General features: G+C 42.8%; 2 long non-coding RNA genes across 3 annotated transcripts; both read left to right on the forward strand.

Annotated features, from left to right (window-relative positions):
* The first annotated feature begins 1870 nt into the window (after positions 1 to 1870).
* LOC101908225 (uncharacterized) lies at positions 1871 to 42737 on the forward strand. Of its 2 annotated transcripts, XR_237476.4 has the most exons (4): positions 1871 to 2039; positions 3633 to 3800; positions 13464 to 13623; positions 42563 to 42737. It is a non-coding gene; the product is annotated as an uncharacterized lncRNA (long non-coding RNA). The 2 variants fall into 2 exon arrangements; XR_811443.4 differs by lacking the exon at positions 3633 to 3800 and having other exon boundaries at positions 1882 to 2039.
* An 11706-nt stretch (positions 42738 to 54443) lies between these two features.
* LOC132342315 (uncharacterized) lies at positions 54444 to 61714 on the forward strand. The gene is made up of 2 exons (XR_009490638.1): positions 54444 to 54962; positions 59055 to 61714. It is a non-coding gene; the product is annotated as an uncharacterized lncRNA (long non-coding RNA).
* The last annotated feature ends 10375 nt before the right edge of the window (positions 61715 to 72089 follow it).

The raw sequence follows: 72089 nt of genomic DNA on the forward strand, positions 1-72089 counted from the left end.
GCCCAGCTGATGCCAACACTGCTGGTCTTCAGATGATATCTGGATGGAAGGAATGCGGGCCCTGCCTGCACGTAGATCCTTATTGACAACCCTGCTCCCTAAACCCCACAGTAAGATAAGTACAGTAAGATAATACAGTAAGATAATACAGTAAGATTCCTCAACCCCACCCTGGGTTGGGACACACAGCTTTGAGGGCATTAGCCTGCTGTGGCCCTCTTTGCCTGGCAAAGCAGTAAAGTTATTTTCTGCTTCACCAAAAACTCTATCTCTGAGATTCAATTTTGTGCTGATGGACAGAGACCGGAATTCAGCCACATTCAAACTATGAATTCTGTAAAGCAATTATCCTTCAATAAAAAATAAATTACTTTTTTTAAAAAACAAAAAACCTCCTTGGGTTGGGACACACTGTTTTGAGGGCATTAGCCTGCTGTGGCTCCCTTTGCCCTGCAAAGCAATAAAGCTAGTCTTTTCTGCTTCACCCAAAACTCTGTCTCCAAGATTCAATTCAGTACCAGTGTACAGAGGCCAGAATTCAGCAACAGTATGTCCTAACTATACACATTAAATACATACAGAGTTTTGTATGTCAACTATACCTCAATAAAGTTGTTTTTTTTTTTAAACTTAAGAGATGTAATATCCAATTATTAAAACATATGATTATTGAATCCTGGTTTGACCTTGTAAAAGATGTTTTGGGTACAACTGGGGAATTTTGAACAAGATATGAACAAAATATTTGATGGAATTAAGACAATACTGTAAATCTTGTTGAAAATGATAATGGCATTAACTTTAAGTAAGAAATGCCATGTTTTAGAAAGGAGAGGCATATACACATTTGGAGATAAAGTTTCATTTGTTTGACATTTACTTTAAAATATTCTGCACCCCCCCACCAAAACAAGGAAAGAATATAGTAAAATGTTACTCATTGTTAAAATCAGACGATAGGTAACTGAGAATTAATTATGTTATTCCAGTCTACCTACTGATAAAAATGTTTGAAAACATTCAGTAAAAAGTGTAAAAGAAGTGAGGGTCCAGAATTCCTCTGTAATAAAGAAATGGGTGAAATCACATCCATCATTGCTTCTTTTCTTATGGTCAGTTGAGATCCACAATAAGGATAGTAAACCTGGTAGAATTTTCAATGAAACTGCTGTGAATGTAAGTATGTATTGTCATTAGTATAACCAATATGTTCAGGCTTCATTTATCTGTGACAAAAATTAAATCACAAATCCTATTTTAAAAAATCTGAAATAAGAAATGTAACATATAAGATATATACATATATATAACAAGATATCTGTAAAGTAAAAAATGTATAACATATATTAATTTATATGTGTGTATGTGCTCGGGCTTTCCAGGTGGTGTTAGTGGTAAAGAACCTGCCTGCCAACGCAGGAGACGTAAGAAACACAGGTTCGATCCCTGGATTGGGAAGATCCCCTGGAGGAGGGCATGGCCCTCCTCCCACTCCAGTATTCTTGCCTGGAGAGTCCCATGGACAGAGGAGTCTGGTGGGCTACAGTTCATACGGTCACGAAGACTGGAGTGATTAAGCACACACATATGCATTTGTGCTCAGTTGTACAGTTGTGTCCAACTCTTTGTGACCCTATAGACTGTAGTCGGCCAGGCTCCTCTACCCATGGGATTCTCCAGGCAAGAATACTGGAGTGGGCTGCCATTTCCTCCTCCAGGGGATCTTCCTGACCCAGGGATTGAATCTGTGTCTCCTGCAGCTCCTGCATTGCATGATGAGCCACGAGGAAGCCCTCACACACACACACACACACACACACACACACACACGTTAAAAGCAAGGCCAAGTACAATAGAACGATATCACATGGAATACCACTCCCTCCAGAGTTAATTATTTCTATTTTAGGTTGGCAGGTAGTATTCTATCAATTTAGGTTCATACTTCTTATTGACTATACAGACATTAGATGGAATTCATTGAGTTGTCATTGGGGAATATGAGGAATCTAGATCACTTCCAGCTTCTCTCTGCCACGGTAAGATTTTTGCCTTATATTACTACTTTTAGTGCTTCTGTGGATTGTGTTTTTTATTGCTTTATCTAACACAGCCAAACCTTTATTTCATGTTAGATCACCTGTAGTCACTGTGTCTTCACTGCCAGTGGGTACAATAAATAATACTACTGCACTACTTCTTGCTTTTCACCTCTCTTCCCACCCAACCAAGGAAATGGTAGAAATAGTACTTTTATGAATGAATGAATAACAGTTTTAGGAAGCAAGGAAGAGAACCAAGGGTCAATGAGAAATTTGGAGCAGTTTCTGGAAGTCAGAAAATAAGGTCACTGCTGAGAATGCAGAATGGGAAGCACAGCTTAATGCAGCAGGAGGTTGGATGCCACGGACCCTGGGGGCAAGAGAGCCGCCTATTTGAGCCTTTACTCTTCTCCTCATTACTTTGGATGGACTGTTGTCCATTCTGCTCTCACTACAGGCCCCTGGTATGAGTCAGAAGTGGCAGTGCCCTTCAGAACCACTGGATCCATTTGGTCAGGGGAAGTGTTTAGAAGACTTACACACAGTCTCTGCCTCTCCAGGCCTGGCGGAGGGCCTGCAGAGTGACTGCAGCCAGCCTCAAGTGCTGGCAAGACCCAGGGGCTCAGCTTGCGTTTGGTGGCTGTGGTGGCTGAGGGTCCCAAGTCACAGCACGAGTGCCACATGTCTCCTCTCAAGCCTTTTCCTGGCCTTGTTCCTCCGCTGGGAGCCTCTTGAGACAAGTAGGATGGGACTCTGGCCCTTTCTGATGCCACTCCCTCCCCAGGTGTCCCTGGAAGCCCTGCAATTCTCATGGGTACCCGAGTGGCTGTCCCCTCATGAATGTGACAGCCTGGCTGGGACAGCTCTGAGGGAGCCCGTGCCCTGAGTCTGAACACCCCCACCCCATGGCTCTGCACCGTTCCTGACAAAGGAGGAAGCCCGCAAGATCCAGCGGCCACCCATGGTGCCCAGGGTGAGTTCTGGCCATGGGTGACCAGAACCCGCTCTCCCATTTCCCTCCTCCTGGCCAACACATGTGCGGTCTTAGAGGTTCCTTCTTTTCTTGAAAACCTCAAACATCCCCGCTTTCTGAGTGTGCTAGGTACTTTGACTGTGTTTAGATCCTGCAGATATTGCCCTGACTCCCCTCATTGTTACACTTACCACCTCCTAACACCTGCTTAGTCCCATTCCCATTCCTTAAAATCAAGTTCATGTGCCCTCTCTTGCCTGGGCTATTAGGCCCTGGATATATTCGTCTCAGCCTGCAACTGGCACGTGTCAGCCCCACAAGCGCGGGTATGGCTGGGGTCACCGCTGAGCACCACCACCATCATCCATTCTCAGTTCTCTTCCTACATCTCAACAGAATGTGAGAGTTTGACACTCTCTCCTCCTTGACACCCTTCCACTTGTCTTCTAGGGAGGCCGCTTCTTTGGCTGTTCTCCTTTTATAGACTCTTTCAGGGAAATGAGATCAGAGCTGTGCAAGGAAAATAAATGGTTTCCTGTAAATACACTCCCAAGTTCCGTGGATCTGGGGAAAAGGCATGAATGGATGGATCTCTGAGCGGATGGATCTGTTTGCAGAACTTGCTGTGAAGAGTGGGGTGACTCCATTGAGAAAAGTCCTACTGCGGGAGTGTGATCCACGTCTGGTTCCATCTTAGTTCATCTGCTCATGAAGGCCTGTTTATCTGTAGAGCAAACGTCTTTCTCTGAAACTAAGAAGAACACTTTGCTGTATCTGCTCTTAAGGTAGGTCAGGGCACACGTCACCTTTCATGCAGTAGAAGATTTCATGGTTGAAACCTGCTGTGTCCAGGTAGCCACCAGCCACACATGGCTCTTAAGCACTTGAAATGTGGCTGGTGCAAATGGAGGTGCATTATAAGCATAAACACACTCCAGATTGCAAAGTCTTAGCATTAAAGAAACCTGAAGTGTAAAATACCTTAATTTTTACACTGATTATATGTTAGAGTGCTAATGTGCTGTGTTAAATAAAATGTATTATTAAAACTGGGCTTCCCAGGTGGCGCTAGTAGTAAAGAACCCACCTGCCAATGCAAGTAGACAAGAGATGCAGGTTTGATTCCTGGGTTGGGAAGATCCCCTGGAGAAGGGAATGGCAATCCACTCCAGTATTCTTACTTGGAGAATCCCATGGACAGAGGAGCCTGGAGGGCCACAGTCTATGGGTTCACAAAGAGTCGAACAAGACTGAAGTGACTGAGCATGCATGTATTATTAACATTAATTTCATCTGCTTCTTTTGACTTCTTAAATACAGCATTTGCAATTATAGGGATGGCTCACATATTCCTGGTTTTTAACATGCTCTTTTTAAAAAAAAAATTATTTATTTTAATTGAAGGATAATTAATTTACAATATTATGATGGTTTTTGCCATGTATCAGTATGAATTGGCCATAGACGTACATATCCCCTCCCTCCTGAATGGCCCCCCTCCCTGCTTCCCTCCCTATGTAGGACGACTTGAGGGAATAGCATTGAAACTTATGTTGTGTTAGTGGCTCACTTGTTTCTGACTCTTTGAGATGCCATGGGCTGTAGCCCACCTGGTTCCTCGGTTCATGGCAAGAATACTGGAGCGGGTTGCCATTTCCTTCTCCATGGGATCTTCCCGACCCAGGGATTGAACCCAGGTCTCCCGCATTGCGGGCAGACACTTTACCATCTGAGCCACCAGGGAAGTCCAGAGGTATATAACCTGCTGCTATCTCTTGTCTGGATTCTTCTGCCACATTTCTAGATCCCTATAGTTGGAGAAAGAGAGCCTGGGACACCTGGGGTAGTATTATGGGAGGCAGGGGTAGTGCGGGGAATAGAAACAAGTGCAGATTAGTTGGCAAGAGATGGAAGAGAATGGGAAACACAGAGTAAACAGATGAGGGTAGTATTTAATAGCTTTGGGGAGTTGACTGTGTATCCACCCCATATGAAAGATTTTTAGTATTGATAGTGTTTCTCTTATTTCCCATAATCACTCCCTGAGGAAGGTAGTAAAATCATCCCATTTTACAGGTGAGAAAACTGACACAGAGTAAGGTTAAATAATCTGCCGAACTAGGATTTGAGCCCAATCTGACTTTAGAGTGTTTGTTCTTAATGATTGTACTTCCTGCCCATGAGTAGAATTAGGATAGGGGATTATGTAGGAAAGAGACGTGTCAAAAGAAAAAGGAAATAGAGGGAACAAAATAATGATACCCTAGAAATGTGAGTAGCATAGAGGAAGAGAGAAAAGTTTGACTAGTAGGAGATAGGAAGGAAGTGGAAAAAAACTATAGTTTCAACCCTGTTTATATAACTGCTGCTGCTGCTGCTAAGTTGCTTCAGTCGTGTCCGACTCTGTGCGACCCCATAGGTGGCAGCCCACCAGGCTTCCCCGTCCCTGGGATTCTCCAGGCAAGAACACTGGAGTGGGTTGCCATTTCCTTCTCCAATGTTTACATAACTGGAAGATCCCTATTCTCACATTCATCAGCCAAATTTCTGTTTAAACTTTACTTTTTCTAAAGGGTTCTGTTTATGATATGGTTTATGGAACCACTTTTCCCAGTGTAGGAACTTGTGAAGAGGGAGCCTTTGTCAGAAGGGATGACGTAGATGCTAGAGCGAGATGTTCTGCAGGGTGAGGAAAGGTATGTTTTGAAAGGGGTTTTCCCATGCAGACTCATCAGAACCATGAAGACGGAAGGTACCTTTAAGGTTAACTCCAAGCCAGGGCTCTGGGATGTTGGCCTGCATTTCTCTGTACCTCATGGGTCCTTGAAAGGGTGCACCACACTGCCTCCCCTCTGAGATGCTAGGAAAGCCATGAGCAGGGATGCATGTGAGCCCGGCTGGACCACATGCTGGCCTCAGCTTGGGAGGACATTTTGATTAGTCCAAGGGAAAATAGGAGAGCAAAACCAATGCAGTGCTTCATATAAAGACACATGTTCATAATTTAACAAAGGATTTGGAGATTATTTCTAATGTGGGCATTGAAATGTCCCCCTTTGTCAAGCCAAAAATTGAAAATTCTATCTCAAAAACAAAATATTGAGAAGAAAGTTGAAGGAAAAAAAGTTATATGAAACTGAAAGTTTTAAAACCAACAAAATAGTACCCAGGTGGACAACAAAGGGACCCAGCCATACAAATACATGTACCCGTTCTTCCCCAAACTCCCCTCCCATCCAGGCTGCCATGTAACATAGCAGAGGTCCCTGTGCTATGCTGTCCTTTAATCGGAACAACTCTCGCAACTCTTTTGCAACCCCATGGACTTTAGCCCACTAAGCTCCTCCATCCATTGGATTTCTCAGGCAAGAATACTGAAGTGCATTGCCATTTCCTTCTCCAGGGGACGTTCCTGACCCAGGGATGGAAGCTGCGTCTCCTGCAGTGCAGGTGGATTCTTTACCATTGAGCCACCAGGGAAGTCCTCCCTGTGCTATAAGAGGTTACTAATTTTTTGAAATCCAAAGTGTGGAAAGCATAGAGTTGGAAAAGTGTTTCAAAAACACAGTAATAAATGATCCACTGGGGCAGGAAGAGAGAAAACAGCTAAAGGTTATGTCATATGGCAAGATTTCCTGAGGTCTTCAGAAGGAACGAGCCTCAGGATGGGATTTGTATGCAGTTATGCATTCCCTTGGGTGTGCACCAGCTGTACCCCCATATCTGAGTTATCTTCATAAGGAGGTAGATTAATTTTAGCCTGCCCAGAGAATCTGTCATCAAGCAACCCCCTTATCTAATGTAATGAGTGAGTAAACATTTCTTAGCTTTACAGAATCTTTCAGGGTGGGGCAAGGAAGGGGTTGCAAAAGTGATCCAGGCAATTAGTACAAACTTCAGTATGGAAAATAATGTGTTTCCCTCCAATATCCAATACATGGTAAGTATTTTATTATAGATAAATATGAAAGAAATTTCATGCACAATCATAAGCAACATGAAGCAGCCCTTGGTGCTGACCGCGGATCTCTCACCACTGGTCCTTGTGCTCAGAACCCTTTTTTGACCAGTTCCAAGTTCTTCAGTTCTTCCCAGTGGTCATCTCTTCATAGCTGAGAATTTATCAACAACGCTTTCATAGAAGAGGAAAATCAGAAATGAGAAGCCTTCCTAAATTTCCTCTAGAAAAATAAAATGTCAAAGTGGTTGGAAAGAACAACAGACAAAATCCTAAGGATGAGAGACCATTATTATCTCCATTTGACAGATGAGGAACCTGAAATTCAAAGAGGATAAATAAAATAGTCAAGGTCACAGGAAGGGCAAACCATAACCTGAGATTTAATCCCAGATCCAAACAATTCCTAACCCAGATCCTAACCACAACACCATACTGCTTCTCATGCCGTTAGGACAGCCCCCCTCCCAAGTAGACTCTCAACCATAAGTCAACTGCAGAGTCAAGTCTTTTTCCTTATACCACCAGAGTACATGACTTTAGTGCTTTAACAGGTTGACTTTGAAAATATCACATTCACTTCTACTTGTAATGATATAGCCAACAGCTAGTGTCTCAGCCTTACATTCTTTTTTTCATCATCTTTTTTTCTACCACTTGGCCAGTGCTTTGCCATATACAGATGTTCAAGTCCAAATGTTACCTGGTCACACCAAATGAAGACACCTGCATATTATGTTGCCACATTTAAGTGCCTCTGAACTTTTCACTAGCCCAAGCAGAAACTTTACAATCTTCCATTACACTCCCCTTGAACAAAAAGTCTTTGCAGCTGTTTCTAAACATCCCCAAACAGGCATCTATCTGCTGACCTTACTGTGTTTGTCTCTTTCGTCCCTCTCTGCTTTGGTTCATGCTTGTTCACAAGTAATGCTGACAAAGATACTTGAAGAAGCCTCACTGAGACTTCCATGTCTTTATCTTACACTCTGGATAATGTTGCCTTCAGAAACTATCTCCTCCTAATGCTAGTAAAGCTGGTGATCCTTGGGGTGCCACAGCGGTGCTAGATTTCAGGTAGAGGTCATGTTATTGTTGTTGTTCAGCCACTCAATTGTGTCCAACTCTGCAACCTCATGTACTGCAGCACACCAGGCTCCTCTGCCCTTCACTATCTCCTGGAGTTTGCTCAGACTCATGTCCATTGAGTTGTTGATGCCATCCGATGCTACATTTTTGCACTGCAGTCCTGTAGCAGCATTGTTTGTGCCAAAGCTTATAAAAGTATGTTATCCACACTAATAAACATGTGAGGTTTATTTAGCTCAACCAACCAAAATTCCCAGCTTCATGTTATTAAATCATTCAATCATAGCATTTAGAGTTAAAGGGGGTGGTGAAGAGCTCCTGTGTTAACCTTGTACACGGTGCCAAATTCCCAGGGAGTCAATGGTTTCTAACTTTAACATGTTTCAGAATCACCTGAAACGCTTGTTAAGTCACAAGTGTTTCTTGTAGTGTGTATTGACAGCAAATTTTCTTAGCTTGCTTTGCTGAATATGCTTTATTTTACCTTCATTGCTGAAGGATATTTTTGTTGCATATAGAATTCTGTGTTGACAGTTGTTTTTCGTAAATGTTTTTAACATGTCCTTTCTCTGTTTACTGGCCTCTGTTACTTCCAGTAAGAAGTCAGCTATCATTTGAGTCATTCACTTTTTATGTATTGTGTCACTTTCCTCTGTTTACTTTCAAGATGTTCTCTTTATATTTAGTTTTCAGCACTTTAACTACAAGGTGCTTAAGAGTGGTTTTCTTCAGATCTGTCCTGCCTGGGGCTCCATGAAATGCTCAAATCTATACATTTATTTTTTTTTCTCCAACCTTAGAACATTTTGTGGAGGAGGAAATGGCAACCCACTCCAGTATTCTTGCCTGGAGAATCCCAGGGACAGAGGATCCTGGTGGGCTGCTGTCTACGGGGTCGCCCAGAGTCGGACACGACTGAAGCAACTTAGCAGCAGCAGCAGCAGTAGTGAGAGAGTCAGTTCCTAGGCAGGTTGATAGGGAGTCTAGGGGTCCCCAAGGAGAGAGGGATCTGGAATTCTCAAGGAGGAAGAAAGGACAAACTTTTTTTCTTTCTCCACATTCCTTAGGATTATATAACAATAATGTATCCTGCCTAAGGACAGTCTTTGGAGTCAACCTTCTGTTATCTTAAAATGTTAATTATGGGAGTAGACCTGGTCTTTACAAGGATGTATCTTGCCTGAGGACAGTGTTATCTTAAAATGTAAATTATGGGAGTAGGTCTGATGAGGTCTTTACAACCTCCAGATAGTCTTTGGATTATATAACTTCATTGTTAACACTAGCAAGCGGGTACTCTTTCTACCCCCTTCTGATGCCTATGTCAGAAGCTTTCTCTATCTCCTTTATACTTTAATAAAACTTTATTCCACAAAAGCTCTGAGCGATCAAGCCTTGTCTCTGGCCCCGGATTGAATTCTTCTCCTCCGGGGGCCAAGAATCCTGGTGTATTTGTGTGATTCAACAACAACCTTTCAGTAGGACATTTTGGCACTGTGATTTCTTTAAAAGCACCACCACCCCCCCTTTTTCCCCCTTTATTCTCTGTCTTCTCTCCTTTTAGAACTTGTTAAAATTAAAAACAAATGGAGACCAGCCTTGAAAATTCTCTGAGCAGACAAAACTAATTTAGTCAGACAAGTAATGCTTAATTGAGCTTACTTTGCAAGAATAACTTGACCTGTGTCATTTCCGGTTTTTGACTCTGGAAATCATAAGCAAAATTTCAACTGTTGATATGAGGTAACCACTGAGCAATTCCCTATCGTTTAAGAAAATTCTAATATTATAATTAATCATTGTGAAGAATAAACTGCTACTGTCTCCTTACCCTGGAGCATCATACCATGTTTCATCTGAATGCTGCAGGTTCACAAATTGTCTTTTTCATGTGTACATAATAAACTTTTGCTAATTAGTACTTGGTGATTCACTGATTTTATTTCAGCTGTTTCTGAACTTTTGACAGATCCCAGCTTCATCTATATTAAACTTTATGATGCTGTTCCTGAGTCTTGACTCATCTAAAAAAAATTTTTTTTAAAGCACTGGCTAATAACTGTGATTTATCTTTAAGTTCACTGACTTGCCTCTATAATCTTCATTCTGCTGTTGAGTATATCCAATGAATTAAAAAAAACGAACAACTTAGTTCTAAAATTGACATTAAAAAGTAGTGTATATATTTCTGCCTGAATTTCTATGATTTTATGTATTGCAAGAATATTTTTCTTTATGTCATTGAGAATAGTTTAAAATCTTCTAATTTTAACATTTGAGTCTTCTTAGGGTTAGTGTCCATTGAATGTTTTCTTTTATCCTGAAAATGGGGCACATTTTCCTGTTTATTCAAAACTAGAAAAAAATTCTAGATGCTGTAAATATTATGTTGTAAAGACTATGGAATCTGCTATATTCCTCTGATAAGTATTGTTTTTATTTGTATTGTTTCAGCACTCATTGACTTGGTTGGACTCAATTGCAAACCTATTCCTTGAGAAGCAGTTCAAATCTCAGTTCAGTTCTTTATCCTTTGCTAAGCAGCTTGGAATCTGCCCTGTACATTCATGGTCTGGGGACAGCCAGAGATTTTGTTGAAGATTGTACACAGCATTTGGAGATACCTCCCTTTCTTTCTCCCTCATTTCTAGAGTTCTCCTCTCACTTTCCAGTTTCTTTCTATTAGCTGTCTTTTCTGGTTCTTCAAGTCAGAAAAGTGGAAGATTTGCTTTAAGAGTTTTAGATACCCTGCATAGCACAGTCTAAAATTTTTCTCAGGCTCAAAGCTTTCAAAACAGGAAACACATAGGTACCAGTTCTTGTTTTTCAAATATCAAGCACTCTCCAGAGTCTGCCTAATTTTAGTTTCTCTCCCTTCCACCCCAGATTCTATAATAACTATTTGTGGGAGGATTTGCTCATTAGAAGCCTACTTAGCCATGGTAAAAGCAGAACCCCCTCTAGTGATTTGAAAGACGTACATGCTACTCATTTTGATAGTAACACTGAAAATGTTAATGTACCTTAATTTTTATTTAGGCATTAATATCTTGAGTTAATCAGTACCCATGGCTTACCAAAACCCAGACAAACACACACCAAGAACCTTCGCAGGACTTATTTATGTCTTTTCTCTGCCATCATCTATGTTGAGATCATCTGGGATTCTAGTTTCAAACTACTAACCTTTTTAAATTCAGACTTCTTTAATTTCCTTGCTTATCCTTGTTTCTTATGACTGGTGTCTTCTCTGAATTCATTTATTTCTCATTTCGGAGTATATCCTCTAATAATTCTTTCAGAGTATGGAATTGGTAGCCTTTTGTGATATTAGTTTAATTTTAATTTTTAAATTAAAATTATGTACCTACACAGATTAATGGTATATTATCTGACAAAGCTTGTAATGAATAAGAGCAACTCCCTATATCCTTACTTCTTAAGTTTTGCCTTCTAGACCTATTAACTATTTCTGATATATTCATTGGCTATATATTCTGATATATAGGAAGATAAGTTTGTTTCTCTTACCTTATTCCCTATCCATACACACCCCCCCACACAATCTTTTCCCTTCTCTTCCTCTCAAAAGACTATGATTTTAATTATCCACGATTTCATATCACAAAGTACACTAGTTTTGTATTACTGCTGGAAAAGATTCCCACAAATTAGTTATGTAAATGAACACAAAGATATTACCTTACATCCCATAGGTTGGAAGTGAGAGTGTAAAGTTAAGATGTCAGCAGGGCTGGTTCCTTCTGGAGGCTCTAGGGGAGAGTCTGTTTCCTCCTGTTTTCCAGCTTCTAGAGACCCACTCATATTCCTTAGTTCATGGCCCCTTCCTCCATTTTTCAAACCAGCAGTGTAACATTTTTAAAGCTCTCTGACTCCTTCACGTTAGCTGGCCATCTCCCTCTTACACCAATCCTCCAGCTTCTCTCTTAAGGATCCTTTTGATTACATTGGGCTCACTAGGAAAATCTCCCATTTTAACTTAATCACATCTATAAGTCCCTTTGCCGTATAAGTTAATATCCTTGCATGTTCCAGGAATCTAAAAAGAAATGAAACAACTTATAAAACAGAAACAGATTTGTAGACTTAGAAACCCAACTTATGGTTGCCATAAGTTAGGGAGAGGGAGGGATAGTTAGGGAGTTGGGAATGGACATGTACACTTTGCTATATTTAAAGTGGATAACCAGGAACCCACTATATAGCACGTGGAACTCTGCTCCATGTTATGTGGCAGCCTGGATGGGAAGGGAGTTTGGAGGAGAATGGATACATGTATATGTATGGCTGAGACCCTTCATTGTTCCCCTGAAACTATCACAACATTGTTAACTCACTATCAGTTCAGTTCAGTTCAGTTCAGTCGCTCAGTCATGTCCAACTCTTTGCGACCCCATGAATCGCAGCACGCCAGGCCTCCCTGTCCATCATCAACTCCCAGAGTTCACTCAGACTCACATCCATCGAGTCAGTGATGCCATCCAGCCATCTCATCCTCTGTCGTCCCCTTCTCCTCCTGCCCCCAATCCCTCCCAGCATCAGGGTCTTTTCCAATGAGTCACTTTGCATGATGTGGCCAAAGTACTGGAGTAATTCACTATAACTCAATATAAATAAAAAGTTAAAAAAAAAAAAAAAAGATGTGGCCATCTGGGGCAGAAGCTTGGCATCATTTTGCCTACCACACTAGGATTATATAAATATTTCTATAGTTGAATCACATGGTATACTGTGAGTAAATTTTCATTACTTATATAATTTACTTTGATGTTGAAAATTATCTTTTGCTGTTTGCTTAATTTTCTACATGTTTATTTTTTACACATTTAATTTTTTACACATTTTTCCCCCTATATGTTTGAATACTAAAACTCTTCTTAATATGTCAAACACTTTGGGTAAACTATTAGTTCCTGTGATGGTTAATTTTATGTGTCAGCTTGGCTAGGCCACAGTAACCATGTATTTGGTGAAACATCATTCTAGGTGTTTTTGTGATTTTTTAAAATGTGAGATAAATATTTGAATCAGTAGACTGATTAAAGCAGATAACCTTTCATAATACAGGAGGGCTTCATCCAATTGAACTGAAACATTTCCCAGGGTCTCCACCCTGACAGTGTACCCTGCAGATTTTGGATGTTCCAAGCCTGCACAATCTTGTGAGCCAATAAATCACTTTCTGTCTCTCTCAGGCTATATACACATCCTGTTGGTTCTGTTTCTCTGGAGAACACTGACTGTTAGAGACTTTGATACCAACAATGGTTCTAGAGGAACAGAATATTAAGGATGAGTTTTCCGAGTTGGTTCTGGGGTTTCTGGAATTGATTCTCTGATCTGATTAGATTTAAAGACACTAATTTTACTCTGTTTTCAGCAATGAAGAGTGATGTCTTTATAAAGGGAGACCAGGACTCAGTGGACATGAATTTGAGCAGACTCCAGGAGATAGTGGAGGAAAGAGGAGCCTGGTGTGCTGCAGTCCATGAGGTCACAAAGAGATGATTTAATGACTGGACAACAGCAAAAAGACACAGGTAGGCACAGAGGTAAAGCCGTTTGAAGAGTCAGAGAGAAGGTGGCCACCTACAAGCCAAACGGATATCTCAGAGGAAACCAATTCCGCCAACATTTCGACCTTTGACTTCCAGAATTTTGAGAAAACAAATTTCTATTTTTAAGCTACCCATCAATTAGGCCTTTACAGCAATCCTATAGTATTATTTCTTAGTTCCTCATTTTATCTCATTTTTATTTAATTGATATTATATTCTGTCTTATCCCTCTGAGAATATTACCTTGATTGAAAAAAAAAAAAAAAGTTCTGTTCCTTGAATTATCTTCTTGAGTGTGCTGCTTTTTGTAGTGAATTTCCAAAATGTTAGGTGCTTCCTGCTGCATACTCATCTTGTAGAGAGTTTCCCTATTCTAATTTCAGTGGATGCTAATTTTGGGGGGAACAACCCTGGCTCCATGAGTGTGGATACTAAAAAGTTGGATGTATTCAGGGAGACAGTAATAGTTATTTAGGGGGCAGGGGTCTCCTGCTTCTTCCTGGGTGTTGCAAGTCACCCGGTACATTGCCTTTTCTCTCTTATCCAAGTACTCGTATTCATAGTTTTAGCTCAGAGGCTGTTCCTTGGTATAAATGGTATAAATAGGCATGGGATGTCATTGTCCTATGAGATCAACTCATCTAGACATTTAAAATGTATATTTTTAACCACCTAGATGTTTTTCTGGGGATCCTTCCTGACCCTCTATGTCTACATGTTTAACTTGAAGTACTTTCAAAGTCATTGCCACGTTTGCTAAGAGTCCTCTCACATGTTTTTTTATTTGTTTTGTTTTAACATGAAGATTTATTTAGCACATATTTATTGAGTGTCAAGTTTGTGCCAATCACATTTGAGGCCCTTAAACTACAATATTAGACAAAGCAATCATCTTCTTGTCATTTAATGTTTGTTGCACAGAAGTATCTAAATAGCTAAGCAGTAGCTCACTGTTACTGGAGAAGGCAATGGCACCCTACTCCAGTACTCTTGCCTGGAAAATCCCGTGGATGGAGGAGCCTGGGAGGCTGCAGTCCATGGGATGGCTGAGGGTCGGACACTACTGAGAGACTTCACTTTCACTTTTCACTTTCATGCACTGGAGAAGGAAATGGCAACCCACTCCAGTGTTCTTGCCTGGAGAATCTCAGGGACAGGGAAGCCTGGTGAGCTGCCGTCTATGGGGTCGCACAGAGTCGGACACGACTGAACCGACTTAGCAGCAGCAGCACCAGCTCATTTTATAGATAGGGGACAGTGGACCTCTGATGAAGATGTCCTCGACATCTTTGATGTTGTCATGACGATGCGCTGTTACAAATAATTCACTATCTCATCCCTCATTAGCAACTATGCTCCCACATGTTTTGAACAATGATTTCTTCTGTTAAACCAACCCATGTGTATGTACATCCTGTCTTTCATGGAGTCCTCATGATCACTGGTATACATTTTTTGTTTTATAGTATGTTTATGAATTTGTTTCTTTAAACAGCTCTTTTATACCATTTTTAAGGATTCAGGTCAGGAAGTGGAGATGGGAGTTTGTGGTCAATCCATTTTCCAATATTTATCTTTTTCTGTGCTCTAGAACAGTTTAAGTAGCACCAGGATTATTTAAGTTGAGATAGAACTTATCTTAAAGAAACTCTCTGGACCTGGATTAGTGGTAGAGTTTTGACTATCTATAGTAATTATTATCTTAGTCAATTTTGATTATTTGTATTTTGTTTAAAAATCATCTTTTTCACATAGATCTTTTAATCTGATACAAATTAACATAGTGAATTCTTATTATAATTTCAAAACTTTCCTGTGTATCAACAGATATGTCTTCCAAATACTGCTTATTTGTGTAATGAACAACTTTTAGGGCAAAGCTAATTCATCTTGTTTCCTCCACAGTGTGTGAGCACAAGGCTTTATATATTTGTTTAGTTTTCTTTTTAATTTCTTTCAAAGTACTCATTGTACTGGCATTGGTCATGGTTCAGGGGACCAAGACTTTGGCCAATGCCTGATGTGTGGCTAATAATTTACTTTCCTATACACCATTCATCTTTAAAGTTATGGCCGTCAGTAGGAAGCAATGAAAGTTAGCATGACCTTCAATTTACTTCATTTCACAATTGCATTATCTCTTTAATATGTTTTCTGTAGCCTCATAGAGTTGCTGAAACTCTCCAGCTTCTCCTGGATACACGCTCCAGGAAAATAAGGCCAAGTCCCTGTGTGATTCAGTGGTCACTTCTCTGAAGTGTAGCAGGGAGCTTTAATAATCTTTGCATGTCTCTTCCTCCTGTGGTGTTTGGGAACTTTTCCTCTTTGCATTTCTAAAAGCATGGTATGGTTTTCCTTTTTTAAGCATATTCAGAATAATCTTCTACAAAAGAGCCTCAACTCTTTATAAGAATATAAAGGTTTTTCTTTCTTTTTTTTTTTTTTTAACCTCTGCTGTTTGGAATCTTTCAAAATCCACTTCTTATGAGTCATTTCCTTCTACCACTGTATTTTTTACAAAAAGGATTTCTTCTATGTTATGTGAGAATTTTTTTTTTTTCCCTCACTGATAAGCCAGGTTTGTAGCCCATATCTACAAGTTTCTAGCTTTGTGAATGTAAGCAAACCCACTTAACTTCTCTGACCACAATGACTTTGTTAGAAACATGGAAGAGTTAAGAGTATTTTCATCTCGTAGGATTGTTGTGAAGATAAAATGAGGTAATGAACTACATTGCTTAGCTCGGCATACACGAGTCAATAAACAGTAGGTGACGCTGTCGGACATAATCATCACCATTGTCACCATTTATATGTCAGTTGCTTTCCTCTGATACAAAGCAGAAACTCCAGTTGAAACACGCAGGAGGTATCTGGGATGATCACCTAAAACAGGAAAGCATCCGTGGCGTCCTGTCCTATAGGCCTTTGCTACAAGGATCTGTCTCTCTGTACTTAAGCTTTATCTAAGTGGTCCTGTGTGGGCACCATCTGTGTCTGTTTGTGGTATCCTTGGAAATCATGCTTCTAAAGCCTGCCTCTTCCCTTCTCTCTCTGGAAGTGATAACCCACCAACCTCTGAGTGCCGGCAATTTGCAAGGTATTGATTTACTTGACTCTTGCACTCCCTCCAAGAACACACACACACATTGTAAAACTTGTTTCTTCCTTTACACAATCGGATTTCTCTTATTCTCTGTGTTCTGACAATAGTCCCATTTCGATCTTTGCCCTGGAATTTTAGTGCTGTGTTTTCTTTTTAAACCAGTTCTTTCAACACTGATATCAGCTAATGCCCCAGACTCATCTCTGCTGATATCAGTAATACCCCAATCCCATCTTCACCAATATCAGCTAATGCCTCAGATCCCTTTCCACATGGATTGTGTGGAGATAGGTTTGGGGCATTAGCTGATATCAGTGCTAGAAGAGCTGTCGTTTTATTTTTTAAAGAAATTTTTGCTGTAGACCATTTTTAAAGTCTTTATTGAATTTGTTGCAATATGGCTCCTGTTTATGTTTTTGTTTTTTGGCTGCGGGGCATGTGGGATCTTAGCTCCCCAACCAGGGACTGAAACTGCAGCCCCTGCCTTGGAAGGCGAAGTCTTAACCACTGGACTGCCAGGGAAGTCCCAGTGCTGGAAGGATGTTTTAAAGAGAAGCAGAGCAACATATTTCTGTAGCAAATATCAAAATTAAAGTATGAAAATGAATTTAAAGGACTGAATTATAAATGTAATGGACAAATTTCTTGAGTACTTAAAATGTGTCAGTCATTCATCTAAACCCTTCCCTTGGATTATACCCTGTCATCCTGCCAAACAATCCTTGAAGTTATTTCTATTATTATCCCCATTTTATGGATGAGAAAACAGAGATATGGATGGATTAAACCACTAACTTATGATCACATACGTCTGTTGAACAGAAAATTTTGGACATACGTCTAGGGTTTAAGAGGCCCTAATAAATGACACCCTTATGCTTCCTTCTTGAATTTAAAACCAACTGAGAGAAACAAATAGAAGGATGGAGATCAGAAGATTGGCTCTTTTACTGATATAAATTGTACTGGAGGGCATGACTCATGTAGTAACCATTGGCTTTTCACTTCTCAGTGTTTTACAAGTAAAATCATTGGGAAGTTTGATTCCACAGGGTAGACACACTTAACCAGCTTGCTTCCTTTATATCATTGTAGGATGGAGGTGGGAAAAACAAAGAGTCACTTCTTGTATACTATTTGTATTGCTAAAGAAAATTTGATCTTATCAGTAAATTATGTGTGTTATGATGCTTCTTAGCTATGTAATCTTAGCTCTGTGCTTCAGTTTCCTTATATGCAAGATGGGAATTATAGTCATATTTTCTAATATTGCTTTTATAATGTAACATGTAAGCATGATCAAAATTTTAGTACCAATCAAACTGGAAAGGTGAGGGAGTAAGCAGAATAGAATATGATTTTCAAATTAAGAGCTTACTTGGATGCTTAAAATAATTTATTTTATGTAGAAATTTCGAATTGACAAAACTTTATCTTTACTAATCAATTTGGTAATGTAGATGGAAAAATTCGGCTTTAGGTGGATTAAATTGGTTAAAGTGTTACCTACATTTTATAGGTGGTAAAGTCCAACTTAGGTGGATTAGGTGGGTTAAAATGTTACCTACATTTTATAGGTGGTAAAGTCCCACTTAGGTGCATTAGGTGGGTTAAAATGTTACCTACATTTTATAGATGGTCAAGTCAGGCTTTGATGGATTAGGTGGGTTACAGTGGAATACTCAGTATATAGTGGAAATGGGAAGATAGTCCAGACCTCTGCCTCATCATCTATTTCTTAGTCCTTTTTATAAAAAAAAATTTTTTTTTAAGATGCTTGTTTTATTTGTTTGTTTCGCTGCATCGGATCTCAGTTGCAGCATGCAGGATCTTCGTTGTGGTGCTTGGGCTTAGTTGCCCTAGGGCACGTGGGATCTTCGTTCCCCAACCAGGGATCAAAGCTGCATCACCTGCTTGGAAGGCGAATTCTTAACCACTGGACCACCAGGAAAGTTCCTCCTAGTCCTTTTTATTTTTGTTTTTGTTTGGACATTTTAGACGAGCTCTTTATTTGGTATAAATATTCTGCTTTACCAAAGCTAGGAGTGTGTTTTTTTGTGTGTCTGTGGATTTTGCTTTCTTAGTTCCCCCTGGAGCCCTATGATAATACAACTCAGCCCATGTGCATGAGCTGATTGGCTGAGAGAGCATGATGGCTTTCCCTATTAAATTGTGCCTCATGTGGATGTGGTCTTTGGCATTCATGTATGCAGACGTGCTAAGTCGCTTCAGTTGTGTCTGATTCTTTTGCAACCCAATGGATCATAGCCCACCAGGCTCCTCTGTCCATGGAATTCTCTAGGTAAGAATAGTGGAGTGGGTTGCCATGCCTTCCTTCAGTGGATCTTCCCGACCCAGGGATCGAACCCACGTCTCCTGTGTCTCCTGCACTGCAGGCAGATTCTTTACCAGCTGAGCCACCTGTGTTCTGGTTTTAAATTCAAAACTGAATTGTGTGAGTACCTGGATACTGAAACCAAGAAGCCTTCTACTAAAGGGATGGCACCCATGTCTCTTAAGTCTCCTGCATTGACAGGCAGATTCTTTATGTCTGGGAAGCCCCGTCAGTTCTAGTTAGAGCATTTGTCTTCACAGTGTCATTTGTACACACTAGAGATACACCGAAATTTAGCTTCACCTCTGAAATCTGGCCAAAAAACCCTGATATTGAGCTGTGGCTTCATCATTAGTCTTGGCCTTTGAATGTCAGAATAGCCTAGACATATTTAAAATAACTTTTGGCACCTTTAACCTGTCCATGATCAATAACAACTTCATCCTGTGGTTTACTATTATGTCCAACTGCTTTAGCAATATAAGTAATACAAACATGACATGTTATTCAGCTTTATCATTGATACCTTTATATATGAGCATTCAACTCAAAATGAACCTTCTCAGCCCATTAAAATTATGAAGGCATGTTTATTATTGTAATTATAATTGAACAGTTATTATGAAAGCTGTTCAATTTTTACCAAAATAATTAAGAATATTTATTGATTGATTTTGAAATTAAAAAAAAATTAATCTGTTTTTGGATGCACTGGGTCTTCGTTGCTGCACACAGGCTTCCTCTCGTTGTGGTGAGCAGGGGCTACTTTTTGCCGTGGTGTGAGGGCTTCTCACCGTCAATTCCTCTTGTTGTGGAGCATGGGTTCTAGGTGCACAGGACTCAGTGGTTGCAGCTCGTAGACTTAGTAGTTGTGGCACAGGAGTGTAGTTGCCCCATGGCATCTGGGATCTCCCTGAACCAGCGAATGAACCCATGTCCTCTGCATTGGCTGGTGGATTCTCAACCACTGGACCACCAGGGAAGCCCAAGAATATGTAAATATAAGGTTAGTAGTTAATACAAAAATTAAAGGAAGCTGAGTAACTTCAGAAAATTAACTTTTGTCAGCAAATAAATATAAGAATTTAAATAATACAAAGCAGAATAATAAAAATATCATGTCATAGTTCTCATATTTATAAAATGACTAGGTATTAAATTAGGCTTTCAGAACCACATTTAAATCTTAGTTTTGTAATCCCGTATAGGCCATGATTCTCTCAAGGAAAGCTTCTTTTGGGAATTCTTTATGTCTTGTGAGAATGAAGTAAGAATGTCAAATTTGTGACCTTCAAATTTTATGAGAAGAGTACAAAATCACATAGAAAAGCTAGTTATAATACTAGTTTTATTAGAATACAATTCAAAAACACTAGAGAAAAATTAGGTGCCTCCCAATTTCTTGTTCTTTTACCAATTTAATGAGTTACTTTATCTCACAAATGTGCTATATGTATGAGTCAGCCATGCTAAGCAAATATTGCTCCTGTGGTCACATGATAAGCTTAAAATGTCAAATTTTACTTTGAAGTTTAGTTATAAAATTGCAACAATAATATTTTTGCTATAGTATAAAAATATAAATAATACATTTTATATACATACATATTGTGTACATATAAATAAAGTAATATATTTTACATCCCATAACTGCCTTTTCTAATGGCTATTTCCAGCTTTGGTTTAGCTTTAGCTGAATAATGGTTTTCATACTTGCCCTTTGAACATTGGCCGAAATCTATATTTGATGAACTTCTACTGCAAGTTATCTTGTATAATTTTGGCGACCAGGTTGGACCCTTAGCAGTGGGGTGTTGACCCTCATTAAGTGAGTATTCCTAGTATGTGGGATAACTAGTTAAGATGATGGGTATTATTATAGTATCTTTACTTTTGTTCAGTAAGCCAGGATTTTTTTGTCAAGAATATCAAATAAACTAAAAACAAAGCAAACCTTGAAACGCCTAGTAGGATTCAGGTATTGCAAGAAATTCAGTACACCAAATCCAGAGATATAAATCATTTGGGGATTGCTACCAGGTGTAAGGATGTGAGAGTTGGACCATAAAGAAGGCTGAGCACCGAAGAAATGATGCTTTAGAACTGTGGTGTTGGAGAAGACTCTTGAGAGTCTCTCAGACTGCAAGGTCAAACCAGTCAATCCTAAGTGAAATCAACCCTGAATTTTCATTGGAAGGACTGATGCTGAAGCTGAAGTTGGCCAATACTTTGGCCACCTGATGCGAAGAGCCGACTCATTAGAGAAGACCCTGATGCTGCGAAAGATTGAAGGCAGAAGGGGATGACAGAGGATGAGATGGTTGGAAGGCATCATTAGCTCAATGGACATGAGTGCGAGCAAGCTCTAGGGGATGGTGAAAGACAGGGAAGCCTGGTGTGCTGCAGTCCATGGAGTCGCAGAGTCAGACATGACTGAGCAGCTGAACGACAGCAACAAAGACCAGAGGTGGGTGAGGGGACAGAAATCTTAAGACCAAGAACTAGTAGGAGATCCATTTCAGGTGACAGGAATCCAAACATTTAAAGGGCCAGGAATCAAAAGAATGCCTTTTTCTTTTGTAGCCCCTGTGTCTACATAGGGGCTTCCCTGGTGGCTCAGGGGTAAAGAATTTGCCTGCAATTCAGAAGACCTGGGTTTGATCCCTGGGTCAGGAAGATCCCCTGGAGAAGGAAATGGCAATCCACTCCAGTATTCTTGCCTGGAGAATCCTATGGACAGAAGAGCCTGGTGGACTATAGTCCATGGGGTCACAAAGAACTGGACACGACTAAGCAACTAAGCATGCATGCACACACATCTAAATAAAGCAGTTTTTTTTATGTCTTGTTGCTATGCTAGCATTGTTATGTCCATCAGGAAATCCAGATCCCCTCTGTTTGGTTAATTCATAGTTATAATCCACAAAGATATCACTGTTATCCTTCTTTCATCTTCAATTTGATGCTCATGTCTTTTACCTTTCCTCTGCCCAGGTTCTTTCTAGAAATTCAGTATCTCTGTAGGCTAAATTACATTACAGTAGCAAACAACCCCAAAACTTATGGTTTAATACCCTCCAAAATCTTTCACTTGCTTGGCTGCCTTCTTTATTTATAGGTTCCATTAGGTGTCTGACTCCTTGGTGATGCTTGGGATGCTGGCTGATAGAGAATGTGTCATCTTGTAGCTGCACATCTGAGCACATGTCTTCTTCCATCACCACAGCAGGGAACGAGAGATGGGGCATAGCATCTGGACTCTTCACTGTCTCTGTGCAAAAATGGTACATGTTATTTCTGTTCATCTTTCATTGGCCTGAAATAGTCACATGTCATATGGGCTCATTGGTGTAGTATGCTATACACACAGAAGGGGACAAAAGTCAGGTTTTGGTGGATACAAATAACGATGACCACATTCTCTCTTCTAGTCAGCAATATTGAGCTCCTCTTCTCCAACAACCTCCCCAAGGGAGATAGCCTGAAATCCTGGCCAGTCATGGTACTGAGCTTGAAGCCCAGGGGCTCCTCAGGAAGAATCATAGTCTCTGCTTCAGATCCAGGTCTGGCTGCTCTTAATCTGGAAACTACAAATAAAAATGGCAGGTTACTTGCCTGCCATGGGCCCAGCATCCAGGAAAGGGAAGTGATCACTGGTCAACAGGAATTCTTCCGTTTCACTGGCAGGCCTTGTGGGGATGTTTTTCCCTAAGATCCTCCTCAGTTCGATTCAGTTCTGTTGCTCAGTCCTGTCCAACTCTTTGAGACCCCATGGACTGCAACATGCCAGGCCTCCCTATCCATAACCATCTCCTGGAGTTTACGCAAACTCATGTGCATTGAGTCAGTGATGCCATCCAACCTCTGTTGACCCCTTCTCCTTCTGCCCTCAATCTTCCCCAGCATCATGGTCTTTTCCAATGAGTCAGTTCTTCACATCAGGTGGCCAAAGTATTTGAGTTTCAGTTTCAGCATCAGTCGTTCCAAGGAATATTCAGGACTGATTTCCTTTAGGATGGACTGGCTGGATCTCCTGCAGTCCGAGGGACTAAGAGTCTTCTCCAACACGATGTTCAAAAGCATCAATTCTTCGGCACTCAGCCTTTTTCACAGTCCAACTCTCACATCCATACATGACTACTGGAAAAACCATAGCCTTGACTAGATGAACCTTTGTTGGCAAAGCAATGTCTCTGCTTTTTAATATGCTGTCTAGGTTGGTCATAACTTTCCTTCCAAGGAGCAAACTGTCCTAGTCCTTTGTTTTCTAGGCCCCAGGTTGTGGGAGATTTTCCTTTTTACTGTTTTCCTTTTCAGCCATAACTGGTATGACTTTGGGAAATAGGCCCTCTATGAGGACCATGCAGATTTCACAGGCCGTGTTCTGGCTAGAAAAGACGGGAAGCCAACAGTTTCTAACAATCTTTCAGAAACATAGAAAGCCTCTTGTCATTTGATTCCAGTCATTTTCATGTAAACCACACCCACATTCATGATTCTTTTTTTTTTTTTTTTGGTTATTATTAAATGTTATTATTTTTAAAATAATTTTATTAATTTATTTTTAGTTTTGACTGCACTGGGTCTTCATTGCTGCATAGGCTTTTCTCTGGTTGCAGAGACTGGGAGTTATTCTACAGTTGCAGTGCGTGGGCTTCTCATTGCAGTGGCCTCTCATTGTGGAGCACAAACTCCAGGGTAGTTGCGGCACATAGGCCCCGTAGCTGTGGCCCCCGGCCTCTAGAGCACAGGCTCAGTAGTTGTGGTGAATGGGCTTCGTTGCTCTGTGGCATGTGAGATCTTTCTGGCTCAGGGATTTAACCCATGTCCCCTGGCAGGGGATACTCTACCACTGAGCCACCAGGGAAGTCCCTTTATTATTTTTTTATGGAGGAGAAAGAAAGATTGGCTTTATTTCTTTACCAGGCAGAAGGGGAACATAGTATGCTAGTGCCTCAAGAACTGTGCCCCACTCCCAGTGAATAGGGAGAGGTTATATAGTCAGGTGATGGCACCCCACTCCAGTACTCTTGCCTGGAAAATCCCATGGACAGAGGAGCCTGGTAGGCTGCAGTCCATGGGGTTGCTAAGAGTGGACACGACTGAGCGACTTCACTTTCACTTTTCACTTTCATGCATTGGAGAAGGAAATGGCAACCCACTCCAGTGTTCTTGCCTGGAGAATCCCAGGAACGGGGGAGCCTGGTGGGCTGCCGTCTATGGGGTCGCATAGAGTCGGACACGAATGAAGCGACTTAGCAGCAGCAGCAGCATATTGTCAGGCAGGGATATGTGATAAGGATCAATGTAGCAACAGGCTTGCATTCTTCTTTCTTCAGCAAAGTTTCAACATGGTGGGGCTGCTGACAAGATTAGGCAGACATCTCACCCTTTGGGAACCCAGCAAGTGGAATGAAAGTGTTTTTTCTTATGTTTTTTCATACCTTATTCATATGCTGATTCCTTTGATAATTGTTAGCGATGCGGTCAACTTCCTATTTCCAGGTCTTTGGGATTGCTTTGATAGGTTTTCCACATGCAGGGAAGAGTTTGGAAACAACTGGCTACAATAAGTCTCTTCAAAATGTCAGTTCCAGACTGGGCGTCAGACTTCTTTTCCCGAATTCCTAAGGAAATGAGATCTATTCCATCTACTAAAGTTCTAGTTGTCACTACACTTACTTCCAACCGGGTCTGCAACACCAAAATAGCAGAATAAGGGATTGAGATCTTAATCATGTAAGACTATCCAAGACTTGGGACCAAATATTTCCAATTCAATTTTATTTTAAAATAATCTCAAATGCATAGAAAAGCTGAAAGCAGGCACAAAAAGAACTTTCTTTTCTCTGAGCCATTTGACAGCAACTTGCTGATCTGAGGCTCCCCAGTGTATGCATTTCCTACTAACAAGCATGTTCTCCTCTGTAACCAAAATAGAATCATCAAAATCAGGAAGTCAACACTGATATGTTACTATCACTGAATCCTCAGACACATTCACATTTTGTCTTATGTTTCAAAAATGCCCTTTATAGTAAAATAATTCAGCTCAGAGTCTTGAGTTGCTTTTCGTTCTTGTATCTTCTTAGTGTCCCTGACTGTGGCCCAGTTCCTCAGTCTTCCCTTTACTTTCGTTACCTTGACACTTTTGAAGATTATAAACCAATTACTTTGTAGTGTGTCCTTTGATATGTGTTTGTTTCATGTTTCCCCATTATCAGATTCAAGCTGTTCATTTTGTCAAGAATATCACAGACATGATGTTGTGTTCATGCCATTGCATGATACAGTTTGATTTTTTCACTTTGATCACTTGAATGAGATGATGTCTGCCATATTGCTTCTCCACTGCAAAGTTATTCTTTTTTCATTTTTAACTAATAGGTATTGTGGGAAGTTACGTTCGAACTATGCGTATATTCCATTTGTCATCAAACTTTCAATTTATTTGTAAATTTAGAATACATATGTTTTCCACCTTAATGGATTATGACTCATTACCATGATGATTTATTTTGATAATTAAATTGTCCTAAATTTGATTAGTAAGTGCCCCTTGGAGCAGGCATCTGTGTTCTTTTGGTATGTCTTTATCATTCTTTGAGTTATTCCTAGTTTTCTAGGACAAGAAGGTATTCCAAGTTTATTTTCTACTTTTCGTGCCTCAGCCCTGGAACCAGTCATTTCTCCAAGGAGCCCTGGTCCCTTTTGGCAGAGAATGGGTTTATAGAAGCCATGATCTAGGCACTAGCGTGCTCATTGCCGGGCTAGTGCCACTCTTCCTAAGCTCTCTCAGAGGATGGAGTTAAGGAATCAGTGTATGTATGTATATACCTATACATATATATGTGTACATTTACACCTATTTGTGTTCATATGATGCATCATAAGCCTCATTCTAATTTTTTCCCTTTTTTATTTGAAGTGCCCTTCTCTGCAATGTGGTGGCTCAGTAGTGAGGAATCCACCTGCCAGTGCAGTAGATGTGGATTCCACCCTTGGGTCAGGAAGATCCCTTGGAGTAGAAAATGGCAACCCACTCCAGTATTCTTGCCTGGACAGAAGAGCCTGGTGGGCTACAGTCTATGAGGTTTCGGAGTCAGACATGACTCAGCAACTAAAACAACAACACAGAGTCTCTGACAGTGAGAAACCCACCTCCCATTATCTTTCTTTCATCAAGCCCTGACAATCATCCATTGTTACTGTCTCTTCCCTGCACGAATGCCCTCTTCGCAGCACTCAGGCTCTGACAGCCTGACCCAGTCTGCTTTTCTAGTGTGGACACCACCATCAGCTCACTTGAGATCTGATACCCGTGCTAGGTTGCCATTCCACAAAGACTGCTCTTCACCCTGCTGGCTCTCCGACTCCCATACTTGGAATGCCCTTTTCACACTGGGCTCCTCAAAGCCACCCTCACAGGACGTCTTCTGCACCCAGCTTAGGCTTTGCCACCTTGTGCCAGATGCGCCGACTCCCCCATCCCATCACTATGGATGGTCTCTTTGGTTCACAAAGGGCTCTGATTGTCTATGCCAATGCATGCCCCCCACAGGGCTGCCCTCTGATACCCCATGCCAGGCCACTCCTCCAGCAAGACTCTTCAGCCGCCGCAGGCTCTGATATCACCTGCCAGGACACTTCCATCTACAGGGAGGCCTCCTCACACCTCTGTTGCTCTGACCCCTACTCTCCCTCCTCCAGGTGGCACCCTTGCCGCCTTGGTCAGGCTCAGACCCGGGCAGCTGTCCTATTCAGACGCCTGCCTCATTCAGCTCAGGCTCCAGCACCCTCCTCTGGGCCATTGTGGCTGGCCCACCCCTGCACTAGGTACCAGGTATGGAGGTCCACCTCCCTCTGCCCACCTAATGCCTTCAGGGCCACATTCTTCAAAAAAGAAAGGGAGGAGAAGAGAAAGATCCCATAGTTCCCTTCGGGACAAATTTCTCATATCTTGTACGTTTCTTTGCATTTTCATTCCCAAAGCTCTCCTTCTCTATCCCACTTCTGTGGGCAAGTTTTTACCCTTAATATCTGACGTGAGTAATTTTATAAAGTTGAAAAAGATTTACTGAGCAATATACCCTTAATCTGATCCTTGCCCTTAGGTAATATAATCTGTTCAAAGATTTTATTAGCATCTTCCTTAAAATTGCTTTCTGACTCTTATATTTTAGTATTTGGAACCTAGAAGCAGTTGGCTTTTTTTTTTTATTAACCTTGCAAAGCCCCAACTCCTAAATCTCTCAGTTTCCTTTCATTTCTGCTTTCAAATTAGGCGATTTCCTCCTGGGTTTATGTCTTTCTTATAATATCTAGCCAAACACGATAAATATCACTAAACAAACGTTCTAACACATTTTCCCTTAGTGCTGTAGGTTCACTCAGATCATGATCTATTTCTCAAATTACATGAATGACAGTTGTACAGAATATTTGGTCACTTAAAAACACGGATCACAGCCTTTCTAGCCTCTGTCATGTTCTTGCCAATGACCATCTAACTGTGAAACCAGTTCCACATATTTTTTTTTCCCACAAGGTCACCCAATTTCTGGAAGGAAATTATATATTAATAAGAATAGGCTTATTAATATAAGTCTCACAAGAGACTGAGCCAGACTTGTATATAAGTGTCCAGGAATCTCCAGCAGAGGTGTGGTTGACAGTGGCCTGCTGCAGGGCCAAGGGCACTGAATACAACAGTCCTGAGGGCAGTGGCATGCTGGCATAAGTCCTTCTGAAGGAGGTTGCCATTACCACCATCACCCCTACCATAGTTTGGCCTCAGGCCAAATTATAGGGAGGGAATACACCCCTACCCTTCAGCAGAAAGTTGGATTGAAGATTTGCTGAGCATGGCCCTGCCCACCAGGGCAAGACCTAGTTTTACCCATAGTCAGTTCCTCCCATCAGGAAGCTTCCACAAGCCTCTTATCCTCATCCATCAGAGGGCAGACAGAATGAAAACCACAATCACAGAAAACTAACCAGACTGATCACATGGATCACAGCCCTGTCTAACTCAATGAAACTATGAGCCTTGCTGTGTCGGACCACCCAAGATGGACGAGTCATAGTGGAGAGTTCTGACAAAACGTGGTCCATTGGAGAAGGAAATGGCAAACCACTGCAGTGTTCTTGCTTTGAGAACCCCATGAACAGAATGAAAAGGCAAAAAGATATCATACTGAAATATGAATGCCCCAGGTTGGTAGGTGCCCAATATGCTACTGGAGAAGGGCAGAGAAATAGCTCCAGAAGGAATGGGCCAAAGAGGGAAACAGCACATGGTTGTGGATGTTTCTGGTGGTGAAAGCAAAGCCCAATGCTATAAAGAACAATATTGCATGGGAACCTGGAATGTGAGGTCCATGAATCAAGGTAAATTGGAAGTGGTCAAACAGGAGATGGCAAGAGTGAACACTGACACTTTAGTTCACAATCAGTGAACTGAAATGGACTGGAATGGGTAAATTTAATTCAGATGACCATTATATCTACTATTGTGGGCAAGAATCCCTTAGAAGAAATGGAGTAGCCCTCATAGTCAACAAAAGTACTCGGCTGCAATCTCAAAACCAATGGAATGATCTCTGTTCATTTCCATGGCAAACCATTCAGTATCATAGTAATCCAAGCCTATGCTCCAGCCACCAATGCTGAAGAAGTGGAAATTGAATGGTTCTAGATCTTCTAGAACTAACACCAAAGAAAAGATGTCCTTTTCATCACAGGGGACTAGAATGCAAAAGTAGGAAGTTAAGAGACACCTGGAGTAACAGGCAAGTTTGGCCTTGAAATACAAAATGAAGCAGGGTAATGGCTAACAGAGTTTTGCCAAGAGAACGCACTGGTCATAGAAAACACTCTCTTCCAACAACACAAGAGATGACTTTACACATCGACATTACCAGACGGTCAATACCAAAATCAGATTGATTATATTTTTTGCAGTTTAAGATGAAGAAGCTCTATACAGTCAGCAAGAACAAGCCTGGAAGCTGACTGTGGCCCAGATCATGGACTCCTTATTGCCAAATTCAGACTTAAACTGAAGAAAGTAGGGAAAACCACTAGGCCATTAAGATATGATCTAAATCAAATCCCTTGGAGAAGGCAATGGCACCCCACTCCAGTACTCTTGCCTGGAAAATCCCATGGATGGCAAAGCCTGTTAGGCTGCAGTCCACGGGGTCGCTAAGAGTCGGACACGACTGAGTGACTTCACTTTCACTTTTCACTTTCATGCATTGGAGAAGGAAATGGCGGCCCACTCCAGTGTTCTTGCCTAGAGAATCCCAGGGACGGGGAAGCCTGGTGGGCTTCCGTCTATGGGGTCGCAAAGAGTCGGACACGACTGAAGCGTCTTAGCAGTAGCAAATCAAATCCCTAATGATTATATAGTGGAACTGAGAAATAGATTACAAGGGATTAGATCTAATAGAGTACCTGAAGAACTATGGACGGAGGTTCATGACATTGGGGGCAGTGATCATAATCATCCCCAGGAAAAAGAAATGTAAAAAGGCAAAATGCCTGTCTGAGGAGGCCTTACAAATAGCTGAGAAAAGAAGAGAAGTGAAAGGCAAAGGAGAAAAGATATACCCATTTGAATGCAGAGTTCCAAAGAATAGCAAGGAGAGATAAAAAAGCCTTCCTAAGTGATCAATGCAAATAAATAGAGGAAAACAATAGAATGGGAAAGAATAGGGGTCTCTTCAAGAAAATTAGAGATACCAAGGGAATATTTCATACAAAGATGGGCACAATAAAGGATAGAAAGTGTATGGACCTCACAGAAACAGAAGATATTAAGAAGTGGTGGCAAGAATACATAGGAGAACTATACAACAAAGATCTTCATGACCCACAAAACTCACATAACCACTCACCTAGAACCAGACATCTTGGAGTGCAAAGTCAAGTTGACCTTAGGAAGCATCACAATGAACAAAGCTAGTGGAGGTGATGGAATTCCAGCTGAGCTATTTCAAATCCTAAAAGATGATGCTGTGAAAGTGCAGCACTAAATATGCCAGCAAATCTGGAAAACTCAGCAGTGGCCACAGGACTGGAAAAGGTCAGTTTCCATTCTGACTCCAAAGAAGGGCAATGCCAAGTTATGTTCAAACTACTGCACAATTGCACTCATTTCCCATGCTAACAAAGTGATACTCAAAATTCTTCACGCTAGGCTTTAAAAATATGTGAACCAAGAACTTTCAGATGTTCAAACTGGATTTAGAAAAGGCAGAGGAACTAGAGATCAAATTGCCAACATCCGTTGGATCCATAGAAAAAGCAAGGGAATTTCAGAAAAACCTCTACTTCTGCTTCATTGACTATGCTAAAGCCTATGACTGTGTGGATCACAACAAACTGTGGAAAATTCTGAAAGGGTTGGGAATACCAGACCACCTGGCCTGTCTCCTAAGAAACCTGTATGCTAGTCAAGAATCAAGAGTTAGAACTGAACATGGAACAACAAACTGGTTAAAAATTGGGAAAGGAGTCAGTCAAGGCTGTATATTGTCACCTTGCTTATTTAACTTATATGTAGAGTATGTCATGTGAAATGCTGGGCTGGATGAAGCACAAGCTGGAATCAAGATTTCCAGGAGGAATAACAATAACCTCAGGTATGCAGATGACAACACACTTATGGCAGAAAGTGAAGAGGAACTGAAGAGCCTCTTGATGAAGATGAAAGAGGAGAATGAAGAAGCTGGTTTAAAACTCAGCATTCAGAAAAATGAATATCATGGCATCCAGTCCCATCTTTTCATGGCAAATATGTGAGGAAACAGTGACAGATTTTATTTTCTTGGGCTCCAAAATCACTGCAGATGGTTACTTCAGTCACAAAATTAAAAGACCGTTGCTCCTTGAAAGAAAAACTATGACCAACCTAGAAAACATGTTAAAAAGCAGAGACATTACTTTGCCAACAAAGGTCCATCTAGTCAAAGCTATGGTTTTTCCAGTGGTCATGTATGGATGTGAGAATTGGACCATAAAGAAGACTGAGCACTGAAGAATTGATGTGTTTGAGCTGTGGTATTGGAAAAGGCTCTTGAGAGTCCCTTGGACTGCAAGTAGATCAAACCAGTCAATCCTAAATGAAATCAGTCCTGAATATTCATTAGAAGGACTGATGCTGAAGCTGAAGCTCCTATACAGTAGCCACCTGATGTGAAGAGCCAACTCATTAGGGAAGACCCTGATACTGGGAAAGATTAAAGGCAGGATGAGTAGGGGACGACAGAGTTTGAGATGGTTGGATGGCATCACCAACTCAATGGATATGAGTTTGAGCAAACTCTGGGAGACAGAGAAGGACAGAAGGACAGGGAAGCCTGGCGTGCTGCAGTCCATGGGGTGTCAAAGAGTTGGACATGAGTGAGTGATTGAACAACAACAAAGTATGGATTATGTTCTAATAACAAAAAATCCAAAGTTTCAGTGAGTGATTGAACAACAACAAAGAATGGTTATGTTCTAATAACAAAAAATCCAAAGTTTCAGTGCCTTAATACAACAAAAGTGGATCTCTTTCCCAGCATCACGTTTCATGTCCTGTGCTGCTCTGTGGGGATGAGGGAAGGCTTTGGTTTGTATAGCCACTCAGAAACCCAGTTTGCCAGAGGTTCCGCCATCAGTATCTGCACCAGCCAAAACAGCCAGTTTCTTAGTTGTCTCATCAGGGGAATGGGACTGATGAACAGTGCATGGACTTTCCATTGTCTCATACCAGATATGACACACATCACATTTCAATGGCCAGAATTATTAATAGTCACAAGATCCTAGCCAACCTTGAAGAAACTGAAAGCTCCCTTCCACGTGCCAACAGGGGCAGAACTAGATACTTGTAAACACTAGTATATTCTGTGGGCTTCCTAGGTAGTGTTAGTGATAAAGAATCCACCTGCCAATGCAGGAGACGCAAGAGACGTGGGTTCCATCCCTGGTCAGGAGATATCCCCTGGAGTAGGAAATGGCACCATGCCAGTATTCTTCCCTGGAGAATCCCATGGACAGAGGAGCCTGATGGGCTACAGTTCATAGGGCTGCAAAGACTTGGACATGACAGCACACAGCAACATTATCTTCTGCATGTACATTTCATGTGCAGAATCCAGTTGTGTCTCATCCCAACATGGTTAGTACTTATGAAGTGTCTTTCACACTCTTTCAGCAGACATCGATTACATTCTAGGTACTCTTCTAGGCACTAGTCATACAGCAGTGAACTGAAGAGACAAAGCCCCCCTACCCTCATTCTAGATAGACATATTTTAAATATACAGCGTGTCAGGTGGTGATAAATGCCATGGAGAAAAATTAAGCAGAAAAGGAGGCTATGGCTTTCTGGTGGAGGAATGAGATATGTAAGCTTAAATATTTCAGTTGGAGAAGGTCCACTAAGAAGGTCACTGTGGTTGGCTAAATAAGGGCACCCAAAGTTTTCCATGACCTAATCTCCAGAACCTTTGAATATGTTACCTCTTATGGTAAAAGGGACTTTGCAGAGGTGATTAAGGGTCATAAGTTGGAGAGATGATCATGGATTAAATTGTTGGATCAGTGTGATCACAGGGTCTTTATAAGAGGGTGGCAGGAGTGTCAGAGTCAGAAAAGACAAGGTAATGATGGAAGCAGAGGTTAGAGGAGGGGAGATTTGAAGATGATGTATGGCTGGCTTTGAAGGGGCCAGAATCCAAGGAATGCAAGTACAGTGTAAGTTTGGGAGACCAGAGAGGTGAGGAATAATCAGCAAAGGAAACTGAGAGGTTCCATGGTGAGTTAAAAGGAAAGCAAAGTATGCTGCATTAAAGTCCATTGAAAATGCGTTTTAAGAGGGAGGGTCAAACGTTAGTGGAAGTTAAGGTGATCAACTTGGTAAGATAAATTAAGGTAAAAGTGCATACAAAACAACCAAAAAAGAAAATCTTTTTTATCCTTAAACAAGCTAAGCTAAATATATTAGAATTCCATCCTGTGTCATAGTCATAGTGTAAATTGTTCATCAGATCATTGCAATAAATTTCAAATCATTTGTTAATTTTTAGAAATTGTTGTGTGATCTTTCACTGAAGAGGCTGTCACTAGCTAAGTGATGCCTCTGTCTGTGAGTTATGCTTTGATAAAAGAGACTGCATCAAACACACAAAAACTTCCACACTAAATTAACAGTCATGGTGACTTAGAGTGTCAAATTAACATCAGCTATATAGATCATGATGCCAAATCCTCACAGCTTCTATTGAAAAGCAATTCTATAAAAGATGTTCTATCCTCCCAAATGTTTTAGCCCTTACATTACTGAGATTTTGTGTATTAAAAATCTTTATTATCAACTAAATCAAGAAAAGCATTTTGAAATGTCATAGTTAATTGGGTGGAATACGATCCTTCAGGCCAAACTAGAGGAAAGCACTGTAGCAGTTAAGAGCATTGGCCATGTGCCAGGTGAAGTTTGAATCTTAGTTCTGCCGTTTAAATTTTAACCTCTCTATTTGTCTCAGTTTTCTGATCTGTAAACAAGGAGATGCTAATGAGCATTAAGTATTTAAATGAGTTGATATTTACCAGACAAAGCAAATACTGTAAGTGATTGCTCTCATTTTTATTAATAAAATTATTACTGCTAATTCTCGTGATGAGTTAGGGTTTGATGGATTTTAATGAGCTGATAAAATTACATGGAGGTGAAATTCAACAGTAACCTACACTCTGGGTATCCTTGACCTCAAACTGTGCCTAAGAACCCCATTCGGATATTGCTTCCTGCTTACCTGTTCTCCTGGCATCTACCAAATCCTTTCTTTCTTTTGTTTTTAAAGAGTTTCAGGTTTCTTATTCTGGTGGCTCAACAGTAAAGAATTCACCTGCAATGCAGGAGATGAAGTTTTGATCCCTGGATTGGGAAGATCCCCTACAGAAGGAAATGGCAACCCACTCCAGTACTCTTGCCTGGAAAATCCCATGGACAGAGGAGCCTGGTGGGCTACAGTCCAAGGGGTCACAAAGAGTTGGATATGACTTAATGACTAAATGTGTGTGTGTGTGTGTGTGTGTGTGTGTCCTGTGACAAAACATAATGGAAAATACAAAGAAGAGTATATATATATATATAGTTTCTTGTTCTATATAGTGCTTGTCTATAGTTCCGTGAGCTATGTAGTGCTCTGAGTGCTCAGTCACTCAGTCACTCAGTGCTGTATAGCAGGACCATGTGGTTTATCCATCCTACATACAGTTGTTTGCATCCAAGATCCTTTCTGAGGCGAAGTCACATGGAGGCTCCAGTCCTAGCAGCCATGTGAGAGTGACACCAGGACGAGCACCAGCACACTAGACCAGAGCTTTGGGGGCAGATGGAGCTTAGGCATTTGCTTACGTGAATACCAGTGCCACAAGGGTCACTTCCTCCAAATCTCTGGGTCTGCTAGAGCCTGGATCGAAGGTTGGTTCATGGGAACCATGGAGGGCAGGCTTACATTCCAGGAGCCTCCCAAACATTATCGCTCAGAGATCCTCAGGGCTGTGAACAATGTGGGCAGGGCATGGTCTACTCGGCTTGGGGATGGACAGATGGCAATGTCAGGGAGCCAGGCCCCTAGGGGACTATCACTGGCACTTACGCTTTCCATCAATGAGAAAGGAATCTGACCTTAGTGTTGAAGCAGGGACCTGGAGCCCACTGCAGTGCCTAGGATTAACCCCTTTGTTTCTGGATTTTGAGAAGGTAATAAATGGGTTCCAGAGAGTAGAAATGGTTGGCAAGAGCACTCAGAGGTCTCAAAAAATGTGGCTATTTATCAATGATGTGGGAATATGTTAGTATTTTAACAACTGATATGGCTATAGCTATGCATATGGTTGGATATTTGCTGTACTCTAAGTTCAAGTAAGCTGAAAATTGATTTTTGTAACATGGAGGTCACTGGTCTTTTGGTGATCCAGTGAGGGTATGAGTTTGACTGAATAGGTACAGGGGAAAATGCAAGGGAAACTGGTGACTCTTTCAAGGGGTTTTGCTATAAAGACGAGCAAAGAAATGGGGTTGGAGATGAGGGGATCAAAAGAGGCTTTTCTTGATTGACATGTGCACACTGCTATATTTAAAAATGGATAACCAACCAGGTCTTAACTACATAGCACAGGGAACTCTGCTTAATGTTGTGTGGAAGCCTGGATGGGAGGAGTCTGGGGGAGAATGTGTGCTCAGTCGCTCAGTCGTGTCCAACTCTTTGTGACCCCATGGACTACCTTGTGAGACTCCATGGACTACTACTTGAGCCTGCCAAGCTCCTCTGCCCATGGAATTTTCCAAGCAAGAATACTGGAGTGGGTTGCCTTTCCTACTCAGAGGATCTTCCCCATCCAGGGATTGAACGTGAGTCTCGTGCATCTCCCTCATTAGCAGGCAGATACTTTGCCACTGCACCACCTGGGAGCCCCTTGCGGGAGAATGGATACATACATATGTATACGTATGGCTGAGTCCCTTTGCTGTCCACCTGAAACTATCACAACATTGGTAATTGGCTATATGCCAATAGAAAATTAAAAGTTTATGAAAAGAGATCTTTTTTATAATAGGAGAATTAATAGCATGTTTGTGTGTTGATGAGATAGCTTTTGCAGAGAGATGATGACTACCTTTGTTTATCACCCAGGAGCTGTGTGTGGGTTGTACTAAGGCTACACATATTTTTTGGGGGTATTTTTCTTGGTGTTTCTTTGCATTATTTCCATTATGAAGTACCAGGCATCCCTCTCAAAGTTATTTTTTCTTCTCTTGTTATAGATACTGCCCCGATTCATTTCTGGGAATTTTTCTTTCTCTACCTCTATTTTTAGTGTAAAGTCTGCTTGATAAATCAATAAGCATCTAGGTAGCCTTCATACCCTAGATGTGTGCTCTTTTCTTTGCTAAGAGAGCCAATACTTCAGCATCTTAAGCCAGAATCTAGAAAGCCTAAACCAAATGTCATACCATACTACTAGCTTTGCAGACAGATTTTGTTGCCTTGTATCTGTCTATCTATTAACATCTATCTATATGTATCAATATGTATCTATCTATCTATCTATCTATATATCTGGGCGCTTCCCAGGTGGCTTGGTGGTAAAGAATCTGCCTGTTAATGGAACAGACAGGCTTTCTTAGTGGCTCAGATGGTGAAGAATCCACCTGCAATGTGGGAGATCTGGGTTCGACCCTTGCTTTGGGAAGATCCCTTGGAGGAGGGTATGGCAACCCACTCCAGTATTCTTGCCTGGAGAATCCCTATGGACAGAGGAGCCTAGAGGGCTACAGTCCATGGGGTTGTGAAGAGTCAGACGCGACTGAATGACTAAGCATAGCACAATGCAAGAGACATGGGTTCGACACCTGGGTCTGGAAGATCCCCTGGAGGAGAACAAGCTAACCCTCTCCGGTATTCTTGCCTGGAGAATCTCATGGTGAGAGAAGCCTTACAGGCTAGAGTCTGTGTGGTTGCAACGAGTCAGACACAACTTAGCAACTAAACAATAATAACAACAAAACCTATCTATCTACATCTATCTATTTCCCATCGATCATCTAATTCTAGAAAGAAATTAAACTACTTAGCCATTCGTTGAACTAGTTTCTTTCCTTAAACCCCAATCTTAATTGAAACAAAAAATACTACTAACCTGAACCCCAAGTTTTATAGCTTTATGATAAGACATCTTTTCTCTGGAGTATTTTCCTATGTCCCACACCTCCATCCTTCTAGGAATGAGTTGAAGTTGATGGGGATGAAAGAGTGATCAATTCTATTATCCATCACATCCTGATTCCTTTGCACCAGAAACAGCCAGTCCTCTCTTGACTTCTCATATCCACCATTTAATGTTTCCTCTATGCTCTCCAGTTGATGGTTTCCTTTTTTCCTGGGCTCAGTGAGTGGATTTCTCAGATTCTATAATACTTGTGAATTCTCTTTATTATCCCACAGAGGATGAGATGTTTCTTCTTTTGCAAAGGTCACAGAAGGAGGCAATAACAGAGGAGTTTAAGAGCCCAAACTATTGAGTAAGACAAGCCTGCATGCGAGTGCCAGCCCTGCACTGACTAGCTCTGTGCAGCATGCTCCCTGCTAAATGGAGAGGAAATCATAATGCTTTCTTCTTGCTATCATAGATGTCAACAGAAAAACTTAGCATTCTGAAATCTTTATTTTGTAGTGACCCTCTCAGAAATCTGATTTATTTTATACAATGAAATGACCCTACTTGTAGAATGGTACATTAAAAAGAAAGTCCTGGAACCTAAAGATACAATAACTAAACCATTTATCCCATTTTTAGTTTCCTTATTCATAAAGTGAAGAGTGAGAGGAAGAGGATTTCTAAGACTCCTCCTCGTTTTTTTGTGTGCTTTCACAGAATTATATTCTGTTCAACGAGACAATGAAGAAATAACAAAAAATAATTTCAAATAGTGGTAATTACTACAGAGAAAATAATATTTTATAATAGAGAGTGACTTGAGAGGTGGGAGTGGGCAACATCAGATATGGGGCAATTTCTGTAATAGTAGATCTCTTATAGTGTGAAAAGAAAAATGTACACAATACCGTATACATGCAACCAACAATATCAGTTTCAGATTTTTGTGAGGAAGGTGATTTCCGGGTTGAATGAAATACAAAGTGAGGCTTTGATGAGTGTCTACTGCATGCATTTTTCTTGTCCTCAAGGAAGCACCGGGTGGATTAACTGATATGTCAATGCAGGGCTAGCAGGTACTAGGAAGTTGTTACATTCCCTTTTTTTTAAAAAATTATTTAATTGGAGGCTAATTACTTTACAATATTTTGGTAGTTTTTGCCATACATGGACATGAATCAGCCGTGGGTGTACATGTGTCCCACCATCCTGAACCCGCCTCCCACCTCCCTCGCCACCCCATCCCTCTGGATTGTCTCAGAGCATCGGCTTTGAGTGCCCTGCTTCATGCGTCAAACTTGCACTGGTCATCTATTTTATACATGGTAATATACATGTTTCAATGTTATTCTCTTATATTGTCCCACCCTTGCCTCCTCCCACATAGTCCAAAAGTCTGTTCTTTACATCTGTGTCTCTTTTGCTGTCTTGCATATAGGGTTGTCGTTACTGTCTTTCTAAATTCCATATATATGAGTTAGTATACTGTATTGGTGTTTCTCTTTCTGGCTTACTTCACTCTGTGTAATAGGCTCCAGTTTCATCCACCTCATTAGAATGGACTCAAACATGTTCTTTTTTATAGCTGAGTAATATTCCATTGTATATATGAACCAAAACTTCCTTATCCACTCATCTACCAATGGACATCTAGGTTGCTTCCATGTCCTAGCCATTGTAAACAGTGCTGCAGTGAACATTGGGGTACATGTGTCTCTTTCAATTCTGGTTTCCTTGGTGTGTATGTCATTATTATTTTTTTTCTCCACAGTAGACCTTGTTAATCCATCACACCTTTTTCCAGTTCTGTTTAATGAGGTCTTAGAATCCTTTTCATTGTAATGCTGCAGCAAGACATTACCAATCACTTGGCATTGACGTGCACATGGAAACCAATTTTCCAACCCTGGAGTTAAAGTATTTGTAGAGTTAAAAATATTTCTACACTTAGTAGAATTTAGTTTCCTTTTTTCTCCAAGATAGTATCAACTAAAGTGAAACCACCACCTCCCTCCAGAGGCATCTTCCTGTACCAGCTGTGTCGTCCGTCTACAGCTCCTCCACAGAGTGTGGGCAGGGCGTGTCTTAGGCCAGTCATGGAACAATATTTTGGTTTTAGTCAATGGAGCAGAAACTCTGGTTTGGTAATATTGCTATTGGTGATAGAAGTTCCTTCTCTGTTTTCCACTTTTTTCTCTTAGTAAACTCTCATTCCTGAAGTTTTCAGAACTCTCATGCCCCTTTCTCTCCTCAGACCAAAGAATGCTAATTTAAAATGAAAAAAATACATATTGTTACCCTATAAGGGAGGGATTTGGAAAGGACCATGCTTAATCTATGGGGTTTTTTTTTTTTTTGCTTAATCTATGGCAAGAGTTTTCTATGATAGGATTTCAGACACTAAGATCGAAGGGGAAATACGCCCCAAAGAGCAGTTTTTCTGATGTACCTCACATTGTACTATTTGGGCTTTATGGCAAAAAGTGACAAGTGGGGTGCACAGTGGGAAACTCATATTGTTTTGGAAAAGAGTTGGAGTTCTTAGATTAGGGCTCTGTGGAAGATGTCAGAGTGAAGACCAAAACAAATATTCACACTCAGGTGCAGTGGCATTTAATAAAGTGATTAATCAGTGACATTAAATAAGTTCTCAGGCCCTCTTGAAGTGATTAATGCGGGTGGACGGAGGCCAGGATTCACTGGGGGAAGGAATACAGGGGTGTTTTTCTTGATTAAAAATTGCAAGCGTTCGTGGCAAAAATCTCATGGGAAGTTTTGTTTGATTGTCCTTGTCATTAAAAGACATCGATTATTAAAATGTCTCCTCTCCTTCCCTGCCACAGGATGGAGAGGATTACAGCCTCTGGAGGAATGGAAATGTTTGTGAGCAGATTCTGGGTTGGTGTTGGAATCATTTGCAGACACTTTTAGTTCATCTCCTCATCTCCACCCATTAACCTCTCCTATCTCCCAGGTCAATTTTACTGACCCAAGAGTATAGTTGTCATTTGGCAGAAGGGTATTGCTTTCATGATTGCATAGTGTTTAAGCATCTATCTTTAGGGTTATTGGGGATATTTGATGAGATACATTGTGTAATGTGCTTGGCAGAGAACAAGGTATGTGGCCACTACTCAACAATGTAAGATATTATGGTTGCTAGCATTATTGTGTTCTCTTTAACACCAGCTCTGATGCTGAAGGAGCCCTGCAGAATCTTTAACCAATAGTTTATGTCCACGGGGCTCAGTCTCTGTGTTCTAGCCCAGCACACTTGAGTTTGCCAGCAAGCATACTTGTCTTATTTACTGTTATATCAAGTATATAATGGAGGCTTGTTAAATTAATCTGATGTGTGCAGACTTTGCAGCTGAATGAGAATTAGATGGACAGATTCCATTCAGGCAGCATTCATGCTGCTGGGAAGGGTAGAGGAAGGTGGAATGACTCTGCTAGAAGGCAGTCTGGGATTATTTGATTCAACTTCCTACTGAAAGCAGGAATCACAATCTCAGCTTTCTTTCAAATGTTCGTCTGCTTTTCCTTTAACATGGGATTGGGAGGTTTGGTTGAACTGTCACATTTTTCTTGAGTAAGAAGCAGGACACGTTCTTGGACAAGTATGCGTGAAATTACTGAGATACGTGGATTCTTTAGCTGGATCACAGTGGGAGTCTGGGATACATAATTATTCTTTAAACAGAGCAGAGAACAAGTGTATTGAGTCATACCTGAATTCTGGTCCTGACACTCACTGAAGAGGCAATAGAGTAGTTAAGAGCTTGGGCTTTGGACACAAACCTGGGCTAGACTCAGAAGAGAAAATGTAAGCTAGGGCCCTTCATTTGCATGGGTTCCTTCGGCCGTGGGTGGGGCCCTTCTATTTCCATGGTCATGTGTTTTAGTAAAAAAATATGTATATATTATACATGTATTTAGATGTAGAGAGAAATATATACAAAACATACAAAATGTAAAAATGTATATTTTATAAATGTATTTATATTGTTATTTTACTATATATACATCGCTCTCCCAGTCACTTCAGTCATGTCCGACTCTTTGTGACGCCATGGACTGTAGCTCACCAGGTTCCTCTGTCCATGGGATTCTCCAGGCAAGAACACTGGAATGGGTTGCCATGGCCTCCTCCAGGGGATCTTCCTGACCCAGGGACCGAACCCACATCTCTTTACGTCTCCTGCATTGGCAGTGGGTTCTTTACCACTAGCGCCACCTGGGAAGCCCCACTGTAAATAAAGTTGCAATTAGTTAAGACTAAGGGCTCTTTCCACCCAGATTTTATGTGAGGAGACAACCAAAGAGTAAACAGTCACTAAAACAACAAGCATTGATTAAATGGCTACATATATATTTAACATACAGATATATATAAATATAACACATACATGCTAAATTAGTTTCACGTGTACAACACAGTAACCTGACAATCAAATACGTTACCAAATGCTCACCGTGAGTCCAATAACCATCTGTTACCATACGCAATTATTATAGAATAATGGACAATATTCCTTATGCTATGGATTAAGCCCTGTGACTTATTCATTTTATAACTGGAAATTCGTGTCTCTTGGATCCCCAACACCTATTTTGCCAAACCCCCGCCCCACCATCCCCCTCCCCTCTGGCAGCCTCCAGTTTGCTCTCTAGATCTTTAAGTCTATTTTATTTGTCCTTTTGTTTAGATTCCACATAAAAGTGAGATCACTATTTTATATTGTTATGGAAAATATTTTGGAATGTACAGCAAAGGGGAAATAGAAAAATACAAATATAGTTAGAGAGCTCAACACCCTCTCTCAAAAACTGACACCACACGTAGACAGATCATCAGTGTTGATATAAAGCACTTAACACTGTCAAGCAGCTCGACACATTTGACATTTATTAAACTCTTAACCAATATCAGCAGAAAACATGACACTGCTTTGTTATGTGTCAACTTGGATAGGCTGAAATACATTTCCCAGAATATTCAGTCTTTTATATTTCTGGTTGTGACGGGCCACAGGGAGATTCTTGCCGAAGATTTAGAAGGTGGAAATGAAGCAGCAGCATCCTGTTGCTGATCTGCTGAATCAACTTGGCATTAAGGCAGCAGGTGGACTGCAATGACTCCAGCATCCCTTGGATATGCTGCCAGTTTCTACATCTAGAGACAGATAGGCATAATGAACTCCAAGACGAAAGACTTCAGTTCTGCCAGATATCCGTATCACTGTGTCAGAGGTGACAAGAACAAATACGAAATATTTCTGTCCATCTCATGGGTTTTCACCTCCTGATATTGGCCCTGATTTGTCTTGGATCTCTCTCTTTACATCCATCGTCCCTTCCCATCTGTCTTCCCAGTGGTCTGTAATCTCTAGCCGGAGATGTGAAGAATGAACCTTACTTACTCAACTTCCACAAATGGGTAAGATCAAACTGCTGTTACATATCCATATATACTAAACACACACAAAGCAAAAACCAAAAAACAAAGAAGAATAACTCCATAAAGCATGAGGAAGGAGGAGATAGAGATGTGTTCAGTTCAGTTCAGTCGCTCAGTCGTGTCCGACTCTCTGCGACCCCATGTTAGGGAGTTAATAATAATATGTTATTTTCCTGGATTTTGTAACATTTGGTATGTATCAGCTTTTAAAAATGTGTACATTTGTTAAAATTTCCTTTCTCCTTCTAAATGAGTTTGACACCTAATTTTGTCTTTTTAATTATGTATTTTTTTTTTCCAGAAAGCCCTGAAAGATCCAGCCCCAAGGAACTCGTATCTGTCTCTGATTGGAATCCTACCACCATTCCCTAACTCTGTGATCTTGGGTGATTCACTTCACCCCTCTGAGTCCCAGTTCAAACTGTAAAACAGCACCAATCTGTTAAATAATAAAGCAACACTAATCTGTGTGATAATCTTGTGAAACTCCTTAGGTTATTGTGAGGACTAGAATTAATACATGTGAAAGGGATAGTAAAGATTAGGTATTATAGTTATTAATGCAACTTCCTATTTTCCTAAAGATTGCTGCATCTTTAAAATGGATGTCATAAAATATACTCTGCCACACTGGAAAGAGTTTCTGAAGACTGAAATGGTATAATATTCACATGGCTATGAAGCCGTAAGTTTTTTCTTTTAATCATTGGATGAAGGGCATGTACCCAGGTCCATATCCCACCTCCTACACACACACACACACACACACACACACAGAAACACTCCTCTTTCTAATTCCAACCTAGAATTCACATGGATTAGTTGGCTTTGCCCATGTAGATTGTTTCCATTTCAGCTAAGTAACCCACGGTGGTGCTCTAAGCCTCCTCCAGACAGCCTGGGGTTGACTTCTAGCTCCACCGGGCCCCGCTGTAAGACTTGGGTAAGTCACTTAATGTGTCTGCATGTGAGTTTCTTCTCTGTAAAATAAGGGTAATAATAGGGGCCTTTTCTAGGGGTGTTGTGAAGATAAGATGAATCAATACGTGGAAAAATCCATATAAAACAAACCATTGTAAGTTATATTACTGCCACTTTGTCAACAGCTAGTGAGTGCTCATGGAGTATCAGCTATTGCTGTTCTGCATATCAAGTCAGTTTCTGCTGGTGTGTTAGAGGTTGTTTATGCTAAGCCTTCTCCCAGTTACATGGATGACTATTTGGTTGGTCAAAAAGTAAGCTACAAAACGAGGAAAATTACAATAAAGACTAAGTTTCTCATAAAGCAAATTCTATTATATTTAATTTTCTTTAATCATTTTGTTTATGTTCTTCCTACCTTTTATATTTCATATAATTTTGTTAGTGGTGAATGGTAATTTATTTGTTATTACTTTATTTGGTGATATAAAGAATTGATGTTTCTTCTTAAAGAAAATTTACTGGCCCATGAAATCCAAAAACTTTCTCTGGTTCATGAAATCCTAAATCCTGGGAGTCAGTGACTTCTCATTAATTAATTCTGAAATTTTGTAGACATAAGTACTTTTCTAAGGGTCACTGCTTTCAACAAGGTACTGGGGGCTACGCCTAACAACAGCAACAAAAGTTCTGTCCATCTTCCTTTATCTCCCTTGATGTTTTCATGGAGCTCCTAAACCAGAGGGAGAATAAAAACTCTGGCCTGTTTTCTCCACTTTCACCAGCAGGGGGTTATAGCTAGGCACTCAAATATGAAGCTACTGTGATTCTCAGTACTGTCCATCCACTGGTAGAAAAAGGAATTCAGAAGCTCCTTTAACATTTTAGTGAAAACAAGGAAATATCAATGGATAAGCAGTCCAAAGTGTTTGTAAATCACTGTCTGATTTTGGCAAAGGACTCTTGGCGCCAGCACCTTCCTTCTGTCCTTCACGTGGGACTCTTCCCTCCCACTCACTCTCCTACTGTAAAGAGACAGAGCTATTTAATAGTCAAGATCATCTTAAGGCCAAGGACAACCAATTAATAACAACACTTCCCTGAAATTTCACTCCCCCCAACATACCCTTTTTAATCAAAAGAACTGCCCTCCACATCCCTCCCCTAACAGATCCTGGCCTCCATCCACCCACATTAATCACTTCAAGATGGCCCGAGAACTTATTTAATGTCACTGACTAATCACTTTATTAAATGTCATTGCTCCTGATTGTGAAAATTGTTTGTTTCTCATCCCTGTCCATCTCCTCTGGACACCTATTCTCTTGAAAGGCAGAATTAGAGACCCTGCTGTGTATTGTTTCTCTACATCCCCATCAAGATCTCAGGACATTTTGAAATGGGATGTGTTTCTGCAAAAGTGTCTGAGCTCCCAGGGAAGTCCTCAGGAGGCAGGTGCACTCAGCTCCTGACTCTTGTCACTGCTCCCACTTACCTTGGTGGAGGTGGGAAATATGGAAACCGAACTATTTGCAAGCTGACATTTTGGGAAAGCAGCCAGCTTTGTGACCTTTGTTAGGAGAGCAGTGTGTTCAGCTATGGCCTGAGAGAGAAATCAGAAGCCAGCTATTTTTCACAATTCCCAGAATCCAAATCCACTATGATCTTCTATCGTTTGTCTCATCAAGCCTACATTTCTTTACCTGACATCCAGGGCACCCCCCAATGTAGTCTTGGGTATCATGTCTCTTATGTCTCTAGAAGGACCTCAGACCAAGTCAGGCCCCTCCTATTTTTTTCCTTTGTGTCAAAGGTCCTCGTTGGTGCTATATCCTTGCCTTCTTCTTTGTTTCTCCATATCCACTAGCCAGCCCTTTTCAGACCTAATCATTCATTTGTTTAACCCCAGACTGATTTATTAGGCTTTTCTGGGTGTCCGGCATTGGGGACTGGTAACCAGAAGGTAAGGCCTTTGCCTTTAAGGTGTGTAAGATTTTGTAGGTAAAGACTGACATGTAAACAAAGAAGTTGATGACAGTTTCTCAGGTGAGAAATGTCTGCTCAGGGAACACGGTGGCATAAAGAACGAGGTGGCTAGGTCTTGGGGGTGCAATAGGGAAAGGTTTCATAACAGAGGTGGCTCTTGAGGTGGATTTGGGGGGAGGACTGGGTGTGCTCCAGGTGGCTACGCAGAAATTAGGTTATACATCTCAGAGCTGTGCCCAGGATGGGGTTGGGTTGGGGGTTCCATCGGGGACGCCTACCATGCAGTCCTGGAGCCAGTCTGTGTAATGTGAGTGTGAGTGTGATGTCTGTTTCCTATCCTAACGTTAAGGAGCCTTGGCGCACATATCCAAGGCAGTATGTGAGGCAATGAGGCTTATTAAATGTTCACTATGGGAAATATAAGAGAAAATTAAAAGAGCAATTTTAGGAGGGAATAATTGTTTTCCATACACCATAATTACAACTGCTTGTAAATGCTGCAATCGTAAACGAATCTGCCTTTTAGCGTTCTCTTAAATTCTCTTGGTAATGAACAGACACTCAAGGAAAGGGACTCATACCTCCTTACAGAGAAGCTGGGGTTGCACTGACCCCTGGTGTCTGCCTTGAGCAGAGGCCTCTATCTGCGGGCGCAGAACTGGATACTGGGCGTCTTAATTTTCCTGCCTCTGGCTTCAGAAAGGCCCAAGAACTCTTTAGATCCAGAAGTGGATCTTAGAATCTCAACCTTCCTAGGTCTTCTGAAGTCATTTTCTAATATTTGTTTTCAATTCTATTTCCCCTCTAGCGCTCCCTCCCTCGACAAAAGCTGCCACTTAGAATCTGAATGTCTTTTTTTAAAAAAATCATTTTTAATTGCAAGATAAATTACTCTACAATATTGTGTTGGCTTCAGCCATACGTCAACATGAACCAGCCATAGGCATATGTATGCACCCTCCCTCTTGAGCCTCCCTCCCTCCTCCCACCCCATCGCACCCCTCTAGGTTGTCACAGAGCGCTGGGTTGAGCTCCTTGAGTCACACGGCTATCTGTTTTACATATGGTAGTGTCTTTGTTGGAGAAGGCAATGGCACCCCACTCCAGTACTGTTGCCTGGAAAATCCCATGGACGGAGGAGCCTGGTGGGTTGCAGTCCATGGGGTTGCAAAGAGTCGGACACGACTGAGCGACTTCACGTTCACTTTTCACTTTCATGCATTGGAGAAGGAAATGGCAACCCACTCCAATGTTCTTGCCTGGAGAATCCCAGGGACGGGGGAGCCTGGTGGGCTGCCGTCTATGGGATCACACAGAGTCGGACACGATTGAAGCGACTTAGCAGCAGCAGAAGCAGTGTCTTTGTTTCCATGCTACCCTCTCCATTCGTCCCACCCTCTGCTTCCCCACCCTACCCCGTGTCTGACGCTTCCTTTCCTTCCCCACTGTACTCAAGTCTCCAGGCCAAGAGCTCTTCAGTCACTGAGGCCGCTTGATTGCATTCCTACATAAATGCCCCCATCCTTCCACTGTTTAACACCAGGACACCATCACCCTGCTTGGTTTGTAAGCAACATTTTCCTGACTGACTTTCCTTCTCAAGACTTTCTGTCACCAGGGATATCCCACTTGTGACTCACTAAATTTATTCCTCAACTAACCTTTGATGTGCTAGGAGATGGCTGTTAATTGCTTCTGGTAAATAACTGCGTGAACTTAGGTATGTCACTTGGGCAATCTAGGCCTCTTATAAAGTGAGGGTTTGGTAGCAAGAAGAGTATTTTTCCATCTTTTCAATCTGAGGACTTTCACTATTAGTTCCCTCTGCACTGTGCCCTTTTCCCTAGCTTCAAAAAATCTCTTCTACCGAAATAAACTCTCTGATTAAAGCAAAGTTTGTTACTCATCTCGTGTCCATCCATCAAAGACATATTTAACTGCTATTGGACTATAAAGTGTTAATTTTATTACAAGCAAAGATAAAACACAAAATTAAAAATGCTGATACTTTATCTAGCCTGTGTAGCCTTATCATGAGTAAATCTAGCATTTCTGTTAGTCATCTTGAAATATTGAGAGTAGCACATAGCCTTGTATTATAGCCATCATAGATCCCTATGATATAAAGGGATGTATTGAAATAAATAACCACAAAGGTCACACTAGCTCTGAGATTCTAGGCTTCTCAGTCTCTCATATCTTAAATCCCCTTTGGCATTCCCTGTAGTGTACATAGCCCATTCCTCTTTCATGGCACCTGGTCCATAAATAAGTATTCCATCATCAATGCCAACTCTAATTAATTAAGTTGGGAGGAGCCACTACTTGCAAATTGAGCATGTATGTTGAGAGAGCTTAGAACAAATTAATTTCACATACATTTAATGATATCTTATTTAATGCATATAATTAAGCATTTTTAGTAGAGCATAAAGAGTCTAATTAATATTAATTTTTATATTGCCAAATCATATTTCTAATTTTTTCTTTGTTGGCCCTTTAATATCTGAAAATTGTCATTTTCCTTTGATGCCATGCCTCATTCATCTTCCTTTTCATCTTCCTCATCATCGTCTCATCACCACCACCGTTACCATGACAGATAACCTCAGGCAAAGGCCTGTGTTCTCCAACCAAGTCAATCTCCATACACGCTGCAACTCCTGTTTCCCCATGGAGCAAATCTAGCTTATTAAAAGATCAGGCTATCCAAATTCTGCCTAGGCAACCTTACTGCTTTTGGGTAAATACGTATGTACCAAGCACAGCGTGTGATCTTTGATGGGATCGTAATTGTGGGGGGTGGAAACAGCTGTGAAGTAAATTTAAGAACACATGGGAAGTTTTGAAAATGGATGTACACTAGATAAGAGCTTCCTAGGTGGCGCTAGGGGAAAGAACCTCCCTGCCAATGCAGGAGACACCAGGGAGGTAAGTTTGATCCCTGGGTCAGGGAGATCCCCTGGAGAAGGAAATGGCAACCCACTCCAGTATTCTTGCCTGGAAAATTCCATAAACAGAGGAGCCTGGCAGGTTACCGTCCATGGGGCCACAAAGTGTCAGACATGACTAAACACACAAGTATATGAGATAAAATTAGGGTATTACTATGAAATTTTTTGGTATAATAATGGTATTGTAGTTCTATAGGAGAACATCCTTATTCTTTTTTCTAATTTTTATTTTTCAGTAGGGTATAGCTGAGTAACCATGTTGTGACAGCTTCAGGTGAACAGCAAGGGGATGCAGCTATACATATATATGTATATATGTACATACATATATATGTACCCATTCTCCCCTAAGCGTCCCTCCCAGCCAGGCTGTCACATAACATTGAGCAGAGTTTCCTGTGCCACACAGAAGGTCCTCGTTGGTTATCCATTTTGAATATAGGCGTGTGTACATGTCCCTCCCAACTCCCTAACTATTCCCTGCATCCTTCCCCCCAGCCACCGTAAGTTCAGAACACCCTTATTCTTAAAAGACATCTGCTGAAATACTCACAGTGAACTGATGTGATGCCTGCTACTTACTTTCAAATGTTCTTTTTAAATTAAAAAAAGGGCGTGTGTGTGTGTGTGTGTGTGTGTGTGTGTGTGTGTCTATACATTATACTCAGAGAGAAAAAGAAAATGTGCAAAATGTTGAGCAGTTGGTGAATCTGGGTGAAGGGTCTATGGGTGGTCACTATACCAGTTTCTGTACTTTTCTGTAGGTTTGAAATTTTAGAAACATATGGTCTGAAAAAGAATCTTTTGAATCACTTGGATACTCCTGCAGTTATTTTGTAACTATTTTCCCCTTAAAATCTCAATTCTTCCTGCTGTTCTAATCTCAGGAGGCAACTTTCTCCTTGCATTTAACCAGGATGGGTTGCGTTATGCTGCAGTTGGAGAAGGCAATGGCACCCCACTCCAGTACTCTCGCCTGGAAAATCCCATGGACGGAGGAGCCTGGTAGGCTGCAGTCCGTGGGGTTGCGAAGAGTCGGACACGACTGAGCGACTTCACTTTCACTTTTCACTTTCATGCATTGGAGAAGGAAATGGCAACCCACTCCAGTGTTCCTGCCTGGAGAATCCCAGGGACGGGGGAGCCTGGTGGGCTGCCGTCTATGGGGTCGCACAGAGTCGGACACGACTGAAATGACTTAGCATAGCATAGCATGCTGCAGTAACAGTCCGAAGATCTGGGTAACTTACACCTTCAAAGATATCTTCCTCACTTGTGATAGATACACGGCCATTTCAGATTGGTGGGAGACTAAAGCCATCTTTTGGAACATATCGTATACTCATTCTCACAACATAAAAACTCTGTCTCTGTGGTGGACTTTTCCCCTTTATTCTCAAAGGAAAACGTATCTCTGTGCTTATTTAAAGCCAACTGCTTCCTTTGAACTCAGAACCCATGACTCCTCTGGAAGTTTGCTTCCACAAGATATAGCTAGGTCCTCCTTCTCCTCCATCTCTGCCAGCTTCAGTCTCTTTTTCTCCACGTGCTACAGTCTCTATACTGCAGAAAGCCCTGTGTCTGATTCTATCATACTTTCTAATTTCCCCTCTTCCTTTCTCCAGGTTAACTTTTCAGGCTTATGGTCTTTGCAGATATCACTTCCTGCTATCCCAGTCTTGGTTTTCATGCAAGCTGGTTGTTTTTCCTTAGCCAATCAGTTGTGCCTGACTCTTGCAACCCTGTCAGGCTCCTCCATCCATGGGATTTCCCAGGCAAGAATACGGGAGTGGGTTGCCATTTCCTTCTCCAGGGGATCTTCCCGACCCAAGGATCGAATCCATGTCTCCTGAATGTCTTCTGAATTGCAGGCATATTCTTTCCTGATAAGCCACCTGGGAAGTCCCATACAAGCTGGTGTTTGTTCCCAAATTAGACTGATATGTCTTCTTGCAGAACAAATAGCCTTTTCAGCCCTTTGCTCTGCTATTCTTGATCTCTGCTGTGTGGCACCACTGACAAGTCCCTCATGTGTGATAGTCTCACCTACGTTGATCATCATATATCAGATTTTGGTCGGGGGGAGGTTCTTCTCCCATCCTCTTGCATTGTTCCTCAGCTATCTTCTTTAATGTTTCATTTTCATCCTGCTCTCCTAAATGTAAGGATTCTCTGGGAACCTTTTTTTAAGCCCTTCTCCCTTTGTCCTTCTAACTACTTCCTCCAAGAGCTTGTTGACTGGCACCTCCAGCACATCTCTCCTGTGTACATATCCAGTCCTGATCTCACTGCTGCCGTTTCAATCTCATTATCCCGAGCGCTTATATGACATGCTTTTTCCCATTGGAATGACTTTCCCAGCACCTCACACTGACACTTTCAAACCTAAAGTCACTATGTTTCCTCTTTCCAAATGCTGGCTCCCCCTCCAGAGGCACCATTTTTCTTCTGGTTTCCCAGCCCCGTAGACTCTCGGCAGGATTCTTTGACTTTTTCTTCTTCTCCACTTCTCATTTTTATTTCTAATACTCCCAGCCCTATCATTTCCCTTCAGATCTGCCCTTTCTTCTTTGTTCTTGCAAATGCATCCTCATTAATGGAGCGAAGATCACAGTCTCTGCTTTGGGCTTTCTACTCGTTCTTGTTTTTTCCCCCAAGCCACCCCTCAATCTGTTACAAAACAAAACTTCTGTCATGACAGTCCGTGGTATGAACCGACTAAAAAGAGTCAACTTGGCAGAAGCATCAAATCTAGACTCTGCAGCTCAGAATATAATTTGGTTTCATCCAACCTATTCTGCTGTCGCTGACTCTGCTTCGATAGCCCTCTAGCCAGGTCCTTCCGGATCTACCCTGGCGTCCCCATCTGCAAATGCTTTACATCACTTATTTACTTATTTTTGGCTGTGCTGGGTCTTTGTTGCTGCGTGGGCTTTTCTCTAGTTGTGGTGAGTGGGGGATACTCTCTGTTTGTGGTGCATGGACTTCTCATTGTGGTGGCTTCTCTTGTTGCAGAGCACGGGCTCTAGAGTGAGCAGACTTCAGTAGCTGCAGCACATGGGCTCAGTAGTTGCGGCTTCCAGACTCTTAGAGCACAGGCTAACTAGTTGCAGTGCACAAGCTTAGCTGCTCCGTGGCATGTGCGATCATCCAGGTCAGGGATGGAACCCATGTATCCTACATTGGCAGGCAGATTCTCTACCACTGAGCCACCAGGGAAGCCTCCAAATCTTAGCCTTTCTTTAAGCGTTTCCATCGCTTCCATCAAAGCATCTCTCACTGCTTGAGCTTATGCTAAAATTTTCCTTCTCCCCCAGTGACCAGAGTTAGTTGCAGTTTGATAGCTAAGTATTTCAGTTTATTTCAGTTCAGTCGCTCAGTTGTGTCCGACTCTTTGCGACCCCATGAATCACAGCACGCCAGGCCTCCCTGTCCATCACCAACTCCCGGAGTTCACTCAGACTCATGTCCATCGAGTCAGTGATGCCATCCAGCCATCTCATCCTCTGTCGTCCCCTTCTCCTCCTGCCCCCAATCCCTCCCAGCATCAGAGTCTTTTCCAACGAGTCAACTCTTCGCCTGAGTGGCCAAAGTACTGGAGTTTCAGCTTTAGCATCAGTCCTTCCAAAGAATACCCAGGAACCCAGGACTGATCTCCTTCATAATGGACTGGTTGGATCTCCTTGCAGTCCAAGGGACTCTCAAGGGTCTTCTCCAACACCACAGTTCCAAAGCATCAATTCTTTGGCGCTCAGCTTTCTTCACAGTCCAACTCTCACATCCATACATGACCACTGGAAAAACCATAGCCTTGACTAGATGGACTTTTGTTGGCAAAGTAATGTCTCTGCTTTTGAATATGCTATCTAGGTTGGTCATAACTTTTCTTCCAAGGAGTAAACATCTTTTAATTTCATGGCTGCAGTCACCATCTGCAGTGATTTTGGAGTCCGAAAATTTTGGAGCTAAGTATTTAATATGTGTATTTATTTATTTCCAACTAACTCACTAGCTCTTTGGAGTTCTACATACAAACCCCCACAGTGCTGGGCACATGGCTACAGCCAGGACATGCTTAGGATTTGATTGATTTCTGTGAGGTCTAATGGAAAGTATTAATTATGTTTTTTATTCTCCTACTCTAGGGAGAATTAATTACACCTGCCGATTTCTGAAAATACTTTTCCTCCTTAATCCCAAATGGAGAAATTTGAGGCTGGTGATTTCAAAATTCCAGGGATATCAAGTCATTTCCTTGGTGTAGCCATACCTGTTTTAGTATACTCTTACTTAATCCTATATTATAGAAATATTTGCATTACTTTTATACCTTTTCATACTTACCTTTCCCATAGTTTATATCTTTGCTATTATGATGATGAATAATAGTGCTTTCAATTTACATTAACTCATTTCATCCTCTACCTGACTCTTTTAGGATTGGCAATATCATTAGACTGATATCTCTGCCATCCAGCAAAATGAGTTTGAACTGGCTCAAGATCACACTAACAGAACTCAAAATTTCTTTTATATTTGAAGACTTTTGCTCCTTTGCTCTATTCTGGTCTGGATGACCCTCCTCTGGGCTTGCACAGTTCCCATGCACCAAAGCATGTAATGGCAGTGCTGTCATCAATTTATAAGTTGGTTCCCACCCCCCACCTCCACCGTTAAACTGTGAGCTTACTGAGTATAGAGATCAGGTGTTATTAATTTCCAGTGAAGAGTTCAGGATATGTTGGTTCAACATCTGAATTAAAGCAAAGATGAATCAATGCATGAATGAAAGAGAATTGTCACTTGTTTCTGTCTGCCTCTTAAAGAACCTAGCCTAAGATGCTTCATGACTGTGTACTCTCCATGGTATACTGTACATGATTGTAAAAAAAATCGTGAAATTTCTTTTTTTTTTTGTAAATTCCCTTAGCTTTGGCCCCAGCAGTCCAGTTCAGTTCAGTTCAGTTCAGTCACTCAGTCATGTCCGACTCTTTGCAACCCCGTGAATCGCAGCACACCAGGCCTCCCTGTCCATCACCAACTCCCGGAGTTCACTCAGACTCACGTCCATCGAGTCAGTGATGCCATCCAGCCATCTCATCCTCTGTTGACCCCTTCTCTTCCTGCCCCCAATCCCTCCCAGCATCAGAGTTTTTTCCAATGAGTCAACTCTTTGCATGAGGTGGCCAGAGTACTGGAGTTTCAGCTTTAGCATCATTCCTTCCAAAGAAATCCCAGGGCTGATCTCCTTCAGAATGGACTGGTTGGATCTCCTTGCAGTCCAAGGGACTCTCAAGAGTCTTCAACACCACAGTTCAAAAGCATCAATTCTTGGGCGCTCAGCCTTCTTCACAGTCCAACTCTCACATCCATACATGACCACAGGAAAAACCATAGCCTTGACTAGACAGACCTTTTTTTGGCAAAGTAATGTCTCTGCTTTTGAACATGCTATCTAGGTTGGTCATAACTTTCCTTCCAAGGAGTAAGCGTCTTTTAATTTCATGGCTGCAGTCACCATCTGCAATGATTTTGGAACCCAGAAAAATAAAGTCTGACACTGTTTCCACTGTTTCTCCATCTATTTCCCATGAAGTGATGGGACCGGATGCCATGATCTTCGTTTTCTGAATGTTGAGCTTTAAGCCAACTTTTTCACTCTCCACTTTCACTTTCATCAAGAGGCTTTTTAGTTCCTCTTCACTTTCTGCCATAACACACATCTCACTGAAATCTGTGGTCTTGTGTAGTTAAGACTCAGGCAGTCCTGGGTTCATACCTTTTTTCTGCTGATTTTAGCTAGTTGCATGTTTGTGGACAAGTTACTAGTTTCCTAAGTTTCAATGTTCTCATCTGTAAAATGGGCCGAATAAAATTTGTAAGATTGGTGTGGGAATTCAATGGGATCTTTGATTTGAAGCCTTTGGTATATAGGCCCTGGGACATAATACTTGATGAAAGGTAACAATTATCTTGAGGAAGGATGATCAGTGTATTTTAGGAACCCCTGGACCATAGCATGGGGCTCAGCGACTGGTATGTTTTCAACTTCAAAACCACAGACGTCTTTCCATGGCCAAACTAAACCAGAAATGTAGCCAATTCAAATAATTTGGCCTTGAACTCTACTTTCATTTAAATAATTCTGAGAAGTAAAGGGATAAGATAACCCTGACAGCTCCTTTATCTCTAAGAACAGAGAGTTGGAACAAGAAGTTATTTGTCATTTGTATTTGTAAGTGAGACCTTCCTGCCAGAGTCCTCCCCATCTGTCTCCTGTTGGTTCTGTGTTCCTAGAATGGCTGCAGTGTGTGTGTGTGTGTGTGTGTGTGTGTGTGTGTGTGTTTTCTTAATGACCTGAGCTGCTGCTTCTAGGTGTCCAGAGCCACTGATACAAAGCATCACTCCGAGGCACTGGTGGAATATATTTAGCACATGTGTAAATCTATCTCCTGGCTCAGGGGGCCATATATAATACATAGAGCTATCACATTAATGCTGTTTATCATGAAGTGTGGGGTTTGGATTTAGAGGAGAGGCAGCCTCCATACAAATTATCTCAGCTTTACCATATCTCTGGGGGAAAAAACAACAAACAGAAAACAGTGGCTATGTCCTTCGTCACGAAGCATTGGCACAAAGCCCCAGCCAGTCCATTTTACCAGTGAGCAAATTGAGATCTAATGACATCAAACCACACACAAGCCTCGTTTGAAGGGACTGTGGTTTGGAGACAGCCCAGAAAGGGCTGTGGTCAAAATCTTGCCCTCATGTCAAACTGGAAAGAGAGTGTTGCTGACATCAGAAAGAATGACCTCAGCTCAAATTCCAGCTCCCCTGGTGAGTAAACTTCAGCAAATTGCTCATTTTTCTGAAACTTTGGTTTTCCCTTCTGTCTGATAAGGATAGTGGTAACCTCTCTGGAAAATTCAATTATTCATCTTATGCTTATCGAGGACATATCAGGTACCAGGCTGTAATTTTATAGAAATGAAGTGATATGACAGGTGTGAGTATCTGACCAAATGCTGAACTTATGATGAAACCTCAATAAAAGCTCTTTCTCCTCCTCTTAAGCCTCACCGCTTCAACTGACCTTTCTCTAGGGAAGAATTCACCACCCCTTCCCCCACTCGCAATTTGAGAATGAGTCAGATATGGAGTATTTGCCGACAGACTTCAATCCCTTTCTCCCCCATGCTTCCCTTCAGCCCGAAGAACTTTCCCTCGGGGCTGTTAGGACCAGAATACCCTAGTCACTGTGACAGATGATCTTGGAAGGGGGAGAAATCTGACACTCCAGGCCCTAAGTGACAGCACGCGGATATTCAAAATGATCCCGCTCAGACTAGATAAAGGCAACTTGTCAGAAGGGGACAGGTCGGTTTAGCAGCTGTACATGGGCAGTCTGACAAGGGAACACATCTACCCATTCTAGGGCCAAGCTGTGGCTCTTCTCATGGGTGAGAAAGATGCCAGGGTCACAGGCAGATAGAAAGCCTGGGAAACAAGTCAAGTGGAAGACAGGATCCGCCAGAGCATGAGAATGACTCAGGCAAGGTAGTCAAATGTCGGATACTCCAGAGAGCTCACTCCCACCTCACCCTTTGCTCCGAATGCCTTCTCCACCAGGACTCAGAGATGACCTTCTCCCCACCAATAGTGTCCACATCTGACTGCTGTTAGTGCCCGGCTTCTCTTTCCGTCGTGGCCGCGGCCACAGGAAGGAGTACAGGGAAATATAACAACATAATCCTCTTCACACCATTCAGTCCCCAAAGGTCCTTGCTCAGAATTCTCCATTTATCTGGTCATTAGATCTAATTAAATCCCTCCAACTTAGAGCACTGATGAGTGGCACTACTTTCTCTCACCAATTAAAAGCGAGGAGATTAAAGAATGCCCTCGACACTTTGTCCTTGTGAGGGTGGTGGCAGGGGAAGAGGCAGGGGAGGAACACAGAAGACTGGCCTTTATCTCTGAAGACAGTGCTGATGTAATGTGGGTTCCTGCCAAAACAATGTACTCTTTGCGTGGCTTACCCAGCTATGGCCATGAATGTGCATTAAGCAGCGTGCTGTCCCTTATGGAAATACCTACCTCTTTCCAAAGATGGTTTGAACAGTTTAAACAAAGGACACCTACAAAAATAAAGAAAGAGAAATCAAAGAGGGAAACCAGAGTTGAAGACTAACAAACATAGTCATCCAAAGGATTAATTAGCATGTTTATCACAATTAACACAAAATCTAATTGGAGCTCCCTGGTAGCTAAGGCAAAAAAGAAACATGGCAAATTACCATAGTTTTCATCATTTAAAAGAGAGAAACGCACTTCCCCACTAGCCCCTATTCTTAGGGCATAAATAATGCCTTTGTTTTGAATGCTGATAGGAAATCCTCATGTAACCCTTCTTTTGGGAGACATTGGATGATAAACTGTTTTCAACATTGTCTCGCATTTGACAGGCAAGTTTCTGAGTGACTAGGGCTTGGAAATAGTGTTTTTCTTCTTTGAAATATTGAGTTGCCCACCTAGGGTTCCAATAGTGACCTTAGTTTTATCATAGTTATTCTATTACAAGAGATCACATCAGCTCACAGGTTAGGCAGGGCAAGAGGGAGGGTCCAAACTCTTTCATGTCTGACTCCTCAACAAAGTCCTTCTAAAAAAGTACCCCCAATTTCTTGCCCCTATAAAAATAGACCTGCCTTCTCTGCCCAACCCCACTGACATGCTTGCTCATGAAGATAGTCATCAGACAGAATCAGGGGTTCAGTGCTTTGAGGAGCAGGGGTCGAGCTCCAGGCTCACCCCTTGTACACCAGTGTAATCTCCTGTCTCCCTTCATCACAACATCGTTGAGCCAAAGCTGGCCTCTCTCCCTCTACTCCTGACTCTCCAGAGTGCTATTTGGGAAGGACAAGCACAGAAATCTCTTTCGAACCCTCTCTCATATTCAAAGTAGAATTGACTCTGGTGTGGTTGAAAGGACTGGAAGGCAGTGGGGCATGGAGGCAGAGGGATGAATAAAGTGATCTCAGGCTCACTAACCCTGCAGATTCGCTCCCTGCCATGAAAGAAATAGGGGAGCGGGCTTCTACTCAAGCACAGGTCCACGGGGAAGCAACGTTCCTGCCAAAGAGATACCTTAGCGCACGACTTCCTCTGTTCTCATCCCAGACTCCTTCAAAAGAGACTCCAAAAGAAAGCTTTGGGTTCAAGGTCAAGCTCACACCCTGTGTACCCCCACTGCATCCTGAGCACTCACAGATCTTCCTCTGGCTCTCTGCATCCCCAGACCCACTCAAAGGAACGTATCTTTAAGATGCTTCCAGATAAGAGCTCCCCTTTTGCCCCTGACTCAACAGAGGTCTCCCTTCTGGAGAACTGCCCTTTTTATTTCTCTTCTCCTGTTTCTAGCTCCAAAATCGGCCACCCTCTGGCTCCTGACTTGGCCTCTTACCCTAGGATCCTGGATTTCTCCCTGTACTTTGGATTAGCTCCCTGCTCCTCTTTGTGTGATCACTAGATACTGCTTCTACAGCCCTTGAAACAGCTCCCTGGCTTCCCTCCCCTCCCCAAAACCAGAACCCTAACAGTTTCTTTCCTTACTGGCCAAACCCTGCTGAGGCCTAAGCCGATGTGCCAGAGCAGGTGTCTGATTCCAAACCCAGGGCTCTTTTCTTGCCCTGGAGGCTGCCACCTGTGAGACTCTCGGGAGGAAGCAAAACAAGACGAAACTGCAGGGAAAAGGGTGTATTTGTGAGTTCTGCCCTTGACTATTGTTAGTTCAAGTGTACTCTCCACCTGCAGTCAAACCCCCTGAAACTTCTCATTAGTTCCTTGAACATGGTTGTTCCTTCTCATTGTGATTTCAGTGGAGAATTTGAAAGCCGGAGAGAGGTGAGAAGGGAGCCACAGTTTTCTCTAACCAAAGAGCATGTACTTGGTCATCTTGGGGACCATTGGCCCCGACAACCACCCTTCCTGTGTCCTTTGGTCTCTCTGTGTCTCTGTTATTAAGCTGGGGCCGGGGGCTTATTTTGCATGTGAGTTGTAATGAGGTCACACATGTTGAGTGTTCTCAGCACATAAGAACATGTAACCACGTGACCCCTGGAGGTCAGCTCCCTCTCCCTCTGCCCTTGCCCCCTTCTCCCAGCTCCTCCTCCCTTCTTCCTTCCCCCTCCCTGGCCTTTCTCTTTTGCCTTCCCCCAGCTCAAATGTGAGCAGAGAAGGCTGCAGGCCAGTTGCAGTAGGAGCCTCATTTCCAAAGGGGGCGCTCTGAGATCAGGAAAAAGGCCTTTGGGGACCTTGAACATGTGTCTGTGAGGACTGCATGCTAGCTAGTACCTATGGCTGGACATTTAAAAAATGACTTTTATGAAATCTTTGCCTTGATATGCTATCAATTTTTCCAGATGCCTTTTCAATATCTGTCTACAGAACTGTATGAAATTATAGTAAGTCCTACAGCTGGGGGGTTGACGATATGGCAGCTGGAGACAGACGTCCCTGGCTCTGATGAAATGAGGTAGATTCTCTGGGTAGCAGGTCCGCTCTGGGGAGCTGCCCAACCACAGGTCTCCTGAACGCAGGCTGCTGGGGCCACCAGAATGGGCGGTCCCCAGCGGCTACTGCCCCATCTATCTCTCCTTTCCTTCCCACTTCCCTCTAGATCTGCGCCTCCCAGGTGGGGAAACAGAGATGGCCGTTAGCTTTGGGGCAGTGCAGGGTAAGAGGCTGTCCTGCGCTTGCCTCCCTTGGTTAGACCCAGGGCCTTCAAGGTGGGGGAGAAGAGAATGAGGATCTGAACAGCTCTCTATAAGCCCTTCTGGGCTGGAGAAGGGAGAGAGCTGTGGTAGGAGGCTGAGCAGACACCTCTGCCAGCTCCCAATCACTCAACTCTCTCCATTTATTACCTTTCAGATGTGCAGGGCACCAGGAGAAACTACTGAGAGACTACAAATGCTGTAAACCTGGCGTCTAGGGCAGGGTGTCTTGGAGCTGTCGGAAAGAAGGGGCTGAGAAAGATGAACGGTGCCTGGCGCCTGGGAATGAGTGAGTGGTTAGGCACCTGAAATCAACCCAAAGCTTCCCCTCTGGTGAGTCCTGGTCTCCCTGTTGGGAAGGTCCCACGCTTTGAAGGAGAAGACCCACTAGGAGGGCCCGGAGTACCCGCCATCTCTCGCCTCTGCTCTGGGAGGCCTCAGGGGACCAGAACCGCACGGCAGCCTCTGGATGTGGGAGGCACGCTGTGGCCCCCCTGGCAGCCACAGGGGGGAGTTGTGAGAAGGAACAGGTTCTTCTCACAGAAGAGAGAAGGCTCCAGGAACCCGAGAGAAGGAAGGTCCTCAGCACACGTCACAGTCACCTGCTGCTGCATTTAACAGCGCTTGTCATCTTGCCCGTGTCGTCCACCCGCCAAGGCTGTTTCCACTGAGCTCTCTGGAGCGGGAGGCGGCCGAGCTAGCATCGGTGCTGAGAACAGAAGGCCTTGCTTGAAGCACAGGGAGTTAAGAGGCTTTTCTTTGCTGTTGTGGAGAGATGGAGAGACCCCTGGCTGAAGGCAGTGCTTTCTGAGGGCAGCTGAGACACTGTCAATTACACGCCCATCCTTCAAGCCTCAGGGTGTCTGCCTGTCCATGGGTGTGCACCTGTCCAGGGAGGAGCCTGGTGCGGAGAGCCGGTGGGCGTGGTCCCCAGTCGGCCTGCTTCTTCCCTTCCCCCTTAACTCACTGGAAGGTACTGTAATCTGCCAAGACGATATCACCCTGGAGCACAATTGAATCCTATCCGAGGTGGTCCTCTTTAAGGGGAGAGGTCGTTCCCCTCTCTGCCCTATTAGTATGTCAATCCCAACACCAATCCCTTGGAACCCCTACCCTAGAGATTCCCGTATTTTCTTGATTCATGATATCTTTGGTCTCAGTAGTTTTTTATGGTACCCAGAGGTCAAGAGAAGTAACAGTTCGATCTTTAATACAGTTCGGATCAAACAATGTAGTATTAATGTCCTAACAACTCAATAGCTATTTGAAAATATATACATAAATACATAAAGGAAAAACATTTTCATTTCATTCTTAAATATTCATAATTATCTGCTAGTGGGATGTGTGCACCTGTTGAGCACCACCCAACTTCTCAAACCTTGGACACTGCTGCCTTCAATTTTTGTTCCACATTGATTTTCGTGTAGTACTTGCTTTTTATCACATCAACTTCAGAAAACCCACTTTCATAAAGATATGACCCAAATGAAAGGAAATAGTGAGATCTAATGTCAAAACTATAAACTTCTTTGAGACAGTAATTTGCTCAGTGTCTGGCAGTTGTTGGGTATCTCTGTGTTGCTGCTGCTGCTAAGTCGCTTCAGTCGTGTCCGACTCTGTGAGATCCCATAGACGGCAGCCCACCAGGCTCCCCCGTCCCTGGGATTCTCCAGGCAAGAACACTGCAGTGGGTTGCCATTTCCTTCTCCAATATCTCTGTATTACCATCCCAAAATTAAGAGATTCTGTGTGGGTTCACTGCTCACTAGGACACCTCACTGCACAGTTTATTGCAGGAAGTGAGGGGGCTAGAAGTTGGGATAAAGGCAAAGAATGGAGAGAGAAAAATTGTCTTAACTTTCTCAAGACACATCCTTAGATTATACTTGTTCTGTAAAGAAGCATATCTAGGAAAAATCACAAGGCTGGGATCTTTCCTGGGAATGTTAAAGACATTGCAGTAAGTAGGAATGGGTACCTCCCTGAGTTGAGAACTGGGTCTCTGGGATTATGCCTGGTTACTGCTAAGTCACTTCAGTCGTGTCCGACTCTGTGCGACCCCATAGACGGCAGCCCACCATGCCTGGTGCCACTGGTTAATTCTGCAACTATTTCTAGGCTGGTTATTTCTTCCTTCTTTTCACCCTCCTCTTTAACTCCCTCCTTCCCTCTCTCCCTCCCTTCTCTCCTCCTTGATTTCCACAAATGAATATTATCCTTCCTCTGAATGAGCATACCCCAGTGATAAAAAGCAGGACCCAGGAGCCAGACTACACACCCTTTGCTACCTTGTATGACTTTGTGGTTGTTGTTGTTCAGTCACTAAGTCATCACCAACTCTTTGGGATCCTGTGGACTGCAGTGCACCAGGCTTCCCTGTCCTCCACTATCTCCCAGAGCTTGCTCAAACTCATGTCCATTGATTCGATGATGCCATCAAACCATCTCATCCTCTGTCATCCTCTTCTCCTCCTGCCCTCAGTCTTTCCCAGCATCAGGGTCTTTTCCAATGAGTCAGTTCTTTGCATCAGGTGGTCAAAGTATTAGGGCTTCAGCTTCAGCATCAGTCCTTCCAATGAATATTCAGAGTTGATTTCCTTTAGGATTGATTGGTTTGATCTCCTTGCAGTCCAAGGGACTCTCAAGAGTCTTCTCTAGCACCACAGTTCAAAAGCATCAATTCTTTAGCACTCAGCCTTCTTTTTGTCCAGCTCTCACATCCATACATGACTACTGGACTTGAGGTAACATCTAACCTTTGTGCTTCATATTTTACTCCTGTAATGGGTTTAATAAAATGATGTATTTTTTTGATTTGTAATGAGATTGAAATGCCCTGATGGAGATTATATCAGTGTCTGCTGTGATAACATGCAGGCAACTCAGCAAACAGCTATAAGATAGACTTCATCTTTGCTTCTCCCCAGCTTATAGTCCAGGGCAAAAGATAAATATCAAGCCTTGTTTGACCAAACAACTAGTTGATTACAACTTTGATATGGGTTACAAAGAAATGCAATAGTCCATGTGAGCACGTCATATGGGATTTCATTTTGATGTCTGTGTGTGTTGGGGGTGAGTGTGTATCTCAGAATTCTTCCCAGAGGAAATGATGCTTACATTGTGACTCAAAAGATGTATAGGAATGAGTTAGGCCAAGGTCCAGTGGGTAGAGGAAGTATGGAAAGTGTTCCAAACAGAAGGAACACTGTGTCCAAGACCCTGAGACTCTGGCTAGGGTAAAACTAGTGTAAAAGACTTAGGCAGACACAAAGTCATATAGTGCCTTAGGGTCCTTGGCAAGAAATCTTAAGAGTAAAAGGGAACCATTTAAGGGTTTTGAGCAGAGAATAGCGTAACTTTGTATTATAAAAGATCTCTCTGGCTGTTGGGTGGGGAATAGACTCCAAGGGACAAGAGGGAAATCAGAAAGACCATCTAGGAGCCTACTTGGGAATCCTTTGGGAGAAATAGGAGGTGCCCCTGCCCAAGGTGGCAGCAGAGTAGCAGATAGACTTAAGAGGTGGTAATTAGAAGGCAGAATGGATATGACGGCTTGATTGTGGAAAGAGAAGAGAAACCAGGAAAATGCCTAGGAGTCTTTCCAGAAGACTGGAAGGGACATGGGACATGATGACAGGGCCAGGGAGCCCTGCAGGAGAGATGGTGCCCAAAAAGTCTCCTGGGAGGGTGTGAAGGAGCCACATGACTCAGCTGGCCAAAGCATTCTCTGCAAATGCTTCTTAGATCATTGAAATAAAATAGGATTTCTGTGTTTCTCTCCTGAGATATCCAGATTAACTATCTCAGGTCTTCAATTTGTTTTGTACAAAGGCCAGTGTTGGGATAGAAAATGAAAACCTCTGTTCCATGAAGAACCTGCCGTGGCTTTAAGTTCTTAATCAACCCAAGACGTATGCAGAGTCATTCAAACAAAGGTTATTGTTATTCTGTAGGTGAACAAGCCTATCCAGATTTGCTGTCAGATCCTTTCTCCTTCTCAATGGAGCCATCTTTCTTTCTTATATTTAAGGGAAAACTGTTTTTGATATTAATTAAGTTACATGGCAATTTCCTCCCCCTAATTAAAGTGGAACCTTCTCACAGGACACTTTGAAGTGCGGCTCTGTGGATATAAGAAACTTTTCATCCTCCGCCAGGGCTCTGTAGTGTCTCTTCATATTGTTCACTTCAGTCAGAATAAAACTCTTTCTGATAATGAAGGAAAGAGCGTTTCACTTTTCCCAGCCACCACGCAGTCAAGCTGGCCTGGCGTGGGGCGTGGGGGAGCCGGGCCGCCGGGGGTGACGTCTCAAGTGCGTCTGGGGAGGGGTTGCTGGGATGGCAGGGCTGGAAGGTGGGTGAGGGAGACAGAAATCGGACTGGGAGGGCTGGTGGGAGCCACGTCTCTTGGGATGACTGGGAGAGTAACAGCGCCCTGCTCCCTCGAGATAACAAATCCATCAACGGCTTCTCGCCATGAGCTTTGATATCTGCAATGAAAGGCAGAATGGTTGGATCTTGGGTTCTTCTGTTCTAATTTCCAGGGAACAGTTCCTGTGCTTTGTTTGGGCCCAGAGGACCCCCTAAAATTCCCAGAGACGGGACAGTGACCAAAGACGAAAGGAGAAAGGGAGAAAAAAAGTGAGAAAGCACAGCTAGGATTAGTAGCAGTGGAGAGAGTCAGGAGAGAAAGGGGGACTGAGTTTCTCACCCTGAAAAACTCCTCGGCTGGGGAGACAGTTCTGACTTTCAGACCCTGCTGGCTCCTCTGGTTTACTCTTTCCCTCCCTCCAAGATTTTCTCTTTCAAGCCCCTCTGCATGCTACCGAGATGGGGAAAGAAAAGGAAGGCGTCTTTGTCCCCTCCCTGCCCAGAAACCAATTTCTGGTGAAAACATCCCAGGGAGGAAACAGAGGTCACAGGTTTTTATCTGTGAATCTGACTGCTGGTGTTTTCCCTGTAGGTATCGATGGCCAGGAAAACATATCACAGACAGAACCAGAAACAGCCCCGGTGTGTCCACCTCTTCCCCACCTGGATGCCACCAGCCCAGAGTGTCAGACACTCTAATTGGATTATTGCTGTTTCTCCAGCTGTCTCAAGGTGTCTCTCAAATAGCTCTAAAGCCACAGACAAAGGCAAATGAAAGAGGCACAGAAGGAGGTGGAGAAGGACACAGGTCTCCTTCTTCTGGTCCTCCTGCAGCAGCCACTCCCTTCTTGTCTCCAGCCAAGGAGGCAAGAGCAGGCCCCCAACAGGAGGTCTCCACTTCCCGCCTGGCCTGCAAATCCCTATGGACTTGGGGCCCCGCCTGTAGGCAGTGGGTGCTGAAACTGGGCAGGAGACAAGGACAGGAGGGGCAGGGTTGAGAAGAGGGTGGGGTGGTGGTTCCTGATGTTCTTCAGCTTAATTCAATAACTTTAACTCAACTGGGTATGGAAAGTAGTGACTCCCCCTGGACACCGGGCTTCAGGCTGGGAGGTGGGAAGAGTCCCTGAATGCCAGAGGTTCCCAGGCTCATGGGCTGAGGTGCCCAAATGTACGAGAACAAACCACACGTTCTGGGAGCCTCGGGAAAGCAGACTTGATGCTAGCCTGGGGAGGTCTGGGAAAAGAAAGCTTTGCGGATGTGCCGCTCCTGCACGATGTTTGCTTGGGGAGAAAGATGGCAAGAGGAATGGTCCAGACAGAGAAGCAACAGGTGGAAGGTGCTGAGGGGGGCACCCCTGGTGTAGTGGCATGTTTGGGGTACTTTAACCCAGAAGATATTGCGGGGGCCGAAGGGGTGCTGAGAGGAGAGACAGAGAGGCCCTGAAGAGAGGCTGTAGCAGCCAAGCAAGACCTGGTCCCCCAGGCTGAGGAGCCCGCCTTTCTTTTTTGTGCCGTAGGGAGTTGGGAATGACCTAGAAGATGTTGACTGATGGGATTAGAATGATATTCTGGAGGACAATTCTGCTCCCTTTTGGCATGTGCTCCCTAGTTCTTTATCCCTCCCATGTGGCTTGCCAGAAAAAAGCTAGGAGCACAAACATAGCACCATGCGTGACTTAGGAGAAATCCAGAGCTGTGGCATGAGCCTCTTTACTTCCTGTGGCTGGACTTGTGGACAATTTCAGCAAAGCTCCAATGAGCGGGACACAGACAGCAGAATGGCTTTTCCTGAGGATGCTTGATCAAGCACCAGCCCATCCTTGTCCTGGCCATGCTGACTTTCAGTTACGTGGGTTTCATAATAACCCAGCCAAATATACACACGCCTAGGGAATCTGCACGTAAAGGGCGATGAGGACAAGAGAGGTATGTGGTTGATTGAGAAGGCTTCCCGACATTGCGGCTTTGTGATGGAGATATCATAGATGAAGCTTTCCAGGTGGCTCAGAGGTAAAGGAACCCCCCTGCCAATGCAGGAGATGCAGGTTCCATCCCTGGGTGGGGAAGATCTTCTGAAGGAGGAAATGGCAACCCACACCAGTATTCTTGCCTGGAGAAGCCCAAGGACAGAGGAGCCTGGTGAGTTACAGTCCACGGAATCACAAAAGGGTCAGACACGACTTAGCAACTAAACAACATCACAGATGAATGATTTAGCAGGAGGTAACAGAGAGAGGCACTTCAGGAAGAAGGCTCATCAGAGCTGAGGACAGTTGGTGTGACTGGTGGGTGGGGTGGGGAGAGCTTGATGTGCTGGGAGGAGGGAGAGGAGGGTAGGTTTCATGGATATGAATTCCGGGTGATGGAAGACCCCAGAATGACTTGTCAATAATGGGCCATGTCAACCCATCCTCCAGAGTCCTTCCTCCTCCGCCTCCACCCAGAGTACAGGCAACCCCTAGATTTAGTTCCCTTGGGACACAGCCTTGCAGATGGATGAGAGTAGACTCCCGACTGATGGATACAGATTAGTTATTGCATCCCCTGGGGTGGTTGGCAAGGACAGGAAAGGTGTTCTGAGCAGGGCAGGTGGCCCTGCTGAGCTGAGTAGTGGAGATAATACATGTGTATTAATTCTGTGCTTAGGCCCAAGAGCTGTGTGATAACCTGTGCTCTCTATATGTTGGCAATGAACCTACGCTGGCAAGCTGAGAGCCAGGATTGGGTTTTAGATGTCTTCTGAATACTCAGAAATGTCTTTCAACAGCATGGCTTACTAGAAAATACTTTCTCTGATGAAAGCAGCAAATTCCACTTGCTTGAATAGCTATGTAAGAAAATTAGCTTAACAACTACTTCGTGCTTTACTTTTTAAAGAAAAAAGCCATTCATTCTCTTCAATGTTCACAGAATTCTTTGAATATTTCAAGGTAGATATGGTTATACCCATTTTACAGATGAGGAAACTAAAGTTCAAAGAGGTTAAATAATTTCCCCTAAATCCCACAGCTCCTAATCATAGAGTGAAGATAATCCCTGGTCTTCTGAGGCTAAATCAAATGCATTTTCAGCCACAGACACAGTCCTGATGAATACCAGTTCCTCCCCATCTGGATGCAGGATAGTCTGGATACTAGGATCCAATATCTGATGCTTATTGCAGGGTTTCCTAAGGGCTTGGGTCTTTAGCGCTGATGAAAGCCAGATTCCAGCCGCCAGCCGTAGGAGAAACCTGCAGGCGTTCCAGCCAACCCAGAGACCTAGAAAGAAAACCCAAGCATTCTTAACCTTTAAAAAGATCTTAGCCTGTGGACAGATAAATTAACTCCAGGGCTCTGGGGAGATTAAACCTTATTTTATGGTTTGCTTGTTAAAAACGCATAACTGCAAATCTCACCAGAGATTGCAATTAAGATAGCACGGGGCTAAAGCTATATGAGAAGTATTATTTACTCCTGGCTCCCCGCAAAGTCCAAAACGACAATGGGCTTTTCCATTTCGTAACCTGCAGTCTATCTGAAGCCACCTGCCTTTGTACCTAAAGTGCTTTAGGACACGTGCTTCTCCTCTCCAAGTAGCTGCTGCCATGGTTCTGTTATCCTTTGTGGTTGCCCAAAGTAACCATAAAAACCCAACTTAAAACAAAGTTTCCAGGGCGTTAATGTTCAAGAGACACCAAGAACACTTTTTACCATCTGCTCCTCTATGGTTCCCACCTGAGGGGCTCTTTTCCTGTGTTCTGCTTTGAATGCCTGAATTGTACAAGCCCCAAATAGCTCCCTGATTTCTAGCAAAGTCCAAGGAAAAGCCAGGTCACCCCATAGCAGACGGATCTCACTAAAATATGCCCAAGAGAGAATCATTACGCATTTTCTCATATACCCCTGTTAGACAGCTCATGTAAGAAGGGCACACAGATTTTCTCTCCTGAATTTCTGTGAAAAGGTAGTTTGTTTATGCCAAAACACCACTCAGAACTGTTTTGGACTCTTTCTGGGACCCCTGTTACCTCTTGGGATGAGTGATTCATTTCCTTCCCCTGCCCCATCATCTGTATGGATAGAAGAGATATAGAAGGAAGGACAGCATGTCTCTAAAAAATTCTATCCTAGGTAACATGGTGCAGAGAAGGTCTTTCTCAAATTTGTCTCATTCATCTTAAGACTCACCTGGGACCAATTCCAGAGGTACTCAGCCAGGTGATTGTCATGATCAGGTAAATTTGCAGACACTAGTATAGTGGAGAGAACACTTAATGGGGAGTTAGGAGAACTAGATTTTAGCCCATCTTTACTTCCTACTAACTGATCTTCATCACCATAATGTCTTGCTGGTTGTTAAATTCTTCCTTGTAAAAGAAGGAGCTACTGTAATTAAACATGTTAAGCATGATCTAATTGCCTTGTAAGCATCAACTCTGTAGAGGAGCCCAAGGTCACACAACTAGTAAAAGGCAGGACCAAGATTCAAAGTGAGGTCTGCGGGACTCAAGTGCCCAGCTTTCTAACCACAGTGTGCTGCCCTCTCCAAGTGGGCCCTCTCAGTTCTGTTCTCCTGTCAGTTTCTCATATTTTTTTTTGTTTATTCATGCAGTCGTGTCCGACTCTTTTGTGACTGTAGCCAGTCAGGCTCCTCCATCCATGGGATTTCCCAGGCAAGAATACTGGAGTGGGTTGCCATTTCCTTCTCTAGGGGATCTTTCCAACCCAGGGATTGAACCTGAGTCCCCTGCTTGCCAAGCGAATTCTTTACCACTGAGCCACCTGGGAAGCCCGTGAGAATTTCTTACAGGCAAAGGAAAGACTTTACACATTACATGAGAAATAGACCTTCCATCCCAACTCGTTCTCTTTCTGTCCATTGGGTTAATACCCCAGCCCCCTAATGCCACGAAAACTCTGGCCCAGCCCTGTATTATTTTCCCCTCCTCTGGTGATGATCTGGGGCTGATTTGGCCAAACTTCTAAGTCTGTTGCCTAGCAAGTCCCAGCACATCTGGAGCCCTGCTGTTGTCTCAGTTGCACAGCTGTCTGCAGCAAAGATGCAGTCATCAGAAAGCTGCTGCCCAATGGAAATCCGGAGAACAATCTTTATATGGATCAGCTCTTTATACCTTTGTGTGGATTTCACTTCTCACTCACAAAGACAACGGGCGAGTTTGCAGAGTTCACACTGAGATGTGAGTGGCTTTATAACCAGCATGAGGAAGATTTTCCACAGAAAAACCTCTTCTCTCCTGGTGACAAACCTGAATTTTTGCTAAGGGGGGAAAAAAAGCTCTCTCTCCAAGAGCATTTGTATGGACCCAAGGGCTTTGAAATGGAAAAAAGCTAGAAGATTTCTCTGAGGCAAAGAGACACCACCAAATAGCACAGGCCCCAAATTTAGGTTTTGTAGACATGCACAGTAAGAGTTTCCAAAAGTTTAAGGAGATAGAGCCAATTTGAAGCGTTGTGTGTGTGTGTGTGTGTGTGTGTGTGTTAATGCCATAGGATAGGAGATATTGTTTGGGGGTGGGGAAGATTGAAACCTGCAGTGAAAGGAAATGAAAACCCAAAATCTCTTCTGGAGGTGTGGCTAAAAACCAGAAAATAAGAAGAAGAAGAAATAAAAAAGAAAGCAAAACCGAGCAGTTTTATTTAGCTCTCCGAGGAGAGAAATGCCGCAAAAAAGAAGGTGACAACAATCAGCCTTGTGATCTCCCATGCTATTAATCAGGCCTCTCCATCAGCTGACAGCCTCCCAGACAAAGGCCACTGATGTTCAAAATGGCTACCACACGCGTGGCAGGAGCCTCAAGTACCTTCTGGATCAAAAAGACCAGTGAAGTCATACTCAAAATAGAACCTCAGAATCTCAAAACTGGATGGGACCTTAGAAGTCTTCTGGCCCAACCCCCTCATTTTGCAAGTGAGGAAACTGAGGCTCAGCGTTCACAAGACTGGTTGATCAAAACTGGAAACACAGTCCTGATGCTGTTTCCTATCATAGCACACAGACAGCCTAGGCTCTGCGCTGTTATAATAATTTGCACATGGGTCATCTTCCAGAGAATAATGTGGCTCCTCTTGTTTTTTTTTTTTTTGTACCATGTTATTTGATGAAGTAGTGCTCCTCTATGACTTTTAATCCATTAATGACAGTAGCTATTTTATCCCTGTGTGTTTGGTGTGTGTATTTAGTTTCATGGTGCTTCCCAAATGCAGTTCTCTTTATGTGAAGGCTAAAAGGGTGAGCCAGTGAGCCGGGATGAGGATTCCTTCCCTCCAGGGGTTTTGCCAATGACCTAATTTATTAATTTCACCTCCCTCCCAATTTAGAAACCTGGACACAACTGAAACTCTTCACGTTAGCTGTCAGTGTTGTCACTCACACTTGTATCAATAACCCTGAGCTCTGACAACTTCCCTTATTTTCAGACCTAAATCCTGTCTTATAAATATCACACTCCAGGCAGGGCACCATAGAACAATGATGGCACTTTCCCAGGTGAGGTGACTTTCTTGGCCTCGAGTCTTCACTGCAGCTCCTGAGATGTGTTCTAATCACTGGGAGGCACTGGGGCAGAAGTTTATTGCCCTATTAAATAGTACAGGAAAAGAGGACACCCGTTCCTTTGGCAGATGGCCAGGTCCTTCCTTCCAGAGAGGAAAAAATGACATTGGGGTGGGTTATCAGCTCAATAAGGGGGTTATTGGCCATAGGACCCCAAAATAAGGGGAATCCATCCCAGTGGAGGAGATCAGACCATCTTCATGAATCTGTACGGTGTTGCCATTTATAAGCATCTTTCATTTGCATTGTTGCACTGATCACCAGGATAGCATCCAGGATTTTTCCTGCAAGTTAGAATACTGGATAATGTTCCCTGTGATAAATTTCATATCTCCCATTGTACAGATGAGGAAACTGAGGACTGAAGAGGAGAGGTCATTTGGACAAAGCTGATATTCAAATTCAGATCTTTCTACTCCCACCTCTAAATTACTCATTCAATGTAGATTTCCCTCACATCCCGACAAATTAGTTCAGGCAAAAGTGAGGTTCTTTGTTTCATTCATTGATCCAATGTGTGTTTGATTAATGTTAACAAAATGCCGTGACATAAAACACGGCCTAAGTCTCAGAACCACAGTGATCACTAGCTTACTTACCCTCTGGACTCAAAGGAGAATTTTTAGTGCAAACTTGGATGATTATGGATTCCAGGTGGGGATCTGAAAAGATCTCTCAGGAAGAAATTAGTAGAAGGGTTCCAGAAAGCACCCACGTCCTAGTTTCCAGCTTGCCTTATCAAGAGAGGCCTCCTGCTCTTTGCCTTTCACCCTCCCTCCTGTCTGTATGCTTGGCTACCCACACCTCCTCCCCACAGCCTCCTACGGCCTGTCTCATGCATGCCCCATGCATGTAACACAGTGTCTTTGCACAGGTGCATGCATGGGCAGCCTCAAATCCTTTTGGTGGGTATTGTCCAGCCACATCAACCTTCAACCCCAACACATTTTTGTCCCCAAAGCTCCCTTTCCCTCCTCCAGGATCCTGGTCTGCTAAGAGTAAGCCATGGGGGTGGTGTGCATTGCCCTCCAGCCCAAGAACACCCCAGAACAGCTGCCTACCCCTAGGCTAATGTCCCAGTGCCTCCCTCGTCTCCCCAGCCCCTTCTCCCTGCATACTCAGCAATCAGTCCAACCTCCGTGTCACACTTTTCCGGAGCTCCCTCTGACAAGTTTATCAAGTTGAGAGATGACACTGTCAACGGGCATAAGAAAATAAAAAAAAGAAAAAAGAAGGAAGACGGGGTGGTGGGGGGTGTGGGGGAAGCCTGGAGCCTCCCTTGATGTTGCAAGGAGAGTTCTGCACTCCCAAGGTCACACGGGTGGGCGAGGAGAGGCAGCCTCATTCTTTACCATCACTTGATTCTTAAGTGAGCATCCCCAGTGGGTGCCTGGTGCAGCTGCCTCCAGCTGCCTTCACTGGGGGTGGGGGTGGGAAGCCCTGGGCTTCAGTGGGAGATTGCTTGGTAAGACAATGGCTGAGCTGATAATGCCAGCAAAGTCATGACACCACGGACCTCTTACAATTTTAAGATCCAATCAACTTTAAAATATTACCGTCTAAGGTGGATTTGAGCAGAGGCTCTAGCAAACAATTGATCCTGGTTTATTTACTGAGAGCACCAGGGGCACTCTGCTGAAATATTCATTTGGAAAGGGGCTGGCGTGGGAGGGGAGGGGCTGAGACACATTCAGCTGCCCGCTCTTCCTAAAAGTCCTTTGACAGAATAAGTTTCATTAGGGAAATACAGATGCTATTTTGTGTATATGTGTTTATGCTATTAGCTTCCCAGGTGGCTCAGTGGTAAAGAATCCGCCTGCCAATGCAGGAGATGCAGGAGACTCAGGCTGGATCCCTGGGAAGATCGCCTGGAGGAGGAAATGGCAACCCACTCCAGTATTCTTGCCTGGAGAATCCCAGGGACGGAGGAGCCTGGCGGGCTACAAGTCCATGCAGTTGCAAAGAGTCGGACACAACTGAGCAACTGAGCACACACACATTTATTTTATATAAAAATTCCAAGAATCAACCAACAGGAGGAACTTGTAAAGATACCTGTCTCCTTTTCTTAGGCCACTTTTTGGCTCTGCCCTTCACCCAGGAAATGCATATCCTCCAGAAGTTGCTGGGGACCTCTCTTCCCTGGGACTTGGCTCCTTCCCACTTTCTACATTCCTCCCTATGTCAGTGCCTTTCCAGTCACACTCTGGAGCTTCTGCAACCTCAGCCTGGTTGGAGGAAGGTAGCCTGGCCCAAGGAC

This window comes from Bos taurus, chromosome 15 (assembly GCF_002263795.3).
Source record: "Bos taurus isolate L1 Dominette 01449 registration number 42190680 breed Hereford chromosome 15, ARS-UCD2.0, whole genome shotgun sequence".
NCBI lineage: Eukaryota > Metazoa > Chordata > Mammalia > Artiodactyla > Bovidae > Bos > Bos taurus.